The sequence below is a fragment of the Megalobrama amblycephala genome, linkage group LG1 (assembly GCF_018812025.1).
Source record: "Megalobrama amblycephala isolate DHTTF-2021 linkage group LG1, ASM1881202v1, whole genome shotgun sequence".
Lineage (NCBI taxonomy): Eukaryota > Metazoa > Chordata > Actinopteri > Cypriniformes > Xenocyprididae > Megalobrama > Megalobrama amblycephala.
In genome coordinates, this window is record NC_063044.1 from 24,034,315 (window position 1) to 24,093,669 (window position 59,355).

General features: G+C 36.5%; 4 protein-coding genes across 6 annotated transcripts; 3 read left to right on the forward strand and 1 right to left on the reverse strand.

The window, feature by feature from the left end:
* Positions 1-2,695: 2,695 nt before the first annotated feature.
* LOC125265427 (fas-binding factor 1 homolog) lies at positions 2,696-7,331 on the forward strand. 2 transcript variants are annotated; one of them, XM_048185648.1, is made up of 11 exons: positions 2,696-3,145; positions 3,588-3,615; positions 3,690-3,740; positions 3,826-3,901; positions 4,018-4,078; positions 6,320-6,370; positions 6,463-6,583; positions 6,663-6,728; positions 6,828-6,869; positions 6,941-7,060; positions 7,138-7,331. In XM_048185648.1, exons 1-11 carry the CDS (start codon positions 3,143-3,145, stop codon positions 7,269-7,271), a joined length of 753 nt encoding a protein of 250 aa, XP_048041605.1. In that variant the 5' UTR covers positions 2,696-3,142; the 3' UTR covers positions 7,272-7,331. The 2 variants fall into 2 exon arrangements, with proteins under 2 accessions (XP_048041605.1, XP_048041609.1); XM_048185652.1 differs by lacking the exon at positions 6,828-6,869 and having other exon boundaries at positions 2,697-3,145; positions 7,138-7,326.
* A 4,092-nt stretch (positions 7,332-11,423) lies between these two features.
* LOC125265388 lies at positions 11,424-17,456 on the forward strand. The gene is made up of 6 exons (XM_048185569.1): positions 11,424-12,724; positions 15,547-15,587; positions 15,852-16,124; positions 16,314-16,559; positions 16,642-16,698; positions 16,814-17,456. Coding segments are annotated over exons 1-6 (861 nt in total). The 5' UTR covers positions 11,424-12,722; the 3' UTR covers positions 17,056-17,456.
* Positions 17,457-22,755: 5,299 nt separating this feature from the next.
* On the reverse strand, positions 22,756-25,444 carry LOC125263172. The gene is made up of 2 exons (XM_048182124.1): positions 23,662-25,444; positions 22,756-23,536 (listed from the first exon to the last, which is right to left on the reverse strand). The coding sequence occupies exons 1-2, from the start codon at positions 23,964-23,966 to the stop codon at positions 22,756-22,758; spliced, it is 1,086 nt and encodes a 361-aa protein (XP_048038081.1). The 5' UTR covers positions 23,967-25,444.
* Positions 25,445-25,617: 173 nt separating this feature from the next.
* Positions 25,618-43,054, forward strand: LOC125265302 (piggyBac transposable element-derived protein 3-like). Of its 2 annotated transcripts, XM_048185442.1 has the most exons (7): positions 25,618-26,038; positions 32,867-32,962; positions 34,361-34,419; positions 35,860-36,153; positions 38,077-38,322; positions 38,439-38,489; positions 40,813-43,054. In XM_048185442.1, exons 2-7 carry the CDS (start codon positions 32,913-32,915, stop codon positions 40,956-40,958), a joined length of 846 nt encoding a protein of 281 aa, XP_048041399.1. In that variant the 5' UTR covers positions 25,618-26,038; positions 32,867-32,912; the 3' UTR covers positions 40,959-43,054. The 2 variants fall into 2 exon arrangements, with proteins under 2 accessions (XP_048041399.1, XP_048041390.1); XM_048185433.1 differs by lacking the exons at positions 32,867-32,962; positions 34,361-34,419; positions 35,860-36,153; ... (1 more) ...; positions 38,439-38,489; positions 40,813-43,054 and adding an exon at positions 27,578-29,626.
* Positions 43,055-59,355: the final 16,301 nt, after the last annotated feature.

Sequence of the window (59,355 nt, forward strand, 5' to 3'; positions counted from 1 at the left end):
GTGTTCCCAGATCAAACCCATGCCCACTTTGCCCATAAATATGTCATGCAAGACCCATTAATGTGTTCCCAGTTCAAACCCATGCCAACTTGGCCCATAAATATATCATGCAAGACCCATATATGTTTTCCCAGTTCAAACCCATGCCCACTTGACCCATAAAAATTCTATGCAGGATCCATATGTGCATTCCCAGTTCAAACCCATGCCCACTTGACCCGTAAATATGCCATTCAAGACCCATATGTGCATTCCCAGTTCAAACCCATGCCCACTTGGCCCATAAATATGCAATTCAAGACCCATATATGTGTTCCCAGATCAAACCCATGCCCACTTGGCCCATAAATATGCCATTCAAGACCCATATATGTGTTCCCAGATCAAACCCATGCCCACTTGGCCCATAAAAATTCTATGCAGGACCCATATGTGCATTCCCAGTTCAAACCCATGCCCACTTGACCCATAAATATGCCATCCAAGACCCATATATGTATTCCCAGTTCAAACCCATGCCCACTTGGCCCATAAATATGTCATGTAAGACCCATATATGTGTTCCCAGATCAAACCCATGCCCACTTGGCCCCTAAATATGCCATTCAAGACCCATATATGTGTTCCCAGATCAAACCCATGTCCACTTGGCCCATAAAATTTCTATACAGGACCCATATGTGCATTCCCAGTTCAAACCCATGCCCACTTGGCCCATAAATATGCAATTCAAGACCCATATATGTGTTCCCAGATCAAACCCATGCCCACTTGGCCCATAAATATGCCATTCAAGACCCATATATGTGTTCCCAGATCAAACCCATGCCCACTTGGCCCATAAAAATTCTATGCAGGACCCATATGTGCATTCCCAGTTCAAACCCATGCCCACTTGGCCCATAAATATGCCATTCAAGACCCATATATGTGTTCCCAGTTCAAACCCATGCCCACTTGGCCCATAAAAAATTCTATGCAGGACCCATATATGTGTTCCCAGTTCAAACCCATGCCCACTTGGCCCATAAATATGCCATGCAAGACCCATATATGTGTTCCCAGATCAAACCCATGCCCACTTGGCCCATGCCTGTCCCTTATGGGGCCCATGTAATCAGCTCATATGGGCATCCTATGTAGGACTCGTACTACAAAACCTACATGGGACCCACTGATTTCACCCAGCCAAAGCCCATGCCCACACAGTACCCATGGAACCCGTAGTTAACCCATTTGGGCCCCACATGTCATTGCTGGCTGGGTAGTGCTGCTAAGAACAAGCATTTATGTAAGCACATGTTCAAATACAAAATCATGCAAAACATAACTTATATGTTCTAACTGAAAATCAAAGTTCTTTCAGACATTGTGTGAAGAAGCAGCCGCACGTCAACTGATTTGCTTTCACTTTAGTTGGTAAATCACTTCCTGTAAAGTATCTGCAGGTATAAGCAGGAAGCCAAAACTTTGGAACCGCCCACTACTCACCTGATCATACGCTGAGCTGAAAAACTTTTAAAAAAATTTTTAGATACCAGCAGTCTATGTGTACTCCTTAACTCATTGACATATAAACAATATGTCGGGGTTGTTATTGTAAGAGCAAAAGAGCTTTTTAGAACTGTATGCAAAAAGTCCAGCTAAACCGGTTCTTAAGTCTTAACAAAAGAAGTACTGAGATTTAAACAAAAGGTCAAAATACATTAAGAAGCTCTGTTTCAATTTGGAGCTCATGGCATTCTGGACTTATACACCAGTAACGATTACTATAAAAATAACTATTTTGCGTCCTGCACGCTAACGAACGATAACTGTTTATTCTAATTTCACACGCTGCAGTTCTAAAGTGTGTATTTACACTGCTTTAACCAGCAGATGTCCTCAGCATGCTATGTTTCGAGTGAATAGCTAATGTAATTTGACTTGACATTTGATTCCTGACATTTATTCAACAGTGCTTTGATCTGCCTGCATTGACACTATTCTTTAAGAGCTGCTGTGCAGCCAAAATTAAATACCAGTTATCAATGTAAAGCTGCTTTGACACAATCTGGATTGTAAAAAGCGCTATATAAATAAAGGTGACTAATCGATCTAATCTAACAACGCCGAATCTTTTCCACTGCAACTTCAAAGGAAGCTAATGTTGTCGAAACTAGCTCTGGATAACTGAGGTAATTTTATGTCACACTGTTTGCTAGCCTGGCATAATGATATATTTTTTTGATATGTCAAACAGCCTTTTTCTTTACCTCGGCGATTGACTTCTCCGCCATTTTAAATGCGCGAGCCCTTAAATTAAAATGGATTCTGATTGGCTGTCAGTGTTTTATCCTTCAACAGCTAGAAACAAAATTGTCTTGAAAGTGATCCCAACGATGTCCTGTAGTGTGGACAGTGCTTCCATTCTTTTATATTTAGAACGATTTTTAAAACGATATCTTTATCATTATAGTTATCATTCTTGGTGATCGGGCAATGTGATAAAATAATTGTGATTTTTGATTTAAGTTTTTAATAAAAGAAAAGAAAAGAATGGAAGCTAAATAGTTAAATTGTCAATTTAATTAGTTAAATGGATAGAAACATTTTGTTCCCTGAGTAAGGACTTCCGTCGTTTCAATCACCAAAAAAGCCTGAACTGGGAACTGACTGGCGCGTGCACAAGGACTACATTACCCACAATGACCTATTGTAAACAGGAAGTGCATCACAGAATTTCAAAACCGTAGAGCTCCTACTGAATGATCAGTGTTTTAGAATTACACAAATAATAGTGTTTTATACATAAATCTTTCTCTAGAATTAAAGTGCGGCTTTATGTGTTGGTTATGATAGCAGATATTCTTGATCTTTGACTCCGAGGAACTAATTCAACAACATAAAGCTCACCGGAACACAGACAGGATTTCATTTTACACCTAAATCCTCAGATCTGGGTCCTAATAATTATCCAGACAGAACCAGAACCAGCTGCAAAAGCAGATCAACGGCGGTCCAGATCAGGATTTAAACGATGATCAGCTGATCTGGGTCTCAGCGCTCGTGCTTTTGTTGAGGCTGTCCCGGTTTCCATTGGTAACGGGCACGCGCGCAGATTTCACCATAAACACTCCGTTTCTCCTGCTGGGAATCAGATATGGTAAACATCAGCTTTCTTACTTATTTAAAACACAGTATACACAAAAGTAATAACAAATGCACTTTAATACTACTGTAAAACGAAACAAACACGTGACGACGGTGGCGTAGTGGTTACAAATCTGGGCTCGTGAAAGAGATTGAAGGTTCAAGCCTGGCGTTCATCTATTTATTACAGAACCTGTAATAAGTAAAAAAAAGTGTAAATTAACAGTACTTAATATAATTATTTTGGACAGATTGAAAACGTTGTTGCTGTTTAATGCTATTTTTTTTTTTTTTTTTTTTTTTTTTTATGTATAATAAATTTAGTATGCATTGCAAATCAGTGTTGCAAAACAATTTATATAAGCCTGGACCATGTGACATTATTCTGTGGTTTAATACAATACAATAATAAAATGATAGTAATGTAGTAGTATAATATGAATCATCTTTTTCAGACCTCAAAACAGAAGAAGGGTCTCAGAGGTGAGTTCAGTTTGTGTTTCTCTCTTGTGTTTGATTATTATATGAGCTGTAATGTATTTTCATCTTTCTCTCAGGCTCTATAGATGACGTGTTAGGAGATCTGCTGGGCGATGATGATGATGAAGGTATCATTCACTGATCTAGTCACAGTATTTTCATGGCAGCAGACGTGTTTTACCTGTTTTAAAGGTGAGTGTCTTCGGTCCACAGGTCCGGTGAAGGTGCGCTCGCCTGCAGCCGTGTCCAGCAGACCCGCGGCCGTCCTCACGTCACGCAGCGGGAAGAGGTCTGTCTGATAATGGTTGAAAAACAGTTGATAAACAGTCTGACAGATGAACTGAGACACAGTTAGAGTCCGTCAGCTGTGTAAACGTCTCATAAAGCTGCTCTCTTTGTGTTCAGATCACTGCTGGACGATGATTTCTTCAGTAAACTGGCAGAAGAGGCTGAGAGAGATGAGGAGGTGAGGCACGAGCTGCTGATCAAACACCTTTAATTATTATATTCAACTCAATAAAGCACTTTAAAAACTACAGAGTAAACTAAAATGCTGTACAATTAAAAAAACTAAGATAAAACAGGCTTAAAATTTAGGTAATGCTTTATTTTAGTGTCCTTGTTACACTTTACATGTAGTAATAACTATAAGTTATGCATAATTACATGCAAATAACCCTAAACCACACCCTATAGTAAGTGCATTTAGTTAATTGTTATTACTCTGTACTTAAATGTATAATTACACTAACATGGACCACATAAATACAGTGTAACCAAAACTTTAGTGCAGAATTCACTATTCGACGTATTAATACATGCAATATTAAGAAATAATACAGGCCGCTCATTTCTAGATAAATTGATAAGATGAAAGTTCAGATTGCCTGCAATAAACATCTACTCAGTGTTTTATTATTAAAGTGTTTATTACAATGTTGGATTAGTGTTTGTGTATTTTCCATTTTCATTTTTTTTTGGTCATTTTTATCAGATTTGTTTTTTAATATGTCTAGTGTAAGGGAAAGTTACTTTTAAAAGTAATGCGTTATAATATTGTCTCACTCCCTAAAACAGTAACTAATTATGTTCGTTTCTGAAACACGCCTTTGATTACACGAGATATTATACATTTCAGTAAGCTGTACTGTGTCTTTCAACATACCCTTGAATGTTCATTCATGTTTATTCTGTAACTAGTATTAACGAGGAAGAGATGATCGCGATCACTCGCTTGAACGCAGCTTGTGGCGCCTATAGAGAGATCTGTCAAGCCACATTAAAGAGCGCCAAAACGGCATTTCTGTTGGAATTTCATGATAAAATGGGAATTGGAAAGATGACACTTTGTTTCTTATCAAAAGTAACAAAACGCAGAGCTTATTTTAAACTGAAGTGTTCCCAAACAGGAGACCTTAAAGTTGCAACGAAATGCATTCGGTACACATGTGCACCGTACCGGAAGTCCTGTATCGACACGGTTCGGTACGAATACATGTACCGTTACACCCCTAGTTACGATATTGTGTTACTCCCTAAAAAAAGTAACTAATTACATTACTTAGTTACTTTTAATAGAAATAAATGTGTAAACAGTATTGTTTAATTTTTATTTCAGTTTTTGTTATTTTAGTACTTCAAGTTAAACTAAACGAAAATGAGAAATTTTGCCTTGGAAACTAGAATAAAATAAGTTTGTTAAAAATATTTAAGATAGGGTAACAAACATTTTTTTATGGTTTTAGTATTAAAACTAAACTTTTAGTTTCAATTTTTAGTGATTCTGTTGTGTGTTTTTGTCATTTTTATCAGATTTTTTTTTATGTTAATAAATGTTTTTATATAGTTTCAATTTTAAAGTTAAACTTTTAGTTAAAAGTTAAAGTATTTTCCATTCTCAATTTTAAAGTTTTAGTGATTTTGTTGTTGTATTTTTTTTTTTTTTTTTTTTTATGCGTAACTATTTCTATTATTTTTTTATTTTAGTACTTCAAGTTAAACTAAACGAAAATGAGAAATTTTGCCTTGGAAACTAAAATAAAATAAATTTGTTAAAAATATTTATATAAGTTAATGTAATAAACAAATGTTTTATGGTTTATATCAAAGTTAAACATTTAGTTAAAAGTTTTTTCCATTTCCATTTAAAGTTTTAGTGATTTTGTTGTGTTTTTGTCATTTTATTAGATTATTTTTATGTCTATATAGTTTTATTTATTTTTATTATAGTTTTAGTTATTTTAGTAGTTCAAGTTTAACTAAACAATAATGAGAAATATTGCCTTGGAAATTTAAATAAAATAAGTTTGTAAAAAATACTCCAGTATATTTTATTTCAAGTAATATTTTTTATGGTTTTAATATTAAAGTGAAAATTTTAGTTAAAAGTTAAAATATATTCCATTTTCATTTAAAAAATGTAGTGATTTTGTTGTGTTTTTGTCAGAATCTAATAAAAAAATTTTTTTATGTTTTTTATTTTATTTATTTTTATTTGTTTTAGTTATTTTAGTACTTCAAGTTAAACTAAACAATAATGTGAAATATTGCTTTGGAAACTGAAATAAAAAATAAGTTTGTTAAATTATAGTATTTTGAAGTGACAAAAATGTTTTTTTAAGGTTTTAGTATTAGTCAGAGCACCTAAACTCTACCGTCTCTTCTATATTACTTCTATTTGGCATTCATGTGTGAATTTGTGTCTCAGGGCTCTGATGTGTCTGAGGCCGATCCTGCCGCTCTGCTGGACAGCATGAAGGTAAACCAAGCTGCTGCTGCTTCCTGATTGGCTGAAATATGAGCTGTGACATCATCAAACATATGGCATCATTCCGGTTTTGTTCATTCCAGGACATAGATGACATGGATGCGGATCTGTTCAGCTCGAAGAGGAAGCCGAGTTCAGCTCCAGCTCAGAGGAAAGAAGCTAAAGGAGGAGCGTCTAAAGCAGGAGATCAGAGCAAAACCACAGGTGCGTTTCTCTACTGTGAGATTTTAACTTTGACTCTTAAAGCACTGTTAACTATAAAGAATTCAATGTGTTTTTACAGAAGAGAAAAAGCCCAGTTCTGCTCCGGCCTCCACAGCGAGAGCTTACAAGAAGTTCAGCTTTCTGGGTAAGAGCAAAACCATGATTTCTGTCTGACAGCGTCAAAAGGCTTCATGAGGGTTTGATTTTCTCCATGTGCTCCACTTTCATGCTGCTTGTGGTTCAGATGATGAAGGTGGGGGTGTTCATCCTCCTCCTCCTGATGAAGGTATCACAACAACGCTTTTACACACACCTCTGTGAGATAAACCACTGAAACCTGTTCTTCATGTTTCACAGATAACGTGGACGATTCGCTGGATGATCTGTTGGGCGATCTGGAACACAAGCAGAAGATGATGAAGAAAACCGAGCGGCCGCGCTCTTCCTCACCTGCCGTTTCTCAGAAAACAGAGACGGGTGAGAACGGTGACGTCTCACAGATCTGAGCGTCACATGACTGACTCTGACAGATGACGTCTCTTTCTGTTCCTCAGCGTCTCCAGCAGCTGCCGTGAGGAAGAGGGACGATCTGACGTTTGATGATGAAGATGATCTGATGGATGCTCTGGGCTTCGGAGAAACAAACAAAACACAAGGAAACGGACTGACACTGAAAAAAGAGAGGTGAAGCCTGAATCCCGCGAGTTAATAAAGACACTGGGACAATCTTAAAACATCAACCCTGTTAGATTCAGCAAATAATAATAAAACATTCATTCATTAACTATCAATATTAAATAATTTTCTGTTGTATATAATCCAAACAAACAGAAAACATTTCAGAGTCATTCAATAATAAGTGCTGCTTTTTCCAATTCTTTAGTAAATTTCTAAATGTTTAAATTATTTATAAAAGAAATGTATTTAATACTAATAAAAATACAACTACTACAACCAATAATAATAATAATATTGTTAATATTATCACTATTAATTATGTTTCTGTTACATATTATATATTACATATTACATGTTATATGTTATATATTATCTGTTATATATTACATTATTATTATCATCATCATCATCATATCATTATTTACTTAATTATTTTTTATTTTATTTTTTAATCTTTTTTTAACTTTTTATCTGTTAGATTTTATATAAGACAAAGATTGTCATGAATATTTGTGTATATATTCATATATTAATTTATCTTGAGATGGCATAATTCAATTCATTAACATTTAAAGACAGTGTTTGTCTTAGATAATGTTTACAATCTTACAAAAATGTACTTAAGAATACAAATATAAATATATATATATATATATATATATATATATATATAAATGCCTCATTCATTCATTCATTCATTCACAAAAAAGGCAGTGATTATTGAATAAATGGTTTCTGATTGTTTATTATATATAGTATAAAAGTATATACTGCTACTACTTCTAATGATAAGACATTATTTACTTACTCTACGGTGTTACTCATAGAAAAATCTGATATGCACGTCGTATTTTACTTTTCATGTCATGATTTTGACGTTTTATCATAATGTTTTCATAATGTGTCTCATAAGTAAGACTTCAATAATTTAATTTCAATTTAGTAATTGACTGTCATAATTTTGTTGTATCTCATAATTATGACTTTTTAATTTCATAATTTTGATTTAGTGTCACATTTATGACTTATTTGATTTTTATCTCATAATTATGACTGTTTAAGTCAATTTCATCTGTCATAACTTCAAATGTGTCTCATAAGTAAGACTTTAATAAATAAATATTTAATTTAAATTTATTAATTGACTTTTCATGTCATAATTTTGATGATTTCTCATAATTATGACTTTTTAATGTCATAATTTTGATTTAGTATGTCAACTTCAAAATTTCGAATTGGTATATCATAATTATGACTTTTAACCCTGATTTCACAGACAAGGCATAAGCTAGTCCTAGACTAAAATGCATGTTTGATCTGTTTTTAACTGAAAGCAACTTGTCTATCTTAAAATTTGTCAGTGTCATTGTTTTGTGTCAAGATGCACACCAGTAAAAGCTACTTAAATGTCCTAATTGAACAAAGGCCTAATCCAGTCTGTGAAACCGGGCCTTTAAGACATAATCTTGACTTGTCATCTCATAATTATGACTACTTATGTCATAATTTTAAGTCATTATGAATCACCGGAGCATTTTCTTTTTTTTATGTGGCAAAAATAGGCTTTCATAGTGGGAAAAGAATGAGTTCAGTAAAAGGTGTATTCTAACTCGCGTCAAAAGTTAACGCCGCCTGCTTTCTTCTCAACGATCCTGTTATCAGACGGGTTTCTTTTGTAATTAGCTTCAGGAAGATTTTTGGGTGAACTAACCCTTTATGTGCATAATCTTATCTTAAGTATGGATAGGAAACGGTAGTATTAGGACTTTGTAAATAGTTACAGATTAAAACATGGTATCTTACAGTAAATGACTGATGATCACACTATCATTCTGAACACAAACTCACACAGAAACATGTTCCTTCAGAGCAGCAGATCTACAGAGGAATCTGATCATATTTCTGCAATATATTATTAATTTTCAGTCTGAACATCTGGACTGTATCTCAGGAATCAGTTTGTTACTGAATCTGCTCCTCATGAAGAGATCTGTTCATTCACTCCCTCCATCTACATTCACTGCTGCTGCTGAGACTCGAACCCACCGACTGTCTAACCATTAGGCCACAACTGCCTCTTTAACTAGGAATTGTTGTTTTTATTTTATCAATCAACTGTTGTACAAAAACAGGAAAGAGTTCATAGTGTGAAGAGAGAGAATGAATATTTTATACAATTTTCTATTTAAAAATGATATTTATATGTTTTTTATCTGTTTAATCGGTCATATACACTGTTCTTTGTAAATATGCCAGTAGTATCTATTGTGAAAAACTAAACCACTTTTGTAAGAAATTTTGTTGGTTTGTATTTTTGTATGAATTAAATATTTTTACTATGTTCAGAAAATGTGTTTTTAATAATATATATAGTGAAATATGAAGAGGAAGTTCAGATAGTTGAGCTCTTCAGACACATTCAGGACTGAAATCAGACTGAAATGATCAGAGATCTTGTTCAAATAAACTTCATCATATTCAGCCGTATGTGGAGCTGAACAGAAGAAGCTCAGTGTTTGATGGACTTTCCACTTTAAGAGGAATTACAGTTGCTGGCAACATCATCACCATTATCCAATCAGCAGATGATACCACACTTTTTTGAAAGATGTAGGAGAAATACCCAAAACTATTAATATTAGCCATATATTCTCTATAGCTTCACTTGAATATTAATAAGTGTGAATTAATGTCTCTTAAGCAGTGTGATGATCTACTATCTATATTTGTGGTACTCTTATAAAAAATGAAGTCAGGAATGACCTTCCTAACCTGAGCTGCTGAATCTTTCTGGAAATAACATTTGAACTTTCTCTTGCAAAATTCACCCAAAAATCTGTATGATTTAATAACAACAATTAGTACCATAGAAGAATCATTTCCGAACCTTTCAGTGATCAGTTCTTGAAGAACCATCATTATCTTAGAGTGAAGAACACTTTAATCATCTAAAGAACCTTTTGTTGAACAAAAGACTCCATGGATGTTAAAGATTCTTCATATAGAATAAGATTTTATTTTGAAGAGTATCTGTTCTCAGTTGAGGAGTAAAGCAGCTTCTCACATTATTAGACTGATGTTTGTTTAGTGCTATTTTACAACAACTTCAAACCCAGAACAGCCAATCAGAATCTGAACTCTCTAGATTTCTTTATGCTGTAAAATTCAGAGCCTGCGTCCATTGGAAAGGACATCACATGGATTTTGGTTTAAACCAATAAGATTTTATGTTTTTATAATATAAGTACTGCCTGGTCACTGATTAGTCCCTGATCTACCAATCACAATAAAAGAATGACCCAGAACTTAATCTGATTGGGCTTCAGGCATCACCAAAGACAGGCATTGCTAACCAACTAGGAGGAGGAGGAGGATCTCCTTTTTTATCTTTTATATGAAGATCAATGTTTATTGCATCATCAACTTGCACCTGTTATAATCTTAATAATATCAAGTGATAATATTCAAAGTTAATTTGAAAATCTTTCAGAGCTGAAGAACACAGGATTTTTTTTAAGTTTGATGTCCATCACAATGGACATTGGGTCTTAATCAAATTTTTTTTTTTCTTTTTTTGCAAAAATTTTGTCTTCTATGTTGTGATCATAAGCTGTCATTCAGTTTTTCATTAGTTTTAGTGAAAAACAGAAATAGCAAATGTGAAATGAGTACACACACACACACACACACACACACACTGATGCCCTGATGCTATATGCACACAATCATATATGCATCAAAAACAGCAAGTACACACACCACAAACACACACAGACATATACACACATATTCCCATTCACCCACTGCAAACAACAAAAATAATAAAACAAGTTTTTTGAGAATTCATCTTATCATTTTACATTTTCTCTTCATTCGTATTGCATTGCTCTTTGTTACAGTATGTGTTCTTTTCAAAATATTCAATTATATGGTTCACATATTGTGTTTGAACTCTAGCTCATAAGAACTGTATGGTTAAAATATGACAGATTTTTTGTTGCTTGAGCCCTGATGTCCATTAGTGGACATGAAAAAATCTAATAAAAAATGAGTTTTTTTTTTAGACTCATTTATACATTAAAGAAGAGCAAATATCAAGTGGATAAATTTTTTTTTGCTCAGTGGAACATAATTCAGGTCTGAAGGGGTTAAGTAGATCATGAATGTTTTGTGTCTCTGTAGATGGAGTGACAGTGACGGAGCGTGTGTTGATGTTCGGTGGTGTTGGACTCGCTGCTTTTGTGTTTTTTCTGGCTACATTCATCGCAGGAGGAATCATTCACTATCACGGCTGGCAGAAAGGATGGAAAGAAGCAAAACGTGCTGCTCTGACTGATCAAAAATCAGCTAAATGACAAATTTGTGTGCTTTATTGTACAATCTAACTCAGTATTGAGCATTTCTGTCACCACTGATGGAGGTTCAGTGTGGTTTTAATGTTAAGAAAAATACAAAAGTGTGTTATTGAGTTTTATTTGAGTTTTATAAATGCCATGTGGCATTGGTTGTCATTCAGGAAGATTGTAATTATGACAATCGGTTATGGTAAAGTGAGTAGAGCATTAGTGCCCCCTCCTGGCTGAGTGTTTGATGTGCTGGCGAACTTGTTTTGATGCATGGTGCATATATTGGAAAGACGATTATTAAACATGGTTTTGTTTCCTTCAAGCATGGCTTCAGTGAGTCCAAAAATGAACTTTCTGTTTCTTCAAAATCCCAGGTGGCTGCTTGGCCACAACAGTTCTGTTCAGATCTTCTGTTGTGGCAAAATAATTATTTGTGGTTAATATTCAGTAAAATATCAATGCTGCTGCTTCTGCCACTGTCTTTAATACAGTATTTATTAATTCAACATCAATAAACTATATTCAAGCTCAGAGTTTAAGTAGCATGTTTTAATCAACTGCAGTTTTTACATGTAGATATTAATAAGAAAAACTTGAGTCAAGTTCTGTCACAGCCAAAACAAGCAAACACATGCTTGAACTTCATTAGAAGACTTGTCAGAAATCTAGATATTACATATTGATTTGAATTAAAGAGAAGTATAATTGTTTTTTATGACGCATATGAAGCTTGATTACATAACTTCAATGTTAAATGTGTTTGTTGAGAGTTATGATCAAATAAACAGCAGTAAAACTAAGTGTTTGTGTATTTTCAGACAGAAAACCGTATCCTGAACTTAAGATTGGAACTTAAAGCCTACTGCTAGAATCTAAAAATAAGTACTACCATGAAAATAGATACTAGTAGCCTACGTTTGAATTATTAGCTAAATGTTTAAACGCATGCTATGGTTCCTTTAACCAAAACAGCCAATGAGGGAGAGGAGGAGGAGCTCTTCTGATTCAGCGCGAGCTTCGAGGGCGTGTCTATCAGCAAACTTCACTCTCTGTCCGTCTCTGTCCTGTGATGCTTGTGATTGTGAAGCCTGGACATAACACCCACAACTTTTACCATGTAAGTTTTCATATTTTTAAATGTAACGCCAGTTTGTGTTTTTGTTTTCTTATACATTAGTTTTGTCGGTTTGTGGAAAACTATACCTGCTAGCAAGGGCGTAGATTTGGTTTCAACATTGGGGGGGTTGAGCGTTGGTATGCTGCCTGTTATTATTATTTTTTTTAATAAAAAAAAAAAATCTGTTTTATGTGTAGCGTTATTGGATAATTTATTTCTTCTTTATCTATCTATCTATCTATCATAACTTTATGGAATTTATCTATAACCAGTAATCAAATTCTAACATAATGGAGTGATTCTAAAAAGAAAGAAATTATGTTAAATATTGAAACCGCCAGTAGGTGGCAGCGATGCGAGGTTTTAATGAGTGATCTACTTAAATCGTTCATTCAACCCAATTTGTTAAAATGTCAGATTAATTAAGGAAGAAAACAAACACCGATGTGAATACTTTTGTCATTGATAACTATTGAAAAATGAAGTAACAAAACAGACAGCTGTTTTGGTAACTGCTAACAGTTACACTGATAGTTATGGCTAAATTGCAATGGATTAGATAGCTAAAATATATGTGGAGTGTACCTAGCTATTACAATGTTTTCATGCCTCCTTCTCAGTACATGCTTTATTCTTTTTAACGTCCCTCTTTGAACAGAAGTTTAATATAATCGGCTGGGCAATGGTTCTCTTCATTTTTTGGTGCTACCCGTGCTCTCCATTCAAACATTAGAGCTCCACTCGCATTGTTTTGGTGAAAGTGCGACGCGCATTGGTTGGGCGTTACCAATTGGTTCAATGGGAGGGTGGTACTTTTTTGACTAATTTATTATGACAAACTCATATTCGATTAAAAACAAAATTATTGTTACAAAATAAATGAATTATACATATGTTAGTATAGATCTACTGTGATTTTCATGTTGAAATATTGGGGGGTTGTAACTGATGGATTTGAATATTGGGGGGGTTACCTCCCCCCCCTCCCCCCCGCAAACTACGCCCCTGCCTGCTAGTGATTTTAAGGAGAGTCAAATGCTGAATGTGTCCATTACTGTGAATAAGATGACAATGATTATGATGATTATTATTCATAGTGGGTTTATTAATGTAAATGTTAAATTGTTCCACCATGATTACTCCTATTATTTGGTAACAGGATAAATAACTTATAAAACCCGTTGCTTGAATTTGTGTTTGACTGAAACATTCTGAAATGGTCTGAGAAACAGTTTCATTTCAGTGCGTGAAAAACCGAATGACTTAAACTGAACAATTTCAGACCTTTCTGCAAACCCGTTTGATTGATTAGATCAAAAAGTGGTTCATGAATCCGACACGGCTATTTCTGATTTTAAAACATAGAAATAGTTCATAGAAACCACGATTGCTGAACTACTGCGTGCGCATGCGTGAAAATGCCTGTTCCCTCTGCTCATTTACATTCATTCCGGTTTGCAGATGTGACTGTAGTCTCCTGTGCTTCTGTATTTTTATGCTTTATTCAGTAAATAAAAAAAAACAATAAAAAATAACAATAATACAAAATAATAATAATAATAAAAATAATAACAATAATAATAACAACAGCAAGAAAATAAGTAAAAACATATACATTTACAAAAATAACAATAGTAAAAAAAAAAAGAAGAAAAAAGACAACACAAGGATAAATAATTACATATTCAAATCAAATCCATATCTCTAATTACAAAATAAATACAAAGATTCTTAAGAAAGATAGAACTTGCAACAGTTTATAGTCTTTTATTGCTTTGGTGTTCGCTCAGCCTCTGTAAGGGCCCTAAAATGAAGCCTTATTACGTAATGGCTGGGGTACACATCATGAGCATCATTATAGGACATATATATTCTGCGTTCCATTCGGAAGGGCTCATCCCGATGCCCTAATCCCTTCAAAGGGTTTACCCTCCGGAGTGAGAGCTTCGAAGGCATGAAGGGTGTAGGGGGCAAAAGGCCTCTTTTTTTTTTTTTTGGAACGCACTTCTGCGTCATCTTAACACGACAATAATGGAGGCGCCTTCATCGCACATTTTGTATGTTGACCCCCAAAAAACACTGAATGATTAGTAGATTGTGCAAGCTGCAGCTTTTGTTTCACATTAGCTTATTTATTTATTTATTTTTGGTTTATTGCACCATATTGTATATTGTGTCTGTGTATTTGAAACATTTAAGTGGACTGATAAAGGGAGCTGTAAAGTATTTTTGTTGAAGTACAATGTCATTTTGACCATAATAATACCAATAGTAGTAAATAATAGTACCAAATCCAACTTGCATAAATATTACAGTAGTATAGAAAAATACCATACATACATTTATAGGTAAAATTAAACTCTGAGCCTCCTGTATCCATACTGTGATGTCAAACAACTTCCCTGTGCAAAGGATCATGGGGGCCCGAACTTCGAAGGCGATACATCCCGTTTGGAACGCACCACATGTCTCATTGCTGTGCAAAACCCTCTGAAGTCTCTTCTTTATTTAATTTGTCTTCCAGGAGACATGCAAGTATCTTCTGTAGCTTCTGAAGGGCAGTGTTAAATAATAATAATAAAAAAAAACTATGATCTTTAAACAAAATAAGAAATATTTACACATCTTCATCCTGTTCAAAAGTGTTCACCCCGCAGTTCTTAATGCATCATGTTTCCTTCTGGATCATCAGTGGATGTTTGAACCTTTTCTAATAGTTGAGTTTGAGTATCAGTGAGATCCACATGTGAATCTTTAATAAAGTGAGATCACTCTTCATCATCTTCATCATCATCATCACAGCTCTTGTGTTTTCTCATCAGGTTGAATCTTCTTCTTCTGCTGTGTCTCGTCTATCACAGCGGTCAGTATCATTTATGTTCAGAAAAACATTTGTGATTTTTAGTTCAAGATAGAGTTATTCTAGTCAATAGTTTATCTGTTGTGTCTCTCAGTCAGGTGATGCTAATATTGTTGCCTTCATTTATTATTTTAATCCAGTTCACTAAAATAACTCTACTGTAACATTTATGATCATATTAATTTAAGAAAATAGAGAGAAACATCACATTTATTTATCAGTATTGATACTTTGTACTGAATGAATATTTACTGTGTGTATTTTCAGAATCCAGCTCTATATCTGTGACAGGAATAAAGGGAGGCCGCGTGACCCTGTCATGTGACTTTGAGGACAGAGAGATTTTGGTCATTCATTTAATTAGTCGGTCAGAAATCATCTCTGTGTGTCAGGAGAAAAACTGTAGTGGTCGAGTGTTTAAAGAAGGATCATGTGACGTCATCATCAAGGATCTGATCTTCAGTGACGCTGGGAAATACTTTCTGAGAGTTTATTACTATAATGATCAGAGAGAACTGGAGTATCATCTTCATATTCATGGTAAAGTCAAAACTGATCAAATCATCATCATGAGATTTCTGCTTTTCCTTTAATAGTGTTGGTATTGAGTGCAGGACTGAAACAACAAACACTGAATGAGACACATTTAATATCCTGACTGGATTGAGTTTTTCTGATCTTGATTAAATGATAATGATTAATGATGAACGTGTTTCTGTTTCTCCTCAGATGAGATTTCTGTGGAAACAGGAGAGCAGCTGAAGATGGATGTTCTGTTGATCAATGCTGATAAAGTGGAGAAAAACTCCAGTGGAGAGTGGACAGAGGTGTGGACGAGAGGTCACGGGGTCAGCAGTGATCGACTGACCGACAGAGATGGAAATCTGACCATTAGTAATTTTACAGTCTCTGACACTGGAACATACAGAGTTCTGGACTCTGAAGGAGAAATCTTGATCACAGTCACAGTCACAGGTGAGAGAAGATCAGATGATCAGAAATATTATTTAATCAGCAAATTAATAATAAACTGAATGACTTTCAATATTCTGTACAGAATCGAAGGGAAATCTGAAGAACACAGATGAAGATGAAACTGACTCTGAACATCACAGTGAGTGAAACAGGAGCAGGAGAGATTTACTACATTCTTACGCAGTAGATTAAAAAAATGTAAAAAAACATTTTAAAAATAAAATTATGTGCTCTCTTCCCACTTTTCCTTCTAGGTTATTGGATTGTGGCAGTTGTACTGACTGTGATTCTGATTCTGGCTGCTGTGGTGTTACACAAGCATCTGCTCAGAGATCATGATCAGAGTGTCTGTAGAAGGAGAGAAGAGGAACTGAGATCAGGAGATCCAGAAGCGCTGGAGGTCTATAATGATCTCTGTCGAGGGTCTGGAGAACATGATCAAACTCTACAGGGTTCAGGACACACAGTGACATCACTGGATAATACTGGAATCTGATCATAGTTTAACACAGTATTGATCATCACACACTGAATCTGCTCCTCAGGTTAATGAAGAGATCTGTTCATTCACTCCCTCCATCTACATTTACTGCTCATATTGAGTCTCAAACCCACCGACTGTCTAACCATTAGGCCACAACTGCTCTGTAAACTAGCAATTATTGTTTTTATTTTATCCATTAACTGTTGTACAGAAAAAGGGAAAGTGTTCATAGTGTGAAGAGAGAGAATGAATAACTGTCTGTGAAAGACAGTGTGGATGTATGGGAATATTTTATACAGTTTTCTATGTAAAAATGATATTTATACGTTGCTTTTGATTGTTTAATTGGTCATATACATATATTGGTCATATATATTGTGAAAAATTAAACCACTTTTGAAAGAAATGTTGTTTGGTTTGTATTTTTGTATGAATTACATATTTATTGTTCAGAAAATGTGTTTTTAATAATATATATAGTGAAATATGAAGAGGAAGTTCAGATAGTTGAGCTCTTCAGACACATTCAGGACTGAAATCAGACTGAAATGATCAGAGATCTTGTTCAAATAAACTTCTTCATCATATTCAGCCGTATGTGGAGCTGAACAGAAGAAGCTCAGTGTTTGATGGACTTTCTTGTCTTATTATTAGTGCTCATTAATGGACTGAACTGGACTCAGAAATCTCCACACTGTTCTGTTAGTCACGTGTCTGATCAAACATCTTCAACAGCTCAATCTGCACTCAAACAATCACCAGTAGAGGGCGACAAACACAGAGTCTCTTTACTGTGCATTATGTGTGTAATAAAAGAAACACAAGAGCTAACGAGGCAAACTAGACACCTGAGAACAACATGAAAAACTACAAAGATGGCAGACAGAACAGGAAACAGGAAGTATGAGAAAAATCCAGGATCAACTTGGTTTAGTGTTTCTGCATTGTGGTTTAATGATAAAATTAAAAATCAACATCTTTTAAACTCTGAACACAGGAGTATAACAGAGAACTGACATTTCTGGACAAGGAACAAACCATAAAAGCATTGAGGCATGGTGAGAGGTGTGAGATCATCCAATCAAAACTAAAATCTCACCACATCACAACATGACACCATCTTTCACAGTGCAGTCAGTGTGATTGTCCACTTCAGGTCCTGAGAGATGGTGGTGTCCAGGAACCTGAATGACTCCACTGCTGTTCGTGATGGTGAGGTGTTTCTCCTGAAGTCCACTATCTTCTCCACTGTTTTGAGCGTGCTCAGCAGGGTTTTGTGACTGCACCCGTGCTTTAACCACATTTACTCACCCTCATTTCGTTACAAACCTGTATGAGTTTCTTTCTTCTGCTGAACACAGAAGACGATATTTGGAAGAATGTTGGAAACCAAAACGTTGACAGTAGCCAATATTTTTTTCCTACTATGGAAGTCAATGGCTACCGTCAACTGTCTGGTTACCAACATTCTTCCAAATATCTTCCATATATACAGTAGTATATAAACATATACAAAGCAATCGTGTTGCTCCATAAAATTGAGGTTAATGGACTGGAGTGACATGGACTACTTTAATGATGTCTTTACTGCTTTTCTGCAGGGGGCGGGGCTGGATCTCACTCCTCCCACTTTACACATCCCTAAACCTTCCCGTCTCCATCCCTGGATCTCGTGTGTTCTGCAGTGAAGGGCTGTAATGGCAGATGAGGCCAGAGAAGGAAAGACAGAACAGTTAGCTATTTGCGTAAGATATGTGAACTCAGATGGTAAAGTTTCCTTCAAGACCTTAAATCTGATGCAAAGACAATTACAAACACAAAAGCAAGAACTCGCTTTATAAACATAAAATGAGGAACTGCTACTGTCAACCAGATGATGAAATTAGGAGACATTTGAAAAAGGTGAATGAAAAGCTGATCAGATCGCAGCTCTCTCTTGAATGTTCATTCTTTAGATTAAACCAGAACATGGGGTTTCTGGGACAGCTGCCAAACAAAATAAACCACTTTAAACCACTTTAAACTGATTTATTTTTATCTGTTGCTCCATAAATGTTCAATACAAACATATATATTTATATATATTCTGCAATCATACACTATGAGAGTAATGAAAAGCATATTTTTAAGGTGTGCCTTTAGCCCCGTTTGAACCCTACAAGTTATTCCTATTTAATTTATGAAGTGAAAGTGACATATTCTGTATTCTAAAAGATCTGTGGCTTTTGACATACATTAGGCTTAAGCCCCAGTTACTGTATTTGCATTATAGTAAGGGTAGGTTTAGGGTAGGTGTACGTTAATAAAACACTCTCTGGTAAGTAGCAAATTTAATTTATTATTTTATGGCAAGATTTTGCGTAACTTCCTGCCTATCCCTTCCATAGACTTCCAACCTCAACTGAGAACCAAGTAGCACTCACTGCAGAGTCTGTCGGCCAGCTCCACCTCTCTGGATGTCGAACGGGTGGAGAGATAGAGTTGTGCACTTGTGGTTAGCATAGACATCATATAGGTAGATGCCCTATTGGCCACTGGGCGCCGAGATTTGCGGCCGCCATCTTAGACCGGTCGTACTCCTAAGCTGCGTCCCAATTCGCCTACTTATACGACGTCCTAAAAGCATTTACTGTTTTTGTAAAGAAAAAGTACATACTTTTGAGTGTGTAGCAGAAGAGTAGACAAGCTTTGGGACATACTACCGTCATAACTGCGTCTTTAACGGACGTTATGTCGCTTATTTACGCAACCTGTAACTGTTTAAACTACCCTGTCAATCATCTTGTCACAGTTAAAATCCTCCACATTTAATTAAATTTATTTTCCTACCGTTTCGGAGAGATGTAGTCGCACGTTGATCTGCCAGTCATGGGTCTTTCATGCAATAACTCTCCTCATCTTTGCATAATGATGCATTTAAAAGTTAATGACCAAACGCATCGTTATAAATGTTCACAATGCTGTTGCAGATTAAATATAAGGGTCATTCTTCAATTGGGGTGGCAAATGAGAGGCAGAAATTGTAAAAATGCTTTTTTGTTTTCTTTTAATAAAATGTATTGTTATGCATTTAAAATTAGTTTAATATGCTATATCCATTAAAATTGAAGCTTAATAACATTTTTAATTTTAAATAATTTTAATCAAACACTGGTGAAACATCCACTTATGTCTGTGGTGTTACCAATATTTGAAGTCAAATTTTGGTTTGTTCTAAAATGAGCAGGGATATGAAACTTTAGGTAATAATTAATAAATAAATAAATAACTTTAAGGACTCATTTTCATTGATCATTTAAATTTAATTTTTAAAATGAAATGTTAATTTGTTCTTCTCGGCCCCATTTTTGCCAAAGAAGAATTGTTTCTTTTTTTTTTTTATATGGATATACATCAAAAAAGGCAGGAAAAATGGTCTGTGCTACTTTAATAGTCTTTATTCTAAAAGATTAAAACCACTTTACAGTCTAAAAACATTAAATTATAAGATTAAATGGCTCTGAAGGAAGGAAATTTCAGATACATATTGAAGTAACACCACAGACGGAATATAACACCACAGACTTCATGTTGCATAAAAGGTTTAACAATTAAAAGTTTATTGAGCAAAATAGTGAAATTGAGTCATGAGTAGGATTACAAAAAGTATTTACTCTGATATAAGAACAATTAGAGAAAAAAGTAAAATAACCTGCAACCTGTTTCTCACTTAACAAAAAATGGTCTGCACAATGGATTGTGAGGCAATATGTGATCTGTTTTAATCGAGAATAAAAAAAATCAGAAACTCTTCAGTGAATAAATCATGTATCCATAAACTTATTTAACACTAAACATTAAAACATTTCAGAACATCTTCAATTAATAAATCATGTATCCATAAACTTATTTAACACTAAATATTAAAAAAATTCAGAACATCTTCAATTAATAAATCATGTATCCATAAACTTATTTAACACTAAATTTTAAAAAAATTCAGAACATCTTCAATTAATAAATCATGTATCCATAAACTTATTTAACACTAAACATTAAAAAATTTCAGAACATCTTCAATTAATAAATCATGTATCCATAAACTTATTTAACACTAAACATTAAAAAATTTCAGAACATCTTCAAGTTAACAAATCATGTATCCATAAACTTATTTAACACTAAACAGTACAAAAAAAAAAAAAAAAAAAAAAAAAAAAAAAAAACAGAAAATCTTCAGTTAATAAATCATGTACTTATTTAATACAAAACATTCAAAATAGCTTATGGGCTGGGCCTATTTGATGCAGTGTGCCTACAGATGTTTTGGTTGGTATCCCCTTTTTTGTTTTAGATTTCATAGTGTTCTTGAAGGTACTCCCAAATGTCATGGTTGATCTGAACAGACCTTTTGTTGACGGGTAGAGGCACTGGGATGAAACAAATCACCTGATCATCACTGTACCAATGTATGTCATCTCTGGGGCTTGGCCAAAAAAATTTGTTTATGCCATTCCTGTGCATACATTTGATTTTGATGTTGTGGTTCTCCACTTCCTGAATGATACCTGGATATGGCTGTTCATCGTAATTAAGAACACACCACTGTCCACTGTGTTTACTCTCTATGACCTCTGGACGAAGTGAACCATCAAATGACGATTGTTTAGTTGTTGCAGGATTTTCCATTTTTTTCATGCTAAGTGATGCCTCTTGGAGTGCATAACATGGACAATCATACACACCCTGTTCAGCCTGGCAGAAACAACTAATGTCTCTGTATTTTAGAAAGCCGGGTTCAGTGCTCACCACTTGATGAATTTTCATCGTTCCTTTTATGGTGCTCAGTGGTTGCACTTCCATCATTTGTACCCAGACATCAACATCCTCTTCTCCAACATAAAACAGTCGTACAACTGATCCAGAATTTTTCAAATGGTAAAAGAGGGATTCTGCATCGGGCAAATCTTGTCCTTGCCTAACTAAGTTGTCTGCAGTTCTTTTAAGTGTTCCGCCTATCCCATCTGGTGCCCCCTTGCCATGACTGGCTTCGAAGAAGTTCCAGGTGGTTGTGGAAAACCCTTTCTCGAAAGGTACAGTGGACAAAAGGTGGAAATTGGCTTTCTGCTTGTACTGTGAGGCTGGGCCATCACTAAAAAAATGCAGACAGGTCACATCTGGATGGATTCTCTTGGATCATTTTAAGAACAGGATCCAAGTGGGCCCAAATGCTAGGAGGGTCATGTCTTCTGCTTGGTGATATAGTGCAGAAGGGCACTGGTGCTGGCTCAGCCTGGACATACAACACACCCGTATGAAGTGTTGCTTGTTTGTGCGAACCCCCAAAATGAACTGCCTGTATCTCTTTTGCATATTTGCAGGAGTAATTTTCACTGAAATTCTACATGGATGAGGCATTCATTTGGGCCAAGGTTTTCACGCAGTTTCCTGTACATGGAATACTGCCATCTGATGTTGAAGATGTGTCCACGGAAGTTAAACAATCTGTCCTGAAACTGAGTCACAAGTTCATCCTCTGTTATAGCAATTTCCTTTTTGATTGTAACAGTGGAGCTATCACAACCATTCTCATGACTTATCTTTTCAAGGGACCACTGAGTCAGATTTATCTCTTTGTTCTGAGGGGATCTGAAGAGTGAACATGTAGTCATCTTGCATTCCTTGCACTGGCCATATGCACACTCTTTTTTTGTCATATCGCACACAGTGGCATCAGCCATTTCCTCCAGATTTTTGGATAAGGATGCCAAGTGAAAATAGCTTGTCTGCCATATACTGCAAGTTCTCATGGGTTTTGCAGAGGCAAGTATCCCGGTCAGCCTCTTTTGGCTGTGTAACCCAAAATGGTCTCTGGGCACAAAAAAAAGAGTAAGACACATGCTTATGCTCTGCAGTGAACTTCTTGTGGAGATGGACCATTGTGTCACAGAGAATTCTTCTTTGCTTTTTTATTTTTCTCACAGTGACTGTGTTCTTCTTTCCAGTGACAACCCTACTCACATCATCTCTCAAAAAGAATTGTTTGACAGTGCTTCTTAGACCTTGAGAGATTATATTCTTCTGTCTAATGAAATCCAGTTCTCTCCCACATGTTTTCCACCTTTTATATGAAAAGCCAATCTGTTTTTGGCAGAAAGCCTGTAATTTATACTTCTTGATCAATTTTCCACAAATCAGCCGCGCATAAATTTGTTTGACCCTCTCTTTTTTTGATGCAGAATATCTAGACTTTATTTCACTTAAAAGAGAGAAGTGAAACCTAAGGGTTTTTTTGACCAGTGATGAGGCATTGCTTCCCTTAAGAATGTTTATTGTTTTGGTTGTGGGGCTCTGAGGATTCCTTTTCAGCATTTTCTTCTTTAGACGGGCACATTTTGTTTTGTATTTTGCAGCTTTTTTTCCCTCCATTTCAAGTTTATGTTGCAGCTTTTTCAGTTGTCGGTAGCATTGCCTTCTCTCTCTGTGTATTTTATTTTTTCCATGGATTTTTTGCCTGAAATGAGTCAAAATACAATTAAGCCATGTGCCATCACTTACAAATGAGTATATAATTTGAATTATTTACATACAAAATATGATTTACAGTTACAATCCCTTTTATTCATCCTAAAACCTAACCTGGATGTGTTGGGTATCCTCCTTGGACTATCTGAACTTAATGGTGTGTCTGGTGGAGTCAAGGTGCCCTGTTGTGACTCTCTGTGCTTTCTTGCCCTGTAATCTGCCTTATATATTCTCCAGTTCTTCCTTGCTGTTCTCTTTCCCCTCTCTGAGAGATCTCCTATTCTCAGTCTTTTTTTGCACTGAATATTTTTTACATAGGTCTGCTGTTTCTTTTGAAGGTACTCTGCTCTTCGAACTGGGTCTGCATCTCTGCGCTGTCTATAAAGACGCTGCTTTTCAGCAGCAGTTAATCTTGCCATACCTGACAAGAGAGATACAATTAAATGATTATGAATGTCCTATGCGTTTCATTAAAAATACATCATTTCTGATTGTATATTGTCTGTGGAGTTACTATAGAGTCTGTGGTGTTACCAGGAAAGACAGTAACACCACAGACAGTAACACCACAGACAAATTAGCCTAAATCCAGTCTTTTCTAAAATGGAGGCTGTCATCATGATGATTTCAAGACCAGGGGACATTTAGGAAATATTAATTAGTATGTATTTATCAAAATTTGGATTAAAATATGTAAAATCTGCAAGTTATAAACATAACACCACAGACACTAATAAAGTGTGACACATAAAATTGTCCGAAATTTAGCTAATTTTAAGAAAATTAATAAGGAAGAATCCACTCACCATGCACCCCTCAGATCAACCAGCACCTGCAATGACCTTTGCACACAGGAAGTAGTCCAAATAGATTTCCCCCTTTTCTTAAAGGGGCGACGTCCATTGTTGTAACACCACAGACATGAATTTGGGGGACACTAATTTTTTCTTAAATATTACAAAATATATATATTTTAAAACAATTTAATAAAATTGTACATGTTAAATAAAGTCTATATTCACAATAAAACCACTTAATTTGTGTTAAAAATTTTATTTTGTTGCAATTACAATCCATGATACCTCTCTGAGGTATGGTGGGAACATGCATATTTTGTTGCAAATGCAATCTCTCAAACTCAATTAAATATGTATTTTAAAGCAAAAATGTAATTGTTAATAGTGCATGAATTGTTTTTATCCTACAGAATACAAACATGCAAAAATTTTAGAATTTATTGGTATTTAAAGTTTATTTCAACTGTTGTAAAGTAGAGGGACACCACTTGCCACCACAAATAAAGAATGACCCATAATGTGGATAACATTTAATAAATATATTTTCGTAAGGTTATATTGATTATTAATTATTCAAGCCCCTTTATCTTAACCGCTCTGCTTAACCGTCGGACCTCGCAAGTGTTTTCCACATAATTACTATTCAGATCAGAAGGAAGTTCGAAAGCACAAGAATGCGCTCAATGCACGAAACTTACTTTTAGCGTTAGGTAACGTTAAGTGCCTATTATCAACACAATCCAATCTGAATTTAATACATACATTGTTCGACCGGACAAGTTATTTGTGTTTGTGCACGTGATATCAGGAAGCATACACACATGACGGCAAAGCGCAAATCGAGTTACTTCTGCTAGTATTACTAAAATATCGTATTTTACTGCAACTATCTGTTTCTGCTTCTTTATTATATCTATAATGTGTGATTTATAAATTACCTTATATCCTACATCACATATTTTGATTTTGGACGTCTGGTCACTTTATATCTTATTATATCAGAATATTATATAACTGTTAAGTCTACTATGAATATTAAAATACATTCAACAATGTGTCCTGTATCATAGCTACATGAATTACCTTTGCAGCAAAAAAACCCGAGTCAAAATCAGTTAGGTATTCTGTGAGATATGATTAATTAAATGCGCTGACAGCTCATTGCACCTGTCAAACAAGTTACACTGAGTGGAGCTGGCGACCGATCCAAGATGGCGGCTCCACGGCTCGTCCGTGCCAATAGGCAGTAGCATTCGATAGGGCGTCTAGCTATATATGATGTCTATGGTGGTTAGTGTAGGATGGCTCTGGGATCAGGGTGTGGTTGTACATTTCCTCTCTGGATGTCTAAGCGAGGGGAAACCCCGTAGAAGAGCGCAGATCAAAACAACAACAACACAGAACAGGATCAAGTGGGTGGATCGGTAGAGGATTGTTGGGAATTATACAGAGGAAAGAAAGGAGGCGAAAGAAAAAATAGCAATGATCAGAATGAAGGATTTGGTAACATTAAATCCAGAAATATATAACAGATCGATTTTGACGCAGTATCTAAAAAGTACTCGGATATATGGGGGTATGAATATAAAATGTATTTGCAGCAAAGGTGAAGTAAATATTGGGAAGAGTATAAACTGGATTGTGGGGCTTCGCTGAAAGCTATAGAGGAGAACTGCAGAATGGCGACAGAAATGGTAAGTAATGCACGAGCCTAAACTACACATCCTGTGCTGCACTAGAAAAAGATTGGACAAGAAGACCGTATACATTTCAGAAATATGAGTAGGACATTAAGAAAATTCAAAATCCAAGGACAAAAATAAATGATAAGTGATAAGGAGGGAAAGAGTAGACGATTTTGTTGTGGTAACAAAAGGGAAGATCCGGTTATTTCTCGTCACCATAGAATTTACTACAAAAGTTACATGTTTCCAAGGTTTTATTAGTCTTTTTGAGCCAACAAATCTAATTAGAAGAATTTTAGTTACATTTTCCGCCCTTTTGTTATTTAATGTAATTCCGGTAGGTGGTGGCCGCGGAATTGCAGAATGGCTGATGGTACAGTGACGTAACGTTAGGTGGGTTGGGTTATAAGCAGATCCATAGAAAACAGCAAGTGTGTGACAGACGCGGCGTGCATCGGTGAGGAGCGTCGCTCTTAATTTTCTGCAGAAATAGTTTGTGGTTTTCGCCATATTAGACGCATCGACATCTCTTTCCGCCTAGTATTAATCTTTTGTCAAATTTCAACCTTCTCTCTCATCCTGATTTTTCTACGAGGCTCAGTACTAGGGTGAGTAAATGTATGGACTTTTTCAGATCTTTCGATAATGGATAAAATAAGCTCACAAAAGCATACAGAGATGAGCATCTTTTGTTTTATGTGCGACCAGCCGAACGCTGTGAGTGTGTTAGAAACTGGTCAGAAATCAGGAGTTAGTTAGGGGCGGAACAAGTGTTGGGCTGGAGCCCCGAATGTTTTTCCAAAAGCTCCGAATCTTTCAGCTTTGAGGTTTCTTAACAGTGCTGTCAAAATATAATTGTTCTAATCTCTCTATTAACCTACTGAGACCCTGCGACCTCATATGAGGACATTACATTTTTGCCTCTTGACACAATGATAGTCAATTTTGTAAATCTTAGACCTGTTGGCCACATTTAGGGACACTGCCCACACCACCTTGTGGTGATATCACAACATTACACCACTGTCAGTGAGAACACAATGGCTGGAATATCAGCAAAAAACTTCTACTCCAGTTCCCGAAAGAAAAATGACCCAGGTAAAAAATCTATTCAAATTATATGAATGAAACAAATGTATTTATGTACAATACTGTCTCTATCATCATATGGGGATTAAAATTTGACATATTTTAGTAATAGTAGCACTCTAGGACATCAGTAAATGTGAAGCACTCGTTTGAGGACATTGGGACTATATAACGTTATTTTTTCTACCATGTGGTTAGCTAAACATGGGAATATTTAGATGGATTTAGACGCATTAGCATTGAAAAAACAACAACATTTGTCTGTGTGTGTGTGTGTGTGTGTGTGTGTGTGTGTGTGACCAGAGTAAATCATGGTAAATCATAAATAATACTACAATATGGTTTATCAAGGTGAATCATGCTAGAATCCTGGCAAATCATTCTAGTAAATATCAGATATCGGCAGATAGGCCTACTCAAACCCCAGCTGGATCTCTAATTTTTTTTACGTTATTACAGCTAAACTTTCATTGTCAAGAGCAGAACAATTGCTCATGGCAATTGCAAACAACTCTGAGGTGGAGGACCTCTCAGATGGGGAAGATAATGATCCTGCTGTGGACGAAGTCATTTTACAAGATGTTGACCTCATGGATGAGCATCCTGATTTTTCGCCACCTGATTCATCAGGAGATGATTCCGGTGAAGAGTACACACCACCTGATGCAGCTGAAGATACTGACTCTGAGAATGAAAGTCAGCCAAATCATCCACAAGTGCACAGACGTGGACGTAAACAACAGCATATTGAGAATGATGAGCTGGATGAGGAAGATCAGAGACATGGAGAGCTCAGACCAGAACCAAGGAATGCTGGACGTGGAGAACGCTGGAGGTCTGCTCCATTTAGACCAAATTTGGTCCAGTTTCAGGATGGAGATGATGGACTGAAAGATGAGCGAACAGGTTGGCAGCCACTGGATTATGTGGAGCAGTACATTGACTCAGACCTGATGAAACTCATTGCTGACTGCACAAATGCCATGTCACTGGGTAACACTGGGAGATCTCTCTCAACTTCGGTAGATGAGATTTATCACTTTTTTGGAGCAGCAATCTTGATGTCTTGTGTGCCTTATCCACAGATAAGGATGTTTTGGTCCAATGCCCTACAAATCCCCGCCATTAGTAACACAATGTCACGTGATCGCTTCTTCAAACTTAGGAGCCATCTGAAAGTAGTTATTGACTATGATGTATCAGAAGACAAGAGGGAAACCGACAAATTCTGGAAGGTGAGGCCTTTTATGGACCGTATACTTACCGGCTGCCGCCTTCAGGTTCGTCCAGAATGCGTCTCAATAGACGAGCAGATGATCCCGTTTACAGGGGCCTGTCCATTCCGACAATACGTGCCACTAAAGCCAAATCCAGTGGGAATGAAGAACTTTGTGCTGGCATCTGTGGATGGACTCGTGCTAGACTTTGAAGTCTATCAAGGTTCAAAAACCCTGGCTTCGAAGGTTCAGGACTCAGATGGATTGGGTCTAGGAACACTAGTCATCAAACGTCTTTCCGAAACCCTCACTGCTGGCACACAAGTGTATTGTGATCGCTTCTTTACCACCATACAAGCAGTTGACCACATGCTGAAGGATGATATTTATCTTACTGGTACAGTGATGAAGGGCCGAGTCAAACAAGCAATGAACAAGTTACCCGATGACAAAACCCTGAAACACCAAGGGAGAGGTGCCGTCGCCACAGTAACCAGGGCAGATGGGAAACTATGCGTGGTCAAGTGGTACGACAACAAGCCAGTTGTGATGCTCTCCACTGTTCACTCAGAGCAGCCAGAAGATACTTGCCAGCGGTGGTCCAAGAAGGGAAAAAAGTATGTGACCGTGACAAGACCAAGCATCGTGCGTGAGTACAACTCAAAGATGGGAGGTGTAGACATGTCAGATAGAATGATGAGCTACTACCGAATGTCTGTGCGGACGAAGAAGTGGACAATTCGCATGCTGATGCATTTCATGGATCTTGCCCTTGCCAACAGCTGGCTGCTGTATCGCAGAGATAACCAGGAAAATGGCACCCCAAGGAAATCTATCATGAAGTTTCTTGAGTTTCGCATGGTAGTGGCTCAGGTATTCCTCAGCAAGTGTGATGTTCTTCATGAAGGTGCTCATGTCAGAGAAGAAGAGAATGAGAACGGACACCTTCCACCACCAGGCAAAAAATCTCGGGTCGCTCCAATCCCCCATATCTCAGTCCGTTCCAGTGCTGCTCATCTCCCGGAGATGGTGGCCTTGAAAAACCCCATGCGTTGCAGAGCACAAGGCTGCACTGGGAAATCCCGTGTGCGATGCATGACATGCAATGTGCATCTGTGCTTGCAAAGTGAACGAAACTGCTTTGCAGCATTTCACACCGGCCAATAGGGGCTATTCCAGACAGGCTGGAAAGATAGAGGCAGCTAGTTAGAAAAAAAGCCACAGTTCAAAGACTGAATTCAACTGTTTGGTACTGTTACAGTTTGCACTTTAGCTGTTTTATTAGCCATGTTTCAGGCTGTTTACATTTTAGCCATGATTTCAGGCTGTTTACATTTTAGCCATGATTCAGGCTGTTTACATTTTAGCCATGTTTCAGGCTGTTTACATTTTAGCCATGATTCAGGCTGTTTACATTTTAGCCATGATTCAGGCTGTTTACATTTTAGCCATGTTTCAGGCTGTTTACATTTTAGCCATGATTCAGGCTGTTTACATTTTAGCCATGATTCAGGCTGTTTACATTTTAGCCATGTTTCAGGTTGTTTACATTTTAGCCATGTTTCAGGCTGTTTACATTTTATGTAGGCTTTACACTCTGATGTTTACATTTTCAAATAAACTGTGAAAATGTGTCAAATTAACTTTTTGTACCAATGGAGTCTATGTGTGTCATACAGTAAGATAGACCCACTGTACTCATATGAGGACATTCAATTTTTGAGAGAACTACTTATTGTATTAAGCTGAAATTTTGAATTTTGAATAATTAGGACCCTCTGGCCCCAACAGCAAATAATATTTCAAAAAGTTATGACAGACCCACTGTCCTCACATGAGGACATCTTTTTCTGCAAAAACTACTTCCTGTACAAAAACAAATTTTAGGTATTATACTTATTAGGTCCTACATGTCCCAAATAGCAAGAACAATTATAAAATGCACACCAGGCAAACTCTCGGGTCTCAGGAGGTTAAAATATGTTAGTTCAATATCGCTTTTCTGCAGTATAATACACCGTTACCGGTCCGGCAGCGCTTTCTCTGTCAGCGAGTTCACGCGCACCGCAGTCAGGGGCGTAGCACCAAATTTTGGGCCCTGGGTACAAACCATCTTGCTGGGCCCCCGTACCAAATACCATAGTGATACCAATGGGTGGGGTATTGCATTTTTATCATAATAACACTTAAAGGTGCCCAAGAATGCTTTTTTACAAGATGTAATATAAGTCTAAGGTGTCTCCTGAATGTGTCTGTTAAGTTTCAGCTCAAAATACCCCATAGATTTTTTTAAATTAATTTTTTTAACTGCCTATTTTGGGGCATCATTAACTATACACTGATTTTTTCAGCGCGCCGCCCCTTTAAATCGCGTGCTCCCTGCCACACGAGCTCTCGACTATATTACAGCACATTTACAAAGTTCACACAGCTAATATAACCCTCAAATGGATCTTTACAAGATGTTCATCATGCATGCTGTGTGCATACATCGAATCATGTGAGTAAAGTATTTATTTTGATGTTTACATTTGATTCTCTGAGTTTGAGGCTATGCTTTGTGGCTAACGGCTAATGCTACACTGTTGGAGAGATTTATAAAGAATGAAGTTGTGTTTATGCATTATACAGACTGCAAGTGTTTAATAATGAAAATAGCGACGGCTCTTGTCTCCGTGAATTCAGTAAGAAACGATGGTAACTTTAACCACATTTAACAGTACATTAGCAACATGCTAACGAAACATTTAGAAAGACAATTTACAAATATCACTAAAAATATCATCCTATCATGGATCATGTCAGTTATTATTGCTCTATCTGCCATTTTTCGCTGTTGTTCTTGCTTGCTTACCTTGTCTGTGCACAGATCCAGACGTCAATACTGCCTTTCCTTGTCTAACGCTCGAACATGGGCTGGCATATATGGAAATATTGGGGGCGTACATATTAATGACGTACATATTAGTTACGTAACAGTCGGTGTTATGTTGAGATCCGTGTGTTTTCCGGAAGTCTTTTAAACAAATGAGATTTACATAAGAAAGAGGAAGCAATGGGGTTTGAAACTCAATGTATGTCTTTTCCATGTAGGCTACTGAACTCTTGTTATTCAACTATGCCAAGGTAAATTCAATTTTTGATTCTAGGGCACCTTTAAAATGTAAACAAAATAAGCCACACTCTGATTAATATATTTTTTGTCTGAAACTGAAATATATGGCTTTAAATGGTTGCTAAAATATCCTTTATTGTCACAATACCTTTTTTAAAGTGTAGGCTAAGTACAAGTTAATTGCTGATTATTTGTCTGTTTAAAATAAATGCAGACTATAGAATCACAGGGTACACTAACCGCCAAACTAAACATTCAGTCTTTGAATTACGTTTTAAAATAAGTCATTTTCAATCATTAAGATGTGCATTAAACTGAGAACAATCCTGTACTTAATGTAAGAGCGTGCGCGAGCTAATTTGCATAACAATGCAGTAAAATAGGCGCTAACGATCTGTGTTTTCGCGGGTGTTAGATTTTGACAATGGAGGGAAATATGCAGTGTTTTCATGTAAACTTCTGACTCTGGGGAGAACTGCAGCAGAAGAGGAGACAAGCTGCTCAGCTGCCTGGAGTGGCAGTGTGTTGAGCTCCCAGCTCCGCCTCCGTCTGCTTCTCACTCCGTTATTTACTCAGAAATATTGTTTGCTCGCCATGTAGGGTGTGATACTATAAAGTATTGGTATATTATTCAAATAGAGTACGAACATAAATGTATGCTATTCTACCTGGAGTAGAATTTATGTTAAAACAATGTCAATGCTCGATGATGCATTTGGAGCTCACCTTTCTTTTCAAAAAACTGAGTGAGCAACTGCTTGCCCTCATTTGCCTTTCTCTCTTTAATCTTCTTTTCTTTTCGTTTTTGAGCCCCTGATTTTCCTTTCTTAAGGAAAGACATGACTCTTCCCCTGTCTTCCTAGTTCATATCAAGGCTAACTCCAGCTCCTGTCTCATTAACCGATTCACCGCAGGTCCGCAGCAGAAGCACCTGACCTGCGGGTCGTACCATTTACATTGATTCGAGAGGGGTGGTGGGGCCCTGCACAGCATGAAAATGACTTTTGTTATACCAAACCAGTGCCTAACTACAAGTTTAGTTTTGCACAAGAACTTTTTTATTTGTACATAAATGCTATACAAATGTTAGTGTATGTAAATTCATGTATAGAAAACTGACTTCTAAGGGGCCCCCCCCCTGCCTCGGGCCCTGGGTACTCGGTACCCTTTACCCCCCCAGTCCGACGCCCCTGGTTGAGGGTAACACATTACAAGTAACTCGGGTAACAAAATCAGATTAATTTTGTCAGGTAACTACAGTAACACATTACTTTTAAATTTACAACAGAATATCTGTTACTTCTTCAAATAAGTAATGCAGGTTACATGTTCTAATGCTTATATGATGATACGTGAGTGTGTGTTTTTGATGTTTGTTTACTTCATATTGTTGTATGTTTGTGATTGTATTCACAGGCTGGAGGTCCCACAGCAAGGACCCTCAGAAGGAAAGTCCCTCAGCATGGACAAATCCAAGGGAAGAGGAAGGACGCTCCTGACATATATCCTCTGGTGGGTACCTTTCAACTCTCTGTGATCATATTCTGTGTGTAAATGATCAATAACTGTACACTAGTGAAAAATAAAGTTGTTAAATAGCGTTCAAGTGATTTTGGTGACAGTAATTGTGTAGTTGAAGAGTCAGGAGATTTTGCTTCAATCCTGATCAGGCTAGAAATCACATCTTTATGATTTTTGCCCTTCAAGAGAGAAACACGACAGATCTGTAGCTGAGCTCTATGAAATATGAATTATGAATTATGTGACTGTTGGACACAGTTGGAGTGACTATAATAATCGGTTTTAATTAAAAAAATCAAGGAGCACATGACAATACAAGCTCCTCCTTTCATATTTATCTGTGTAACTTCTAAAAGTACTTTTATGTACAAGTACAAAGATGATGTTCAGTCAGACTTACTGTCATTACACTGAATGTTTGGTGTGAATAACTTTAAAATATGACATCATGACTCATAGTGCTGGTTTGTTTTTGCTCACCCTCCGGAAATACTGAAAGACACTAATGTTAAAGTCCTCCTGAAATCAAACTATACGTTTTTTAATCTTTTAGTATGAAAGACTTATGCTTTGAAAGAATTATCAGTGGAGGAAAATATCCAAATGTTCCATATTTTTTGCAAGCTCGAGGTCACCTTTGGGATACTTTTAGTTCAGTTTTAACTCGTAAGGTATGGAGGACCAGGAGTGACACTTAAAAATAAAACGAAGAATCAATGAATTAAATTAATAATTCAAACATAAAAATGTATATAAATGAATCACTTTTTATATGGGCAAATTAATAGACATATTTAAAGTTGTTTATTTAATTCCTGTTTTTAAATCTAGTTTAATAAAACAATAAAACAATAAATTAAAAAAAAATTTTTTTGAATGTGTAAATAAATAAACCAATTTGAAACCGGTTATTTAATTTATTTTTTAAAACGTAGATCAATAAAACAAAAAGTTCATTAGTAAATCATTTTAAATGCGCATTTAAATCACTTTTTTAAAAATAATTTGGCAAATTATTTTTTTCTCTCTATTTACCAAATGCTTTTCTTTATCCATTTGTCAGTCAAGTGGTAAAATGCCATTGGACAGTACACACGTGGGAGCAACCAATCAACTTTCGCCTCAATTTGAAGAGCCAATCCTCTCTCACTTGTAACACTCACTGTCATTGGACAGTTAGTACGGTGACCGGGAGGGGACATGTTTGGTTCATTTAGTTTTGTCGTGGCCACAATATATGAACTTGTGGGAATGTGATATGTCGTGGCCATGAAATATTAATTATTAAGAGATGTTAATATTGATTAAAGTGTTTTATCTCTGTATAAATGTGTTTGTGATTATTATCCTGAATCTGTGACATAATCCAGCTCTTCTGTTTCTCATCAGGCCCAGATGCTTCAATGTTCTGCTGCTGCTGCTGCTGTTTTGCTTCATCAACTCTATCGGTCAGTGTCATTTTCTGTTGATAAATTGTAACAATCTTTGACTTTCCTTTTCATGTTGATCTAGTCGATTGTTTATATTTTGCACTAAGTGACTTTGCTTGACATTTGTGGCTTAAAGGTGCTAAAGAGGATGTTTTGTTTTATACATTTTTGCAATATTACTTGAAACTGTCTTTACTAACTGATAAAAGACTATTTATTAGGTGCACTGAAAGTAATAATATTAATATACATCATCTGTGCACGAGGTAGGGCCTTAAAAACATCAGCCAATCAAAACACTACATCTAGCAGTATTTTAGCTTCTAACTTTCTTTGGAAACTGAAAATCTAATAAGACACAAAACTGTCCTAAAAGCTGATCAGATCTTAACTTTGAAGAAAGTGAGAATAATCAGCTGTGATTCAGATTCGCTCTGTGTTTGTGATCTGTTGGGCAGCAGATAAACTTTATCACATATTTACAAGTTTGGACTTTTAGTTTCCTGCTTTAGTCTTGTATCTGTTTGTAGTTTTATTAGTTCATGTATTGATTTTTCTTGTTACGCTCTTAAAAATACAAGTTTCAAAAGTAGGTTTTTCACAGCAACAGAAGAACCAATCAGTGATCAGTTCTATTAGGAGCCATTATTTCTTAGCGTGAAAAACATTTTAATAATCTAAAGATCCTTTTGACGAATGGAAAAGAGGATGTTAAAGTTTCTTAATGGATCCATCAATATGATGCCAATAATGAATCTGTATTTTGAAGAGTTTCTCTGTTTAAAGCTCTTGTATTTTATGTTCTTTTTCTAGTCTTTTTCTTTCATATATGTAGTGTCAACAATTTACTAGATTGGTTTATCTTGTTGTTGTTGTTATTATTATTAAAATATTAAGCAGCATTTGGATCCTGCTCTCTCATGTCTCACGTTACAGATTCAAATGAATCAAATCAAATCTACAGACAGAGATAAAGTCAGATTTTCAGGTCAAGTCTGAGTCAGAAAGATCTGATTGAAGCGGATCATTGGGTTCTCTCTGATTGGTTGATTTGTGAGCGGTTCTTTGGTTCAGGAACCCGTCTGGAGATGCTCATTGGCTCATTCAGTGTCAGGAGTGTGTGTGGAGACTGAGAAACATCTGAAGCAAAATCAAATCCAGTCAAATAACTCTGTTTTAGAGTTTGATTAAATGTAAATAGTTTGAATTGATTTCTTTTGTTTTGCAATTTGACAAAAGTAAAACATTTACAGTTTTGATATGCAGTATTGAACTGAATTTTTTTAATAAAAATTGTACAAAGTAACAGGTATCCCAAACACTCTCAAAACTGTTGAGGATAAAACACATTAAAGCCTTTGGCTGATTTCCATTGGTCCTCTGTGTTAATATAAAGAGTAGAGGCTGTAAACAGAAGAGACAGAGCGACAGTATGAATGTTTTTCTGTCTGTTTGCAGGAAGTGCCACTGCAGGAAACTCTCCTCGACGTGTGACGGGGGAAAAAGGAGGCAGCGTCACCCTGCCATGTGAATTTCAGCCCAGAGACGATTCTCATATTGTTGTATTCAGACAGTCAAAAAAAATCCTTGATTGTCAGAATGAAGAATGTAGTGAAAGATTTGTCAAAAAAGGATCATGTGACGTCATCATCAAGGATCTGATCTTCAGTGATGCTGGGAAATACTTTCTGAGAGTCTTTAACACTGATGGTCAGAAAGAAGTGGAGAGGGACTACCATCTTCATATTCAGGGTAAAGACAAAACTCAAAAAATCCATGACAATCCTATTGGCCGGCAACAGCGTATGACGTCATACTAGTGCGACCAGGAAGTATATAAGGCGCCTAGAGAACATCCTCTTCTTCATCTTCAGGGACTGCTCTATGTGAAGCACACTGTTCAAATCTGTAAAATGATCAAATCTGTAAAATGATTCAAGCTGTGTGCACGTATGATGAGTTGTTGGGTGTTATGGAGCACGTGTCACACAGCCGTCAGCTGACATGAGTAGATCCGCTCATGTAAGATCGGAAGCACAAACGCTTTCTTTCTGGCCATAATCACCCCAGCTTCACTGAGCTCTTGAGACAGTTGTGAACTATCTTGTGGTTGGAAAATAAATCATTGACTTTGAAAGCTCCAGCCCTGCTCTCATATGGCAGGACACACACGGCAGCAGGTCATGCTGTGCTGCACACTATAGCAGTGATCTAAAGGATTAGTCCACTTTTCATTAAATTTTCCTGATAATTTACTCTCCTCCATGTCATCCAAGATGTTCATGTCTTTCTTTCTTCAGTCAAAAAGAAATGAAGGTTTTTGATGAAAACATTCCAGGATTTTTCTCCATATAGTGGACTTCAATGGAGCCCAAACGGCTGAAACGGAACGAACGCAGCGGCAGTTTCATTTTTTTCCATAAGCAGAATAGGGAAGCAGAAGTTCGTTCAAGGTGATATTTTGTGTTTATAAAGAATATACAGTTGTATGTTTTTAGAAAATGGCCGATGGTTTCTCTAGATAGACAACTGTATATGCTTTATGGTCAACTGAAGAAAGAAAGACATGACCGTCTTGGATGACATGGGGGTTAGTAAATTATCAGGAAAAGTTTATTTGAAAGTGAACTAATCCTTTAAGAGCAGCAGGCGACCTGCTGAAAGGAACGCTCCGGGTCTGCATCCCCAATCCTTTGATATTTGAAGTGTTGATAATCATTCTGTACTGAGTGAGTCGGCTTCCTCTCATTTAGAGGGTTTTTCTAAGAAGCTGAAGCCACCGCTCTACTGAGCTCCAGATAAGATCACAATTTCAAGTCTATGGCCCTCTGTAGGCCTGCTTGATAAATCACCCTAGGCTGAGTGGAGCGGTTTCCTCTCACTGGAAAGTCCTGCTCTCTAGGATGACCGTCTCTGTGTCCGGCGTGAGCTGCTTACTGCCTCTTCTGCAGTTCCTCTCATGAGGCGTGTGTCGTAAGAGGCTCTGTTTAGGACACAGACCGGATGTTAGCTAGACTCGGTCACAATTCAGACTGGGTTAGTGTGGGTTAGCTCTGGTCGCTCTTCCTAAAAGGTGCTGCTTTTGGTCCCTGGCCATATTTCCTTAAAGGAACCCCTTCCCAGTGAAGACGCTGGTTTCAAGCCCTTGAGCGGCCTTTGACAAGTCCTCCCGGCGAAGGCACTTTTTCGTGTATCTCGGGCAGTGGCTGTTGGGAATACTGTCACTAACAGACTAACGTGTGACCAGGAGGGGGAGTGGTTCTGCCATTATTGTACACTGTGTCTTGTAGTCATGCCTCCGGGTTGCTTGTTCAGTCCTTCAGATGAAGAAGAGGAAGACATGTTCTCTAGGCAACTCTTATATTCTTCCTGGTCGCACTAGTATGATGGGATTGCTGTGATTTTACAGTTTCTTCAGATACAGTCACATGGAGGTGTTCTCCATCAGCGTCTCAGGACACAGAGTCTCGTTCCCTGTTCTCAGGGGTTACAGTCGTAATGTTTTCTGGGTTTCCTTTAGTAATAGTGTTGATCTGCATGAGGAACTGTGACCAGCAGACACTGAATGAGACTCATCCTGCCTGATATATAAGATTAGTCGCCTCCAACATGTGCTTATGATCTTGATTGATTGACATTATTATAATAATGACAAATGTGTTTGTTTCTCCTCAGGCAAGATTTTTGGAAAAACGGGAGAGGAGCTGAAGATGAATATTCTGTTAGCCAATGCGGATAAAGTGAAGACGAACTCCAGTGGAGAGTGGACAGAGGTGTGGACGAGAGGTCACGGGGTCAGCAGTGATCGACTGACCGACAGAGATGGAAATCTGACCATTAGTAATTTTACAGTCTCTGACACTGGAACATACAGAGTTCTGGACTCTGAAGAAGAAATCTTGATCACAGTCACAGTCACAGGTGAGAGAAGATCAGATGATGTGTGGAAATATAATCTTTTAAAACATTTGGACAGATTATTGATCATGTTTTGAACAGCAAATGCTGTGTGACGGACCTTTCAATCTCCTCTACAGAATCTAGTCCAGGATCAAATGGAAAACTGGACATGGATGAAGAACAACATAGTAAGTAAAACAGGAGACACTGAGAGCCCTTACGAAAAACTAGTATACTTCAAGTTCATTTGATCAAGTATACTAAAGTAATGTTCAAGTATACTTTATGTAGTAAGTATAATATCAATGTACTAGTAGTAAACTTGTAAGTGTACTATTTTAATACCGCTTGGGACTAAATTGGCCCAATTGAAGTATACGTTTAAGTGTACTATAAGTGTAACAGTAGTAAACTTTAACTAGTTCACATTTGTACTGCATCTGTACTAAAAGTGAACTTATACTAGTATACTAGTAGTTTACTATTTTAATACTAGTAGTAGCTACATTTTTAGTATCCGAAAGTACACTTTGAAATATACTCTCAGTAAACTGCTAGTTTAGTGCAAGTATACTTTTAAGTTTTCTGTAAGTGAACATGACATCACACTTATAGTTTACTTTTTATATATTATTTTTGCACTTTAAGCATACTTCTATGTTCCTACACAGCAAAAACTGCAGTGTTAAATTAACTCTCCAGGGAGTACAGGTGAGACCATACTCAAGAGTGTTAAAGTTAATGAGATAATTAAGTGATTAATTGAGTGATGATTGAGCATTATTGAAGACACCTGATGATAACAAGCAGAATCACCAAAGGAGAAAATCACAATTTTTAAGACACCATCGTGGAGATGAGGGTTTGCTTTAGTTGGGCTCTTGACCCTTGACTTTTTAAAATAAAACTTTGTTTGGGCTGTTTTAACTGAGTTATTACATCCAGACAAACAAGTGGAAAAAATGATTAGGCGATGTTGGTTATGTTTTCACATAATCATTATTTGTTCTGAATCACTGAACTCATTTAGAGCCCAATCTCTGAGTTAGATTTACATTATTGATTACAGCAGCACTGTGATTCTACAGCACAAGATCAGCTTTATCAATATAACCTGAAGGATTTCACAAACAGTTGTTCTGAGCAAAAAAAAGAAAAATCTTTCTCTTAGGCACACACAGACATCAAGAATCAGCCTGTGAATCTCAACAGTGGTGAGAATAATAAAGCATGTTGCAGTGCATTCTGGGAGCCACCAATCAAAATTCATCCATGGCTCCCATCATGCATTGCTGCATGAATAAATTATGAGATGAATTGTCTTAGTAATTTTCTTTATTCTCATATTTTATTTTGTTCCATTTATGTGACTTTTTAGTAGCTTGTTTTCTAATGTTCAGAGTTGATCTGTTGATCAGAATATGTTGCTTGTCACCGTCATTGAGATTCACAGGCTGATTCTTGATGTCTGTGTGTGCCTAATAGAAATAAATATATATATATATTTTTTGCTCAGAACAACTGTTTGTGAAATCCTTCAGATTATGTTGATAAAGCAGATCTTGTGCTGCTGTAATCAATAATGTGAATCTAACTCAGAGATTGGGCTCTAAATGAGTTCAGATATTCAGATCAAATAATGATTATGTAAAAACATAACCAACATCACCTGACCATTTTTTCCACTTGTTTGTCTGGATGTTATAACTCAGTTAAAACAGCCCAAACAAAGTTTTATTTTAAAAAGTCAAGGGTCAAGAGCCCAACTAAAGCAAACCCTCATCTCCACGATGGTGGCTTAAAAATTGTGATTTTCTCCTTTGGTGATTCTGCTTGTTATCATCAGGTGTCTTCAATAATGCTCAATCATCACTCAATTAATCACTTAATTAACTCATTAACTTTAACACTCTTGAGTATGGTCTCACCTGTACTCCCTGGAGAGTTAATTTAACACTGCAGTTTTTGCTGTGTAGGAACATAGAAGTATGCTTAAAGTGCAAAAATAATATATAAAAAGTAAACTATAAGTGTGATGTCATGTTCACTTACAGAAAACTTAAAAGTATACTTGCACTAAACTAGCAGTTTACTGAGAGTATATTTCAAAGTGTACTTTCGTATACTAAAAATGTAGCTACTAATAGTATTAAAATAGTAAACTACTAGTATACTAGTATAAGTTCACTTTTAGTACAGATGCAGTACAAATGAGAAACGTAGCCGTGAACTAGTTAAAGTTTACTACTGTTACACTTATAGTACACTTAAACATATACTTCAATTGGGCCAATTTAGTCCCAAGCGGTATTAAAATAGTACACTTACAAGTTTACTACTAGTACATTGATATTATACTTGAACATTACTTTAGTATACTTGATCAAATGAACTTGATGTATACTAGTTTTTCGTAAGGGAGATTTACAAAATCTTTAAGCAGTGAGTTAAAAACAGAAAACAAAAACATAATAAAACAATTGTGTTCTCTTCCCATCTTCCTCCTTCCAGCTGCAGGGTTTTGGATTTTGTCTGTTGGACTGCCTGTGCTTGTGATTCTGGTTCTGGTGGGTGTGACTGTTGTCATCAAGAAACAGTATCTGGATGAACGTTACTCACAGGGCCATCGAAGTCCAGAGGAATCAGATCAATATTAATCTCTCCTGAGGGCACCTGCGGAAAATGATTATTCTGTAAACATACCCAGAACATCTAGTGACGACACGGGTTACTGTAATTCACCTTCAGAGCAAACAGATCTGCAGAGGATTCTGACAACACACTGAATGTCTGCAGCTGGAGGTGTGCAGAATTTATCGTCTGTAATAATATCATAATTGCTGTTTTAATGATGTGGAAGCTGACATTATTGAGTCACTCATGTTGCAAAAACAAGCCTTAATAGTGCACACTTTCACTGTGTGATGTAGACCAGTGGTCCATGATGCCACCCCCCCCCCCCCCCATACATATAAGAAACCCTGAGGTTCTAGGTGAAACCCTTGCATTTAATTATCAAAAAAAATCTTAAATCAAGATGCTTTTACTAGAGAAGTAAAATGACATAAGATATTTCTTGTTTTCTGGGAAAATAAAATCAAAATGAAGTGAGTTTTTGCTTAAAACAAGCGAAATTATGTGGGAAAGAATGGGGAAAGAAAATAATCTTGTTTCTGTTTGGGACGGTAACAAGAGACAAGATTTCAAACAGGAACAAGATTATTTTTCTTACCCCATTGGGACATAATTTCACTTGTTTTAAGCAAAAACTCACTTCATTTTGATTTTATTTTCCAGAAAACAAGAAAAAATTATGTCATTATACTTATCTAGTTGATTTAGGAATTCTTAGATATTTAGACTAAACAAGACAAAATACTAAATAAGAAAAGCATTTTTCCAAAGGTTTCCTTGGTTTCCTCTGTAAACAAAGCAGCACCAGCACTGCATTAATAGCCATCAAACGGAGGCAAGATTAAGAGGCCGTTCACATATTGCGTCTAAAAACGCGTAGAAAGCGCGGCCGCACCGCTTTATTCTTCTTTCCAAAGCACTTGCGCTCCCGTGGCGTCTGTCGTAGCTATGTATCCATGAACTGTGCTCTCCACGAGGAGTAGGAAGTTTCTGGGAAGTAGGAGTTTTCTCACATATGAGTGAATTTTTTAAATTTATTTATTTATTTATTTTTGTTGCTGAGCCCTAGCAGTGAGGCCACATAATTAAAATGGGTTACCCTCATTGGTGTGACATCATTTAGGTGGGCGGGGCAGGAATCACACAGGAAGTTGACCATGAAATGCATGAACTGAGGAAAATGACAAAAGCTTTTGCCAGTTTTCATAATAAGGTTTGTATTGCACAGAAGCACTCTTTCATGTGAACATGCATTTTATTTGGCATTGGTAGCAGTTTATCTTCCCAAATTCTAGTTCCACTTCACTGGATCAATAACTATGTAGTGTACTGGACATTCATGAGAATGTCAATTAATTTTATTTTATTTTATTTATTTATTTTTTATTTTTTGCTGTCATCAGCTTGGAGCTTTGGAGAAAAAAGTTTAATACATTGTGTTACAGTCATGGTTCAGTGTGAATATGAGCCTTTTTAAATGCTAAAATCAGTACAGACAGAGGAATCTGACAACATATTTCTGCAATATATTATTAATATTCAGTATGAACATCTGGACTGTATCTCAGGAATCAGTTTGTTACTGAATCTGCTCCTCATGAAGAGATCTGTTCATTCAGTCCCTCCATCTACATTCACTGCTGGTGCTGAGACTCGAACCCGCGACCTTCAGGTTACAAGTCTGACTGTCTAACCATTAGGTCACAACTGCCCCTTAAACTAGGAATTATTGTTTTTATTTTATGTGCAAAAAAGGGAAAGTGTTCATAGTGTGAAGAGTGAGAATGAATAACTGTGTCAAACTGTTTCTATTTATATGTTGCTTTTGTCTGTTTAATAGATCATCTGTTCAATAGTATCTATTCTGAAAAACTAAAGCACTTTTGTAAGAAATCTTGTTGGTTTGTATTTTTGAAGGAATGAAATATTTTTACTATGTTCAGAAAATGTGTTTTTAATAATATATATAGTGAAATATGAAGAGGAAGTTCAGATAGTTGAGCTCTTGCTGCATCACAGATTCAGACACATTCAGGACTGAAATCAGACTGAAATGATCAGAGATCTTGTTCAAATAAACTTCATCATATTCAGCCGTATGTGGAGCTGAACAGAAGAAGCTCAGTGTTTGATGGACTTTCTTGTCTTATTATTAGTGCTCATTAATGGACTGAACTGGACTCAGAAATCTCCACACTGTTCTGTTAGTCACGTGTCTGATCAAACATCTTCAACAGCTCAATCTGCACTCAAACAATCACCAGTAGAGGGCGACAAACACAGAGTCACTTTACTGTGCTCAGATCTGTGCTGTTTATCTATGCAGTTCATTTCAGTTCATTTATTAATAAATATTGTTTGGTCCGATATTTTCAGTAATTCACTAATGCACAGCTACTTAGCAGCTCAAACTGTTTAGATCAGACTGAAATTATCATTGATCAGAAATATTAGTCCTCATTATCTCACTGTGAATGTGAGGTTTCTGATTATTAAATGTATGCAAATCATATGATTATATAATCCTGGTTTATGAGGTCAGTGATTGTTTCTGCAGTGGATTTTCAGAAAATGTTTTTTGTACTAGAGAGTTCTGAAACAGTTATACTGAAATATGAAATTATCTTCTGAAAGTTTAATCGTTACATGTTAACATCAGACTGATATGATAGAACAGTCTGTGTAAAGTTATATACACTCTTTAACGTTATGATGTGAACCGGGAAGAGACATAATGTGTGTAATAAAAGAAACACTAGAGTTATTTATACACAAGAGCTAACAAGGCAAACGAGACACCTGATAACAACATGAAAAACTACAAAGATGGCGGACAGAACAGGAAACAGGAAGTAATAAGAGCCTGACAACACTAAATGTGCAGTTTAGTTTCTGATAATGTTTATTCACATATTTAAGTGTGGATATAAATAAATGTAACATTTATAATAAACACATTATAATTATTCCAATAGAGATGTTTGATGCAAGTAAATGGTGCTCTAATTATTTTATGGTTTTTATACTGTTTATATAGATTAATATATGATCATGCAATAGGCCTATAGATAGATATATATATATAATGTATATATTAGTTAGTTCAGGGGTTTCCTAAAAATGCATGCAAACAAAAATCATTAACACTTTATAATATGGTTTCTGTAGTGAACATGAACTGATAATGAACTGTACTTACAGCATTATTAATCTTTAACATTCATTTCAACATTTACTAATACATTATTAATGCTGTGAACTAACATGAACAAACAATGAACAGCTGTACTTTATGAACTAATACTAGATTAATAAATACAGTAACAAATGAATTGCTCATAGTTCATGTCATTAACTAATGTTAACTAATGAACCTTATTATAGTGTTTTGTTAGAGACAAATATATATGGCTGATAAAACACTCACCACAGAATTATAAAATTAACAAATTAGATGAACTGTTTAGTGTCCTTCTGTAAAGTGACATTAATCAATATAACAGACAGATTTATCCACTAAAATATTTATTCAGTTTTCAACTTCAATTGTCAAGGGCTTGTGTTTACAAGTCTCTCTCTCTCTCTCTCTCTCTCTCTCTCTCTCTCACACACACACACACACACACACACACACACACACTCATGCTGTAGTAGCAGTCCAACAGAAGCCATCAAACTCTAGTACTATAATGGAAAGCCTCTTTTACATTTAATCCTTAAAACATACAGGAATGTATTTTCATGATAATAGTCCTTATATATTCCGTTCATTCTTTAAATATTAGTACCTTTATAAAGATACTACAGTTTATTCATTAGATACTAGTTCTTTTTATTACACACTAGTGTTTATTCCAATATTGACTAATATTTAATTATACTTTACTTGTTAAGAGAAATTGGAACTAGTGATCTACTTATTTTTTGGTTACTGTTAAGCGAATACCGAGAAACAGCCATTCCGAGTGAATTTTACTGTGAATCAGCAAGATTTATTGATGGAAGTTGATACAAGAGGTGCTGTAAGCATCAATTCACAACTAGTGTATAAACAGTCATTCGACCTTTTGCCACTGGAGGGAGCTAGAGTAAAGTTAAAGACCTACACCAGTGAATGCATTCCAGTATTAGGACAATTCACAGCTACTGTACAATATGAGGATCAAGTGAATGAGTTAATGGTAGTAGAAGGGAATGGTCCAAACCTGTGTGGTAGAAACTGGCTCCAGAAAGTTAAGCTGAACTCGATATGTGAGTCAAACTAGCAGCCTGGATCTATCTAAGAAGTGCTGGACAAGTATAGTAAAGTCTTAAGAATGAGCTGGGCACTCTAAAGGACATTAAAGCTTCAGTGAAACCAGATGTTCCACCTAAGTTTTATAAAAGTCATCCTCTTCCCTTTGCTATGAAAGAACGTGTTGAGAAAGTAATTGATCGACTGGAAAAAGCCAACATTATATCTCCAGTAAAATACAGTGAGTGGGCCGCTCCAGCTGTTCCTGTTATAAAAAAAAATCCACGATTCGCTTATGCGGAGACTACAAGGTCACTGTTAATCAAGCTGTGTATCCCTTGCCACGAATTGAGGAAGTTTTAGCCACTCGGAGTGCAGGGAAGTTGTTTTCCAACATTGATTTGGCGCAGGCATATCAACAGGGCTTACTAAGACATGTACTTAGACATTTGCAATTTGATGAAATGAATGAGAAATTAAATTCTGTTGTGAACAATTGCCAAGTGGTTTGGAGATTTGTCCATGTTGTTTTGAGAAGAAATGAGCCAAACCAATGGAGAAAAACTGTAACAATAATTGTTATATCATCCTACCCTTAGACAGCTGGGAGGTTCGTAACAATTGTCTGTCCCAGTTTTTGAGCATAGATGAAGGGAACACTTCACAGATTACTATAGAACTAAAAAAGCTGTAAAAGTAAAATTTAAAAAAAAGTTATAGAAAACATGTTCAACTCAAACTTAAAGAAAACCAAAGCTAAAAAGTTCTGTGCTAAATTTTAGGTTGATATCTGAAGATTTTTTTGTGTGCAGTACCAAACCTTCCACTAGATGGCATCCAGACTCCACCGGTGACCATATAAGGACTCTTTGATTTTCATATGGTTTGAGTGATCTCTGAACCACACTTTTCATAATATTTATGAAGTAGACTTCCTATTCACAAGAAGTTTGTGCAGTAATGTTAATATCTGATTTGAATTCAATCCCTAAAACACATAAAAACATACAGAAAGAGTCAGAGAGTGTGTTATAGTTAAGCTCCACATCACAAATGAAGAATCTGTCGCTGTTTATCTATTGCTCTGTCATTTCTGTCAGCAAATATGAAAACTAGAGTCTGAAAGCTTTCAAATGATATATAGTTTGTCTTACTTTAGGTTTAGAATAAGATAATATTGTTAAAATGGTAAATGTCTCGGGGAGGGTCTTAAAAATAGTAGTTAAAAATATTTAATCATAAATTCAGATATTTATTCTTTGTAATGTGTGGAAAGTATTGCTATTTAAAATGTGAATTATTTGTACATGATTGTATGTTTATTTTCATAGTATGATTTTTGGGAACTGTATTGAATCCAATCAGGACCCATCCTCTTGTCACATGATCCAGAGCCAGACACGGAAACAAGCCTTCAAAATGATTTTGAATGATCATTTTTTTAAAGCTATTAGTTAATAGTTGAATTCATTTGCGAATAGTTCAATAATTCACTAAATAATTCAGTCACTGAACATCATGCAGTATTATGTTAATTTAGCGATAGATAAATCTGTTTTGAAAGAATAATCAGTGGAGGAAAATATGCAACATAAATGTTAGTTTCGCTTTTTCTTTTCTCGAAACTCACTAAACAAGATGTCGTCCTGTGGATTACACAGTTTTGACGGCTGAACATGAAATTCATGCGGAACTTTAACAATGTAAGTTTTCATGTTTTTTAAAAATATAAATAAATAAAGCTCGTTTTTGTGTTTACCAATATTTGTATTACTGTTTATGGAAAACAACCTGATATTAATGCGGAAGTAAATATGCTAAATCCATTAGGCTTACTGCGATTATTATGATATTTTTTATTATTATTTATGGGGGTTATTAATATAATTATTAGATTGTTAGTGAGTTTCTAAAGCCTGTTGTTTGAGTTTGATCATGTTCAGTGTTACACAGGAATCATTAATAATGTTTCTTATTTTACATTTTTATCATATAAGATCTGCATGTGTCAAATATTCAGACATGTTTGAATGTTTAATAATGTTTTACTGCTTAAGAAAGTGTTTTATCTCTGTATAAATGTGATTATTATCCTGAACATCATCCATCTCTTCTGTTTCTCATCAGGTCCAGATGCTTGAATCTTCTGCTGTTGTGTTTGATACATTATATCGGTCAGTATCATTTTTGTTGATAAATTGTAACAATCTTTGATTTTCAGTTTCAGGTTGATCTAGACGATTGTTTGTATTTTGCACATGACTTGACTTGAAATAATGAATGTGTATTTTGAAGTGTATCTCTGTGTTCTTTAGTCTTTTTCTTTCATGTGGTGTCAATATACAATATACTAATGGTTTATCTTGTTGTTATTATTACACTAATATTAAGCTGCATTTGGATCCTGCTCTCTCGTGTCTCACGTTACAGATTCAAATGAATCAAATCAAATCTACAGACAGAGATAAAGTCAGATTATCAGGTCGAGTCTGAGTCAGAAAGATCTGATTGAAGCGGATCATTGGGTTCTTTCTGATTGGTTGATTTGGGAGCGGTTCTTTGGTTCAGGAACCCGTCTGGAGATGCTCATTGGCTCATTCAGTGTCAGGAGTGTGTGTGGAGACTGAGAAACATCTGGAGCAAAATCAAATCCAGTCAAATAACTCCAGAATATTGTGTGGATGAAGGAAGGGGTTTGTGCTGGATAGAGTTTAGATCCTGGAAAAAGATAAAAATCATGTTTTAGAGCTTGATTACATGTTTGAGAGTTTGATTTCTTTTGTTTTGCAACTTGACAAAGAAAAGTCAAACTTTACAGTGTTGATACTCAGTGTTGAATGAATATTATTGTCTGTTTGCAGAATCCTCTGAATCCTCTCCTCGATGTGTGACGGGAGAACAAGGAGGCTGCATCACTCTGTCATGTGAATTTGAGGACAGAAACATTTATTATATTGGTTTAAGCAGATTTTCAAATATTATTCATATTTGTCAAAATGAAGAAGATGGCAGGATTTTCAAAAATGGATCATGTGACGTCATCATCAAGGATCTGAGATTCAGTGATGCTGGGAAATACATCCTGAGAGTTTATTACACTGATGATCAGAGAGAAGTGCAGCGACACACTCTGGAGTACCAACTTGATATTCATGGTAAAGTCAAAACTGTGTTTCTTTTAGTAATTGTGTTGATCTTACATGAAGGACTGTGATAGAGACACTGAATGAGACTCATTCTGACTAATATATAAGATCAGTCGTCTCCAATATGGGTTTTTCCAAAACTGATCATTAATGAGTTTACATACAATGATGTTCAGAAATATTTGAGCTTATTTTACTGCTGAGGTTTATTCATCATGATTTAAACAACAGATGCTAAACTGTGTGAGTAACATTTCAATCTCCTCTACAGAAAAACCGCACACAGATGAAGAACAATGCAGTAAGTAAAACAGGAGACACTGAGACCTTTACAAAATCTTTCAGCAGCGAGTTTAAAAAAAGCAAAAATGTAAAAAAACAAAACAATCTCTGTTCTCTTTCCACCTTCTGCTGTAGAGTTTTGGATTATTGTGGTGTGTGTGAGTGGAGCTCTGCTGGTTCTGATGGTTCTGGTTATATCTGCTCTCATCTGGAAATACAAATGTCAGCACAGGAACACTGAACATGAGTCTGTCCCGATGGAAGAAAGACATACAGCAGTCCAGAACATCTAGAGACGACACTGATTGTTTGTAATCTGCCTTCAGAGTCAACAGATCCACAGAGGATTGTCAACATGTATGAACACACTCATGAACATTAGTTTCTCACTGTTACGGGCGGCTGCTAACAGGAATCGCACAACAAGGGAGAGTTCAGGAACAAATCCACTCTGACACTCGAGTACGGCAAGAGACGGCCATAAAATCATCAAGAGTCAGACACGACTGGAAAAACCTAATGAGATCAACATTTAGATAAAGTGAAGTAGAAAGACCTGCTGAACTGGAAACTGAGAGGTTACTACTGAATCCATCAAAAATCATGAAAGTGTTCACAGTAAAAACATTGGGGTTTTTTTGGTATACATTTTGGACCTAAAGCTTTTTTTTTTACTTGTTTACATGATTTTTTGAATGTTTTCAATTACTTTCACTATTCAAGCCATTGTTTACCTCAGTTACATCATGTACTGTACGAAAAAAATTATGCAATTGAACTTATGTATGTGCGAACACGTGAAATTGGTATCACATGTAATTGGAACAAGATAATTTTTTTTTTTTCTGTTCAGTTTTTTGTCTAATTTTTGTTCTTGTACTATTTGATTGTTCTTGTAAATACATAATGTACATTTCTATATTTTGGACTTTTTTATGTTGGCTAGCAGGTTTTTTGTCTTATTTTTGTTCTTGTACTATATATTTTTTTGTACTATTTGATTGATCTTGAGTAAATAAATAATGTACATTTCTACATTTTGGACTTTTATTTATGTTGCCTAGCAGCTATGGATTTTAATTTTACTATTATAGGTGAACATATAGGTGCATATATACGTGCATATATGTACCTATATAGGTATATGTATGCACATATATATGTGTACATATATGTACATATAATATAGGAAAACGGCCAATTTTATATATGTCACATATATTAAAAACCTATATCAAAACCTATATTGAAATATATATGTTTATATAGGTTTTTTCCATGTGGGATTATATACTGTTATCTTGTATTGTAACGCTCTCTTCAGCATGTGTTGTGAACCTCTGCAGTGAGAGTGATCTAAATGACACATTTGTGTGCTTTAGTGTACAATCTGTCACCATTAATCAGCATTTCTGTGTCAGCACTGATGGAGGTTGACCGATGTGGTTCAGATGTGGTTCAGTTGAACAGATCTTCAGTTGTGGTAAAGCTCAAACAATCATAATCATTTGTAATATTCAGTAATCGGCTGCTTCTGTCAATCTTTAATGCATGTGGTTTGTAGAAGTCTGTTTCTGATGCGTGCAAAATAAAGTCATTGTCTTTACCAGTGGAATAAACTCATATATGCCAATCCATTTATTATCAATATGGCATTGAAACAACAGAATAAAACAAAGGCAAAAATAAAACTCCAAACTTAGACTTTCTACTAAAAAGCAAATATTCTAGTGAAGATAAACTGTTGACGGGCTCAGTCCTGCACAGCACGCTCCACACAACACCAGAGATTATAGGGAGATGAGAGGGTCTGTATCTCTTACCATCAGAGAAAGCGAGAAAGTGTGGACATAACGGACACAGCCATTGTAAATCCACAAGACTGAAAGTGTGTAGAAGTGTGCCATTTGAGACAGGACCTGACAAGTCTTTACCAGTGTTAGCATTGACTCCAACATTATTAATGATAACATAAACAATTCAATTCATATATTTAGATAAGGAGCCATCAAACAGTTCATTATACATCAATACATTTTAACACGATTACTATTGACCCCCTTTCTTTTTTTTTAAATAAGACATTTTGGTGATGGGTCGGTCATTGAGAACAGTGTGTAATCCTCCATCATCCAGTGTTTGTTGATTCAGAACGGAGGACCGTTCATTAATTCCTTTGTGTGCTAAAATCTTTGTGATACTATTTCGTTTCAACTCTGCTTCCTTATGAAGCTTTGGAGCGTTATGAATCTTTTGTGTTGAATCAGCGGTTCGGAGCGCCAAAGTCACGTGATTTCAGCGGTTTGACACGTGATCCGAATCATGATTCGACACACAGATTCATAACGCTCCGAAGCTTCCTGAAGCAGTGTTTTGAAATCGGCCATCACTATATAAGTCATTATTTAGTTTTTTTGGCGCACCAAAAATATTCTCGTGGCTTTATAATATTAATATTGAACCACTGTACTCACATGAACTGATTTAAATATGTTTTTAGTACATTAATGGATCTTGAGAGAGGAAATGTCATTGCTGGCTATGCAGGCCTCACTGAGCCATCGGATTTCATCAAAAATATCTTAATCTAATGATGAATGAAGGTCTTACGGGTGTGGAACGACATGAGGGTGAGTAATAAATGACATTATTTTCATTTTTGGGTGAAAAATAATGTCATTTATTAAAAAAAATGTGTCATTTAAAAAAAATGTATCCACTTGATATTTGCTCTTCTTTAATGTCTAAATGAGCCTAAAAAAAGAGATTTGTATGAGCTCATTTTTTTATTATATTCTTTTTCATGTCCACTACACACACATCAGGGCTTAAGCAACAAAAAATGTGTCCATATTTTAACCATACAGTTCTTATGAGCTAGAGTTCAAACACAATATGTGAACTATAGCACTGAATATTTTGAAAAGAACACATAATGTAACAAAGAGCAATGCAATACAAATGTAGAGAAAATGTAAGATGATAAGATGATTTCTCAAAAAACATGTTTTATTATTTTTGTTGTTTGCAGTGGGTGAATGGGAATCTGTGTGTGTTTGTGGGTGTGTTGTGTGTATTTGCTGTTTTTGATAAATATTTGATTGTGTGCATAGAGCATCTGGGCATCAGTGTGTGTGTGTGTGTGTGTGCGCGCGAGTGTGTGTGATTATGTATGTGTGTGTGTGATTTTGTGTGTGTGTGTTGCAGTGTATGCACTCATTTCACATTTACTATTTCTGTTTTTCACTAAAACTAATGAAAAACTGAATGACAGCTTACAATCACAACATAAAAGACAAAATCAGAAAAAAGAATTTATTTTTATTTGATTAAGACCCATTTCAAATTACCTTTGAATATTACCATTTGATATTATTAAGATTATAATAGGTGCAAGTTGATGATGCCATGAACATAGATCTTCATATAAAAGATAAAAAATATGTTTTTGTTAAAAATTTAGGTGTAATCATTGACTCCACCCTTTCCTTTCAGTCTCATATTACCAAATCTGCATTCTTTCACCTACATCGCATTGCCCAACTCCGTCTCTTCATCAGTACCAAAGACGCTGAAACTGTAATCCATGCATTTGTCTCATCACGCCTTGATTACTGTAATGCTCTTTTCATTGGTCTACCTGCCAGCTCCATTTCCAGATTACAATATATTCAAAACTCTGCTGCTGGAATACTCACCCATACCAAGCGCTCTGCTCACATCACCCCAATTCTGTATGATCTCCACTGGCTTCCAGTTGCCTTCCGTATTAAATTCAAAATTCTCCTGCTCACTTTTAAATCTTTGCATGGCTTGGCTCCACCTTATCTCTGTAATATGCTCATCCCCTACACCCCGACTCGCTCACTATGTTCCTCTGACTCTGGCCTTCTCGTTGTCCCTCGGCATGGCCTCTCTTCAATGGGGGGCAGATCATTCAGTGTTATTGCACCCAAACTCAGAATTCTCTCCCACACTCACTTTGTTGTGTCAATAATATCTCTGAATTTAAATCATTACTCAAAACTCACCTATTTTCTGAATGTTATACCCCTGATTTGATTAATTGATTACTCTGCATTATTACTATTATTTCTCTGAATGTTATGTCTCTTAAGTCCTGTTTTGTAATTTTGTACTTGACTCTATTTTTCTGTATACTTCCATTATTGTTTCTCATCATTGTCTACTTGTATTATCTCTTCCCTGTTAATTGTTCACTGTAAAGCGTCCTTGAGCTCTGGAAAGGCGCTATATAAATAAAACTTATTATTATTATTATAAAAAAGGAGCTCCTCCTCCTCCTGTCTAGTTGGTTAGTCATGCCTGTCTTTTGTGATGCCTGGGGCACGTTCAAGCTCACACCGGTGCGCAACGTTTTGCTACGTTTTCCGGGTTGAACGACACGTTTCCTGGAAACGGTGTGCAACTGGGCTGCGTTCAGCCCCGACAAAACGTTGCAAAACGTTTTTTAAACGGAAACGGTGGCGCGTTGAACACCCTGTTCTGATGACGCAAGAGTTGCAACTATGGCAGCTGAGAAGGCCATTCTTTGTGTTCTTTTTGAAGAATTTTCGGAGCCTGATGAAGTCGGTATAAATACGTGCTTAATACTACAAATACGCTCCATGTTACAGTCACTGCCCTTGCCGTCCAGAATAAAAGAGAACATCCCAATCGAGTGAAGGGATTTGTGGAAACTTCTATTATTGTACAACATTTGACTTGCACTTCATGATGAAAAGACAAACATTTCAGGTGAAGGATAATCCACTTCTTACCTCCGTGACTGTGTTGATCTATATTATTTTTATTGTTTGTATAGGCTTATCAATATTGCTGATCACTGTTGTTGTGCTATATATATATGATATTGTAATATTTACCAACTATTCTCCTCTGATTATAGAAAAGTTTATTAAAGTGTCACATCACAATACAATAGCAAAATATATAAGTATAGTATTTTTATGTTACATTAATACACATTGTGCGAGCTGTCTCTTTAATACCGCGCGGTTTATATATATCTTGCCACTGATTGGGCTGACATTTCTGACACACCCACCAAACAAGAGAAAACGTATCTCAAGCCCGTTGCACACCGTTTCCAGGAAACATGTCGTTCAACCCGGAAAACGTAGCAAAACGTTGCGCACCGGTTTGAGCTTGAACGTTCCCCTGGTTTGAGATGCGTTTTCTCTTGTTTGGTGGGTGTGTCAGAAATGTCAGCCCAATCAGCGGCAACCTGTATATAAACCACGCGGTATTAAAGAGACAGCTCGCACACTGGGTATTAATGTAACATAAAAATACTTTACTTATATATTTTGCTGTTGTATTGTGAAGTTACACTTTAATAAACTTTTCTATACTCCTCTGATTATATAATGGTAAAAATTACAATATCAAAGCACAACAACAGTGATCAGAAATAATGATAAGCCTATTAAACAATAAAATAATATAGATCAACACAGTCACTGAGGTAAGAAGTGGATTATCCTTCACCTGAAATGTTTGTCTTTTTATCCTGAGATGCAAGGCAAGTGTTGTATCAAAATAATTAGAAGATTCCACAAATCCCTTCACTCGATTGGGATGTTCTCTTTTATTCTGGACGGCAAGGGCAGTGACTGTAACATCGAGGGTATTTTGCAGTATTAAACATGTATTTATATCGACTTAATCAGGCTCCGAAAATTCTTCAAAAAGAACACAAAGAATGGCCTTCTCAGCTGCCATAGTTGCAACGCTTGCGTCATCACAACGGGGTGTTCAACGCGCCACCGTTTCCGTTTAAAAAACGTTTTGCAACGTTTTGTCGGGGCTGAACGCAGCCCTGAAGCACAATCAGATTAAGTTATGGGTCATTCTTTCATTGTGATTGGTAGATCAGGGACTAATCAGTGACCAGGCAGTACTTATATTACAAAAACATAAAATCTTATTGGTTTAAAACCAAAATCCATGCTATGTCCAGAGCCGTCGAAAAACAGAGTTGCGACACTCCCATAGACCGCCATAGGAACTTTGGAATGCGGAAGTAACGCGTGTCGTGGAGCAGCCGATAGTTCCAAACACTGATAGTTCCAGCACTGAACTCCACACATTTTCAATGTTTCTGAAGTACGCTCGCTGGTAAGTTGATGAAATTACTGTATTTTTGACATTTGAACGCATTAGCCGACCTCTCATGAATCTAGATAATAGTTGTATTTTATGTAGCCAGCTTTAGTTCATGTTTATTAGGCAAGTAGACTATTAATTGCTGCTAGTTTAAGTAACAAACACTAACTAATATTAGCTACCATAATCTAATATTGGGCTACATTTACCTCAAATTTTCTTCAAGTTCGTTGGCATACAATGTTTATCGTTGGTTATTAGATTTGTTGTTAGTGATTAACACTTGTTTGCGACCACTTGTGTAAAGTTGGTTTTATATTCGCACATTTGGACTTCTGATAAATTCAGACTTTCCAATAAATGTGCAATAAATTAATGTTTGCGAATTTTAAGCAGCGACATGATATTGACAACCAACGATTGTCAACTTACAACATTTTTCACAGTCGATCAAAATAGGCAAGTATTGTTTTAATGGCATATTAACTTGTGAATGTCCACTGAATGTCCAATGTAGTGTGATGAACAAGGCTATTGAATACGGATGTCCGAATGTGCGAATATAAAACCAACTTTACCCAAGTTTTGCGACCATATTAGTACACCTGATTACAATTAACTTTAGCTAGCTTACCTAGAATTTGTTTTTTGTTTATTTTTGCTAGCTCAACTAGATAACATGGCTAGCTTGTATCTATCAAGGTTGTTCCTTGGTTAATTTAGTCATTGAAGTTATACAGACTGTTTGTTAGACAGTGCATCGTGATGAGTGATAGGATATGTAGCATAAATGTGGACGATCCCAGCAAATAAAAAGTATAATTGCAAAAAGAAAGATTATTAATCTATTTTTTTTTTAATGAAGAGGCTGACATGTGAAACCATTTGAGATTGACTTTTGACCAAAAAACTGAAGTCATGATTTTAATAGTTATTTAGAATACAGTGAAGAATTTCAGCTGCATAACTCATGTTCATGGCTCTTAAAAAAATTGTTGAAAGAAGCATATGTACACTGCTGCTTTGGTGACACATTGAACTTTAATCTAACAATCACGTGTGTGTAATGGAACATATACACGTGAAACCAGAATACATCTTTGTAAATATTAAGTATTTTTGGATGACATTTAATTTTACAATATTTCACTTTTTTTCTTTCTTTTAGGAGGTGAAAAAGAAGTCTAAACCAAGAATTATACATAGATAAAGTAACTCTCAGTAAGTTAAGTAAGTTCCAGCTGTCGAACAGGTGGGATTTAATTTGCAAAGCCATACACAATCACTGTATATGTGTGTGTTGTTTTGTTTGTTTTCAACAGGATGGATTATCAGTGGAGAGTGGAGCAGTGGCCAGGCTGGGGGAGCTTGTGGATCCTGTAAGCAATGGAGTGATGATGAAGCTGGTTTGAATTTGAACAGTGGAGTGCTGAAGCTGGTGGGGTGATGGTGAGGCTGTAAGTGTAAGATAGAATATAATATTGTCTATAATTAGTCAGAAAATTGTTGGACTAATATATGAATAACACATATACAATCAATGAAACTTGTATAAACATAAGACAAGAGACCAGAAAACAGGCAAAACAGACCCTCCATACCTATTGATGCTGAAGACATGCTAGGTGGTGGGACATTTGTAGGAGCAAAGGTCAGACCAAATTCCTCCATGGCAACAAGCAAGGTGTTTGATGGGGGCCTGCTTGTTGTAGGCTTGGATGTTTCTTGGCCTTGCTGGTTCCTTTTTGCCCTTTTTGTCTGGCTTTTGCTTCCAAGATGACCATCATCAGACAGCTTTTTTTTTCTGTTAGCACAGATCTGCTTTGCTGCAATTCTTAACCTCAGCCTGATGTATCTGTTGGTTATTTTTTTTTGCAGATCATGGCATGAAGGAAGCCTGCTGTCCAAGAGCCTACCCTCTCTCTCCAGCATATCCATGGCATTTGGATCCATAAAGGAGCCACTGGTCCTAGTTCGGAACAGCTCCTCAATTTGCCGGACTAAATCGAAGGCCTCTTGTGACGGCCGACAAAGTACACCTGGCTTGAACTCTTTCAGCTTCAGTAAAACACTGTGCTTTCCTTCAGGACTGTCATCATTGTGCTTAATTGCACTTTGGCAACCCTCACAAATCTTGGAATATTTAATCACTTTATGCACGATGTAGCCTGTAAGGTGGTAGAGAGCACTGATCTCAGTATTCGTGAGGTCAGGAGCAGCTCTGTGCTCCATCAGCTCCTCCACTCTGAGGCCAGGACTGGGAAGTGACTGCTTTGTGTCCAGGAAGTCTGCCAAAAGGCTGTTGTCATCCTCCTGATAACTCCCTGTTTTCACAGTCGCAAGAAACTGCCCAACTGATACTGATTTCAGTGCCTGTTGAAACTCTACTGGAGTTGGGACTGGATTCCTCTGTCTTATGCAGCTGAATAGGTTTTCAAGACAGTCTTGGGTAAACCTGCTGGTCAACACAAACATGTGTCCCTGGGCCAGCATGTCTTCCTGTATTGCTAGAATTGAAGATGTTGCCATCACAATTCCTGTTTGCACAGGCTTCCAGCTACCCATTCGTCCAATCTTCAGCCCACTGAAGAGTTGGATGGTGTCCTGAAGGAACTTGATGGCTTTTTGGTACTCCTCGATTTTGTGTTTGCTGAGTGCCATTACTGGGTGGCGAGAGGACATGATGTCAAACCAGTGGTCCACCTGCTCCAGAAACCATGCTGTGGTCTGGTAAGCAGGTGGTCTTTGTTCCTGCTCCACCATGTATTTCAGGCCTGCACTGGTTGCCTTGCTAAAGATATTCATGGCAGGGCCCACCTTCATCTTCTCAAAATTACTGGGTTGAAGGGTTTTACTTGATAGATTTGGAGCAATTTTCAATGTCATCCCCTCTTGAAAATCCACCAGATCTTTTAGTGAACCAACGGAAACTTCATTGAAGAAGAGTTTCTCCTTCTCTACCATATCCGGAGGAATTGTGAACGTCTGTCCACGGACCAGGGCACTCTTCAAGTTCTTAACAAGATGTGGAACGTCTGGCATAAAGTAAAGCCTCCTGTCTGGTCTTGCAGGATGTGGGATAGATGTTTTGTTGTGATCCACACCAAATGCCTTCCACATTGCCCGATTAGGGCTGCCCATGTCAGTGGTGATGTTAACCACGTGAAGCCCTATGGAAGCTGCCTTGTCAACAATGTTGAGGATGATAGGTTTATAGGTTGCCCCATTAGTGGAGTTACCACGCATGCGTTGCCATTCCTGTGTGGCCAGGTAATGTCACGTCTCCATAAAGCTTCCCACTTCCCAAGTGCAGCTCCACACTCGGTGTAATTGCCATTTCATCAAGTGTCAGCACACACTCCCTCTCCATCTCTGTCAGGCTGTCAACCTTCAGCTTTAGCATGTCAAATACATCCTCTAACACTCCTGGCTCAATCTTTATATGCTGCAGTCTTCTTTGCAGTGTTCTGATATCAGGGAGGGGAATCTCCATGTCTTGAAGCAGTCTGTAGCCTGTTGAGCCGGTGGCAAAATGCAGTTTTATGGCCTTTTTGACTGTAGTGTTTCCCCATCTCATGCCCCTCTTACTCTTCATACAGATCGCTTTCATCTGATCTTTAGAAAAAATTGTAGCAAATTTCTTTTCCATGACTACATATTTTTTCCGTAGGACAGAATTAATTTTTTTCTGCCGTTTTAGAGCTCCCTCTGCCCTCCTTGCCTTATCTCTTTGTCTTTCCAACTCCTCCCTCAAGTCTTTCACACTGGCACCTGGTATGTCCCTCTCAATTTGCTCACAGTGCTCTCCTTCCTTATCCTCTCTTCTCTCACTTTCCCTTCCTCCCTCAATGTCTGAAATGATATGACATTGTTAGTGTTACATGGAGAGTGTGTAGGCTAGTCATTGTAGTAAGAAATATTATTTAAAGTTTGACTTCACGTTATTCATACCGAAGTTCATTTTAGGACAATACGTGTGGTCACTAGCCACTGCATGAACTGGAGGTTCTGTGGTACTTCTTACGGCCGGACCTTTCCGCCTCTTGGTCAGAGCCAAAATAACAGAAATCCGGACAAACATCCAAATGAGTATGGACATAACTATAGGTGTGTGCTCTCACTTCTGTAATCTCAGTCTCATGAAAATGTTTGGGAAACATAGGCTTTAAATGTTTATTTAATCTGTTTCCTCTTTCTTTACCACTCCCAGTTCTGTCCAGCTGCAATGGGCTTGATTGTCTCAAGAACCAGTCTCCTCTGGGGCCTGTAACATGGTTTGCTTCTGGCAATGGAATGCTCTCACCCAAAAATTCAAGTAACTATATATAGCATTACTGACAGCTTCCCTGTAGGAAGTCAAGCGAGTTTCTTTGAAGACCGAACATTCAAGGAAAATTTACCTACCCTCTCCCAGGATGTAATGTATAATTAAATGTTTTGTTGAATGCAATTGGTTTCCTTGTATATTTTTCACTGTTGACAAATTCTTTCTTGACTTAAAACTGAGCAGCTTCTGGCATTCATTGATATTCACTTGTTGTGCATGTATATATTTATGTGAATGTGTCTTAACATAACTTTAGGATGTACGTAATTATGACCATAGAAGCACAAAAAAAATATATACAG

Excerpts from the sequence above, each read along its gene's own strand:
- LOC125265427 (XM_048185648.1), top strand. Across the intron at positions 3,616-3,689 it reads ACAGAAGAAGGGTCTCAGAG|GCTCTATAGATGACGTGTTA; the intron begins GTGAGTTCAGTT and ends TCTTTCTCTCAG. Across the intron at positions 6,729-6,827 it reads CAAGAAGTTCAGCTTTCTGG|ATGATGAAGGTGGGGGTGTT; the intron begins GTAAGAGCAAAA and ends CTTGTGGTTCAG.
- LOC125263172 (XM_048182124.1), bottom strand. The coding sequence starts at position 23,966 with ATGGCAAGATTAACTGCTGCTGAAAAGCAGCGTCTTTATAGACAGCGC. Across the intron at positions 23,537-23,661 it reads AGGATACCCAACACATCCAG|GCAAAAAATCCATGGAAAAA; the intron begins GTTAGGTTTTAG and ends GACTCATTTCAG.
- LOC125265302 (XM_048185433.1), top strand. The coding sequence starts at position 27,613 with ATGGCAATTGCAAACAACTCTGAGGTGGAGGACCTCTCAGATGGGGAA.
- LOC125265388 (XM_048185569.1), top strand. Across the intron at positions 15,588-15,851 it reads GTGTCTCGTCTATCACAGCG|AATCCAGCTCTATATCTGTG; the intron begins GTCAGTATCATT and ends GTGTATTTTCAG. Across the intron at positions 16,125-16,313 it reads GTATCATCTTCATATTCATG|ATGAGATTTCTGTGGAAACA; the intron begins GTAAAGTCAAAA and ends GTTTCTCCTCAG.